We start from the raw sequence: 72,089 nt of genomic DNA, 5'->3' as shown, positions 1-72,089 counted from the left end.
ATAGGGGAAGACCCTCCTCGACTAACTATCAACATGATTTTTAGGGGAGGGGGATGAGATCAACGGTGTAACTTTCTCAGCAGCCATGAAGATAAAGGTCTCAGTGACTCATAGCAAGAGACTATGGGAAGTCACCGAAGACGACATCACCTTTACTGAAGAAGACGTTGATGGACTTCTTCTGCCGTGCAACGATACCCTAGTAATTTCTCTTAACATTCTAGATTTCAAGATTAAATGAGTTTTGGTTGACCCAAGAAGTTCAGCCAACATGATTCAATGGAGAGTGCTAGAACAAGCCAAGCTAACCGGAAGCATCATTCCGGCAACAAAACTTCTCGTCGGGTTCAACTTAGCAAGTGTGACAACTCGAGGGGAGATCTTGCTACCCACGAACGCAGAAAGGGTCACGAAGACTACCTTATTTGAAATAGTGGATGGTGACATGGTCTACAACATAATTCTTGGCAGACCATGGTTACATGAGATGAAGGCCGTACCATCAATATATCACCAACTATTGAAATTCTTGAATCCGAAGGGAATCAAACAAATAAGAGGAGATCAATCGGCAGTAAGGGAAATGAACGCGGTATCGGTTTCCATCAATAAAGGGAAGGAAGTCAACGTATAGCAATTACAGGAATCTACGCCTGCTCCCGAACGAAGCGATGATGACAAAAGGGAGGAGTCGTCAAAATATCACCAGGTACCGAGATATTTTCAGGTACCGAAAGAAACAAACATGACCAAGTCTACGGCAGAAAAACTCGAACAAGTAGCTTTATTTGAAAAATTGCTGAAGAGAAAATTTCACTTGGGAAAAGGACTCAACCCCGAGCTCAAGTGAGGATTTAATGATTTTCTTAAAACTAACCTCGATTGTTTCGCATGGTCGCATGCTGATATGACAAGAATCCCGCTAGAGGTGGCCATCCATAAGCTAAGCCTGGACCCAAGCATCTCGCTGGTAAGGCAGAAGAAGCACCCAATAGCTGAGGTTAGAAAGAGGTTTGCTAAAGAAGAGGTAACTCGGTTACTTGATATCGGTTCAATACGGGAGGTAAAGTATCCCGACTGGCTAGTTAATGTAGTTGTAGTTCCGAAAAAGAATAATAAATTTTGAATGTGCGTAGATTATAAAGATTTAAATAAGGCGTGCCCAAAAGACTCGTTGCCAAACATTGATCAAGTGATTGATGCAATAGCCGGAAATGAGTTGATGAGTTTCCTCGATGCCTATTCCGGGTACAATCAAATTAGGATGAACCCGGAGGATCATGAAAAAACTTCATTCATAACGAACATTGGCACATATTGCTACAATGTGATACCTTTCGGGCTTAAAACGTCGAATCCACTTACCATAGGCTTGTGAACAAGATGTTTGAAAATTAAATAGGTAAAATAATGGAATTATACATAGATGATATGTTGGTCAAGTCTTTGAATGCAGGTGACCATTTAAACACCTCCAGGAAACCTTCGATGTCCTAATGAAGCACAAAATGAAGCTCAACCCCGAAAAATGCACGTTTGGGGTTAGCTCCGGCAAATTCTTGAGTTTCCTGGTGTTACAAAGAGGGATCGAGGTAAATCCCGATAAGATCAAAGACATCGAGGACATCACAAACCAGCTGACAAGCGTGAAGGAAGTCCAAAGTCTAACCGAAAGATTGGCCGCTCTAAGCAGGTTCATTTCTCAGTCTTCGGGAAAATGTCATCACTTCTTATCACTTTTGAAAAACAAGAACAACTTTGAATGGACACCATAATGACAACATGACTTAAAAGATCTGAAACGTTACTTATCAAGCCTTCTGCTACTATCAAAATCGGAGGAAGGCGAATAGTTACTGATATACTTAGCGGTCTCGGAGGTAGCGGTAAGTGTCGTTATAGTCCGGGAAGATCTAGGTACGCAATCTCCTGTCTATTATGTTAGTAAAATTTTGTCGGGAGCGGAAACTCATAATCCGCACCTCGAAAAACTAGCCTTAGCTCTCGTAATCACCTCTCGAAAGCTTAGGCCTTATTTTCAATGTCACCCGATAGCCGTGGTAACAACTATTCCCCTGCGGAATGTCCTTCACAAATCGGAGTTGTCAGGTCGACTAGCCAAATGGGAAGTTGAAATTAGTGAATTTGATATTGAGTATAAGCCTAGGACTGTGATCAAGTCATAGGTTTTGGTCGACTTTGTGGCCGATTTCAGTCCCGAGTTACTGCCACTGGCTGTGAAAGAGACAGTGATGGTGTTGGAAATGACATCAGGAGTTTGGACCTTTTTCACGAACAGAGCTTCCAACATGAAAGCGGCCGGGCTCAGGGTGGTCTTAATCGTGCCCTCAGGAGAGACCCTGAGGCAGGCCATAAAAATTGTTCCCATGACTAACAATGAAGCCGAGTATGAGGCTTTGATTGTATAACTTGAACTGGCCCGGGAGCTAGACTCCAAGGTCATTGAAATCAAATGTGATTCCCAACTAATATTAAATCAGGTATATAGAATCTTCGACGCAAAGGAGGAGCTCATGCAATAGTATATGATTAAAGTTCAAACTTTGCTCGTGGTTTAGGGAATGGCCAAGGCAGGATACTATTGGCCCCGGATGGAACAAGACGCAAAGGAATTCATTCAAAAATATGACAAGTGTCAACGCCATGCACAGCCGGTGCACCAACTGGCAGAACTCCTGCATTCGGTACTATCCCCATGGCAATTCATGAAATGGGGGATGGATATAGTCAGGCCATAGCTACTGGGTCTCGGGAAGGTAAGATTTCTTTTAATTTTAAATGATTACTTCACTAAATGGGTTGAAGAAGTCCTTACCAAAAGATCGGTGAACGCAAAGTGGTCGATTTCCTGTGGGAAAGAATAATTTGCACGTTCGAAATACCGAAGTACATTGTATGCGACAACAGACCATAGTTCATAGGCTCCAAAGTCATAAAATTTCTTAAAGATCTGAAAATTAAAAGAATCACATCTTCACCATACCATCCGTGCGCAAATGGGCAGGCGGAATCAACCAATAATATGATTATTTAAAACCTCAAAAAGAGGTTGGAAACAGCCAAGGACACATGGCCAGAAGAGTTGCCGGCAGTGTTATGGGCATACCGGACGACGGCCATGTCGAGCACGAAGGTGACACCTTTCTCTCTCGTATACGGCGCAGAAGCTCTGATCCCGGTGGAAGTAGGAGAACCGACCTTGTGATACATTTGGATGGACAAAGAAGCGAATAATGAGGCATTGCTGGTCAAACTGGAGTTGCTCGACGAACGCAGGGACTTGGTGCATATAAGAATGGTGGCTCAAAAACAAAGGATGGAAAGATATTATAACGGGAGGACCAATCTCCACTGTTTTAAATTAGAAGACTTGGTTTTGAGGAAAGTGACTCAGAACACCCAAGAGCTCAACACGGGAAAGCTGGGTCCGACATGGGAAGGACCTTATTGGGTTTCAACAGTCACCGGAAAAGGATCATACGAACTAGAGAACCAAGACGGAATCAAATTTCCAAGCAACTGGAATATCACTCACCTTAAAAGGTATTACTGTTGATGGATCCTGCTTATACTGAAAGTATGTACTACACTCTTTTTCTCTTTGCCCAGTTTTTGTCCCAATTGAGTTTTTCTGGAAAGGTTTTTAACAAGGCAGCAACGGAAAGCATACTATGAAAAGAACATCATCAGCAAAGTTAAGACCTTTAAATGACAAAGCACTGAAGCTACAAGCCACTAGGGGATGGTTAGATAATCTTTAGAGCATGGCAGTCACAATCTTCCTTCACAACAGGAATACTAGAAAGGCGAATAGAGGAAGGGTATCTACCAACAACCCAAGTTCGAGGGTTTGAAGTAGGGAATTTCTCTTCAAAATCTTTGGCAGTGTTAAGATGTTTAAGGATGATGGTGCTCATCGTGGGAGGAACAGCATCAACATCAACCTCTTTATCTTTACTCCTCTTCGTACCTCCACCGAAGAGAAGACCAGAGTTCTTGAAAGAGTTAGTATGAGAAGCCATAATGATAAGAAGATGATAAGAGTTTTTTGAATAAGATCAAAGAGAGATGAAAGCAGAAGGAAGTTAAGTGCAAAGAAACTTAAGGAAGCTTATGAAGTTGTTAGAAGTGAAAGAAGAAGAATGATGTGTATAAGTAAAGGTATAGGCGGCTAAAATCATAGTCATAATTACCTTAAGAACCGGTTAAAATATTGCTAAATCATGAAGTAACATGTATTTGGGGTATTAAATACGAGGAGACGTGCGTCTTATCAAGTGTTTGAAACTTTTCATAAGGATTCAGAAAATTTTCCGCCAAGAAAGGAATCTTCACCAACTTCTTGATAACACAAAGATGTACCACCAAAAAGCAGGGGGACTATCTGTATAGGGTAAAATAGGTTTATATTAAATGCTTGAATGATTACATGACACGTAGAACCAGAGGCAGACGGAAGATGAAGCGAGTGGGAACCAAAACCGAGGACAACAGTTTCGGTTGGTATCGGGTAGATCCCGAAGTGAACAGAGTCAACAAAGGCAAACAAATGTTTGTCATCAAATAGCAATTAATGACGAATATTTCTCAGTATTAAATATGCAGCCGTTGCAGAGAATTTTAGCATTTATGGTATGTCATTACATATTCATTAATGGCCCCCATTATTGTCATTTAAGAGGAGCTTGATCCTAGGATCTTCTACCCTAGGTATATCTATAAAAGGGGACTTGAACAATCATTGTAACGCACGAAATCTCTGGCAAAATTTATGCTACATTTTACTACCAAGCTGAATAATATAACTTTATTTTCTGTCTAATGTTGTCCTTATCACTGTCTTCGGAACCTTTGTTCCCTGAACCAGGCTTGCAATTTCTTTCGATTTCAACTCTAAGTCTTACTTTTCTTTTAATTTATTTATCATTTTGGGATCAAATCGATTTACTTGTCTATAAATCATACTATAAATTTAACTGTATCATTTAACGGGTAAACAGTAACACCACTTGTCAAAGGAAGTTGCTTAGTCCAGCTGGTGACACGAGGTCTTACAAATTGCAACGTCACGGGTTCGATTTTGCATTTGCATTTTCCTTACTGCTTGTACTTTTACCATTTAGTTGCTCAAACTGACACCTAAGCCCCAAATTTGACAAGTAAATTTCTTACATGATATTATCCGAAGGAAGTTCCATATTGTTTGCTTATTTGTTCTTTAACATTTTCTCAACTTCAATTTCAGTCATAAGTCCTTCATCGATAATTCGCTAACAAGCTAATTAAGGTTGACTTCTTCTTCTTTTTTTCAGAAATAATTTACATATGTTTAAATGACTTTGTTAAAAAGTTAATGTTAATATTACATGATTAAGAACTGTGAAATGTAAACGATTTGTTTTAAATAGTGACACCGCTTACCTAAATTCCTGCGTACGCCCCTGAATAAACGTTAATAGATTTGGTTATAGATTTGAGTTTTGTTTTCCTTGACTGGTGTAATTCAACAGCTGTTAGTTGACTACAAAAAAGTATGACCTAAAGAAGATGTTTGGTTTCAATTTTATTTATTGTTGTATAATGTTTTAGTGCGACAATATTGTTAGATTTGAAATGTTTCTCTTGTCTCCTTAGAATAGAAAATACATACTTTACTGTGTTGGTTTTCAGCCTCAACAAATTAATAGAAAATTTGTCATAGGAGCAGCCTGAACCCTGTTTGAATTCATTATTTGTGCTTGCCAACATATATCGAAGTTTGAAGTTTATACGGCTCTCCACCATAATATTGTGTTTAGAAACTCTCTATTCATCGAGTAAATAGCTGAAAAAACTGTAAAGTAGATGTCACTTTCAGAGGAATAATGGAATAGCATACTGGCTTTTATCGTTCAAAAATAAAATAAAATTAGAAGGACACGTCTGTTGATGGCATTATCCAGTTATCCTAATCATTGCATCACTCGTATATACAGGTGAAATCGGGGCTAACGCACACCCTGATTTTCTGGTGGATCAAACGAAGTAAGATTATGAATATATATGATAGGTTATAAGTACCTTACTTTATATTTTGATGATCTAATAAATTTACTATCAAGAACCAGATAAGGAACCAGTTGCATATCCTCAAGACCTTAAGATCGAAAGGTTCTAGCTTGGAATATGCTTCGACTCTTCAGAGTCAGAGGAACAACAGAGGGAACAGATAACTATCGTTTCCCGAGGAAACTGTACAAGTCAACTGCCCCAGCTGTAAAGTTGTTGCCTGCACATGCTACAGTGCAGAAACAGTGCAGCAGTCAACTTTATGGGGAGTGTCTTTTACCTACCTTGCTTACATCATCCTAGTGATGTCACAAATGCATTATTAACATCAAGGAAGGTAAAACATATCATTTGTTCACTTAGAGAAATCATCGAAGCTCTCACACGGTCATTGATTATCAAGCAATCAATTCTCAAGTGCATCAAGAACAAAGAACAATACTACTACGGACCAGTTCCCCACAGCAAGTCATTATATGTCCTTAGTCGAGTTGTAACTTTGTAATAGTTCTTCAATTGTAATTCATACTTAGCTTGTTTAGAAGTATTCTGTAGGAAACCCTTTGTAAACTTAAACCTTTGTGTTTGAGTCTTGACTAGAGTTAGTCGAGTTGTAAAGTCTTTGTAATAGAGTTATTACAAAGTGGCTTGTAATAGAGTATTATAAGTTAGTGAGGGATTAAGAGATTAATTCCTAGGTTGTAAAGGTTATAATCTAAAAGTTGCTCAGTAGTGAAGTTGAAATACTACAAGGGTAGGTCGTGATTTTTAATCCCGTTGAGCTGGAAATTTTTCACGTAAAAATCCTCTTGTCATCTACTTACTGCAGTGTGCGTGTGTTCTATTAGAACTGATAGAGAACCCGGTTCTCTATAGAGTTTGGTGGACCCTTATATTCTATCAATTAGTATCAGAGCAGGTTCTTTCTATCAGGTTAACACCTGGAAAGGATTCTCATGGATGCTCCTCCAAACTTTGAAGAAGGCCAGTCTACTTACAAACCACCTAGGTTCAATGGACAGTATTACGGATGGTGGAAAACTAGGATGCACGACTTCATCATGGCTGAAGATTCTGAGCTATGGGATGTCATATGTGACAGACCCTTTGTTCCCACTAAGAATCTTGGCGATCCAGCTTTAGCCATTCCCAAGACGAGGAACGAATTCAATGACGCTGATCGAAAGGCCATAGAAAAGAACTTTCGTGCAAAGAAAATTCTTGTTTGTGGCATTGTCTTGATGAATATAACAGGATATCGGCATGCCAATCAGCAAAAGAAATTTGGGAGGCTCTTCAGACAGCTCACGAAGGAACAACACAGGTTAAGCAATCCAAGATCGACATGCTCACAACTGAATACGAGCTCTTCAGGATGAAAGATGATGAATCCATCTAAGATATGCACACTCGTTTTACCTCCATCATTAATGAGCTTCACTATCTTGGTGAAACTATTCCAAGAAACAAGCTTGTTAGGAAAATCCTTAGTGTTCTGTCCAGTTCTTGGGAAAGCAAAGTGAATGCCATTACAGAGGCGAAGGACTTGCAGACACTGACCATAGATGAACTTGTTGGCAATCTGAAAACATATGAAATGAAGAAGAAGAAAAAGAAGAAGAAGAAGAAGGATAATGAAAGAAGAGAACCCAAAATGGAGAAGAACCTGGTCCTCAAGACAGACAGCAATGATTCAAGTGGCGAGGACGGTGATATGGCTTACTTGACAAGAAGATTCCAGAAGATGGTTCGCAGGAATGGAGGCATTCCAAAAAAGGGAAGTTCTAGCAAGCCAAACAATTATGACCTTTGTCATAAATGTGGCAAGTCAGGTCACGTCATCAAGGAGTGCCCTCTCTTAAAGAAATATCAGTAAAAAACAACTTTGACAAAGCAACCAAGAGGAACCTGGTTCCTGATAAACGCATCAAGAGAAAGAATGTCGCTGACAATGTTGTAAAGCAAGCTCTTGCTGCATGGGGAGACTCCTCCAGTGAATCTGTAGAAGAAAATGATCATGGTGATAGTTCAATGGTGGCAGTGTAAAGTGAAGCAACTGAGTATGACTCAATCTTTGCCTTGATGGCTCAGTATGATGATGATGAAGATGACGACGATGATGAGGTAAATTTTCTGGATGTTCAGAGAAATCTGAAATCTTATTCTCCTAAAAAAACTCATGTCTTTGGAAAATGTGTTAATTGATGCTTATCACAGACTTAGATGTTTTAACTGTGGAGTTAGGAGAAGCAGAACAAACCAGAGATGACTTAGTAATCATTGTTGTTGATTTAAAGGAAACAATTGAGAACCTGAAGAAAGAGAAGGATGCCTTAGATGAAAAAATTGCAAATATAGAACATGAAAGAGATGATCTAATGGTCGTTGTGGTAGACCTAAAAGAGACCTTTGAGTGTGTAAGAAAGGAAAAAGAAGTCTTAGCTGAGAGAGTTTCTAACATTAAGCATGAGAGAGATGACCTATTAGTGGTGGTAGTGGACTTGAAGGAAATAATTGGGGAACCTAAAATAGAGAGTAGGACTGAAAATTCTCAAAAGGGAAAGGAAGTTGCAAGCGAGGCACATATTAAGATTGAAAGTGAGTTTAATTCAGTGAAATCTAGTCTGTGTGCTGAGCTTGAGAAAAACAAACAACTTCATGAAGAACTAGGTAGAGTGAAGAGTGATCTTGAAAAAGCACTCAAGTGGACCTGGTCCTCTGATACTATCACTGCCATGTACACCAACAATGGGGGAAATAGGCAGGGGATTGGGTTCCAAAGGGAAAAGATTCCCTACAACCCTCATAGCAAGTACGTTACTATACCTGATAATTGGCTTTGCACTCGCTGTGGCAACACTGGGCACTTTAAAGAAAACTGTAAGACCAGATTTCAGTCACAACAGAAAAACAAAAATTTTGCTGAAAAAGTAACTACATGTAGAAAACCCGGTCCCTCATATAAAAAACGCATGATGCCTGCTTGGACCAGAAGATCCCTCATTCACCCCTTTCCTTATTACAAGGGACCCAAACTCGTTTGGGTTCCTAAGTCTAACTCCTGATTTTCTTGTGCAGGGAATAGTGAAAGGAAGCAGCCTACAATGGTACATGGATAGTGGCTGCTCAAAGCACATGACTGGAAGTACAAATGATTTCCTTTCACTTAAAGCCCTGCAAGGAGGGAGTGTATCCTTTGTAAATGGCAAGAAAGGATACATTCTAGGAGTTGGAAGGATTGGGAAGTCTTTCTCACACTCAATCGAAAATGTGTACTACGTGAACGGGTTGAAGTACAGCTTGCTAAGTGTTTCCCAGATCTGTGACAAGGGAAACAAGGTGGAATTTGTATCAAAAATATGTACAGTCACAAACCTAATGACTTGTGAGGTGGTGCTAGTAGCAAAAAGATACAAAAATATCTTTGTTGCTGATTTTGTGTCTCTGCAGAATGGTGATATCAACTGTCTAAGTGCTATTGATGATGATGCTGAATTATGGCATAGGAGGTTGGGTCATGCAATCTTCACGTTGCTGAACAAATTGGTTAGGAAGGACCTGGTTCATGGTCTTCCCAAGTCAAGTTTCAAGGATCACAAAGTGTGTGACGCATATGTAAAAGGCAAGAAAGTTAGATCCTCATTCAAGCCCAAAAAGGAAGTCACTACCTCAAGGTCACTTGATCTTCTTCACATGGATATATGTGGACCCATGAGGGTGGCAAGCAGGGGAAAAAAATATATATATCTTTGTTATAGTTGACGATTACTCTAGATTCACCTGGACTCTGTTTCTCAGAACCAAGGATGAAACCTTTGAAGTGTTTGTTGCCTTCGTCAAAAGGATTCAAGTGAAGATGGGTAGTAATGTAGCTTGCATCATGTCTGATCATGAGACAGAGTTCGACAATACCAAATTTGATGAGTTCTGTACTGAAAATGGTACCACTCACAATGTTTTAGCTCCAAGAACACCTCAACAAAATGGTATTGTAGAGAGGAAAAATAGAACTCTTGAAGACATGGCAAGGACAATGTTGATTGATAATGGGATCGCAAAGAATTTCTGGGCAGAAGCTGTCAATACTGCTTGCTACTTGGTGAACAAGTGCATGATCAGGTCCCTTCTGAACAAGACTCCATATGAACTGCTGAATGGAAGGAAGCCCAAGCTGACACTTCTAAGGACTTTTGGGTGTAAATGTTTTTTCCTCAACAATGGAAAGGAAGCTCTTGGAAAATTCGATGCCAAAAGTGATGAAGGAATCTTTCTGGGATACTCATCCCAAAGCAAAGCTTACAAAGTATACAACAAAAGGACTCAATGTATTGAAGAGAGTATACATGTGATCTTTGATGAATCTCACCTCTCATGTGAGAAGGATAGATATGTTGACCAAGATGGAGAACCTTTATCTGTTCCAGGTGAAGTTATTGACATGGCAAATGGAAAGGCAGACATGATGAGTCATGTCAAGGAATCTCATCTGAAGGCTGTCAAAAGAATATTGAGATATCTCAAAGGAACGTAGGACCTGATTCTCTACTATTCCTCAGGTGACAGCTTTGATCTTATTGGGTATGCTGACGCTTATTAAGCAGGATATCTGGTGGACAGGGAAAAGCACATCTGGAATGGCACATTTCTTGGGTTCTTGCCTAATCTCGTGGGGTACAAGGAAGCAAAACTCAGTGGCACTCTCAACTGCAGAAGGAGAATATGTAGCAGTTGTTTCTTATTGTGCTCAATCAATGTGGATCAAGCAGCAGCTGGAAGACTTTGGAGTGTTCTCAGATTGTGTGCCTCTCCTATGCGACAATACAAGTGCACTCAATATGGCCAAAACTCCAGTCCAACATAAGAGAACCAAGCACATTGACGTGTGTCACCACTTCCTCAGAGACAATGTTGAAAAGGGGATCATTTGCATGAAATTCTGCAGCACAAAAAATCATATTGTAGACATATTTACCAAGGCCTTGAGTAGAGAACATTTTGAAAGAAATCGTCTGGGACTAGGGTTGATAAAGCCCAACTGAGAAACTGGTCCCTCGATGATTGTCTACGAAAGACATGTTCAGGTAAAATTAGCTAAAAAGTATTTTCTGGCAAAGTCTAACTCATCTCTATACCGTTACAGGTAGACACGCATGATGATTACAGAGAAAATAGGCAGTTGATGTAGTACGTGCTGGTAAAAAGGGCAAATCTTACAGATGCAAGATTAGTCAGGGAACCTGGTTCTCTTGACACAGGTTAGTAGCGTCTTTGTTCTCTCATGCACAATTTTGAACGGTTAAAACAAGTGCCACATCATCAGTGCGTCAGTTTCTTTTCCTTGCGTCTTGTGAACCCAAAAGTCTCACCCGTTAATAATCGACCCGACTCCCAAAACTACTGCCCTTTCTTAACTGGTCCCTCATCCATCATAAATACATCTATCACTGTCACAACTCCTCCCATCAAATTTCAAAACCTCATATTTCTGCCTCTTTTCAAACTGCCCAATCCCTTCTCTTCTTCTCACCATGGCCGAAAATCAAACAACCTCGATTGTTCCAAGTGACATCCCCATTGAGTCCTCACCTGTTGAAACACCGATATTAGACTCCTCACCCCACACCACTGCTAACCAAAACCCTAGGACAGAGTCACCCCCACATTCTATCTCCTCTCCTACCCACTCGAGTTCTGATTCTAAGAGGAGTCGTAAAATCTTGACTCCCAAAGGATTTTTCGCCCAGAGCCCTTTTCCTACTTTGCCGAAAAAGGGCGATGAACAGAGCATTGCTGACAAAGAAGAAGATCAGGAAATTTCAAGTTCGCCTATGAAAAAAGGGTCAAATGTAGATCAAACTAATACTTCCGAGATGTTTGACTCAACAAAGACTTCTCCTGATCTTGTGTCCACATGTAACACTCCTTTCTCTACTGAGTTCTCCATGTATGTACAAGAGAAAGAGGCAATAGAGAACATGCTGTCCATAGATCATGAAGGGGTTGTTATAGAAGGAGGTGATGATGGTTTTGGGACTCAGGGGGAAGAGTCTAAGACTGTAAAAGAGGGTAGAGAGCTTGTGCCTGTTGAAAAATTGGCACAGGACAATACTAATGGGGTGCCAAATGAGGGACTTGATCCCTCCTCAGAGGATCCAACTCAGGGGTCCTCTCAAGAGCCCCAGGTCAGTATTGATCCTGCTCCTTCCCTTCATTTTGATGTTGAGCCTTTGTCTGTGGTTATGCCTGAGATGAGATCTGATTCTGAAGAAGTAGTTTGGGAAAGTGAAGAGGATTCTGATGTTATGCCAATTGCTAGCTTGACTAGGCATAGACCAATGGTTACTCAAGAGTATACTCCTAAGCGCCCTACTACAAGGTTGCAAAGGAATGAGGCTCTTGAGTCTGCGCTTAAGAACAGCCAAGCTAAGTCAAGGAGAAGAAAATTAGTAAAAGATGAGAAAGTTGTGAGCGAGAAGACAGTGCTAGTTGTGAATGTGGATGATGAAGTAGAAGAGGAACCTGGTTCCTTGACTAGAAAGCGCTCACAGAAGCATGGTCTCCTCAAGCCTAAAAAGGGATCTTCTGTGTCTGCTGAAAGTCTGAGCAAGTCTGATGATGTTGTTAGTGAAAATGTGGTGAAAGAATCTGGTGATAAGTTGGTAGAAGAGTCTGCTGCCAGGGTGATGGAAGAATTGGGTGAAAAGTCTGTGAAGTCTGATGAAAATGGAAAGAATGTTTGCAAGTCTACTAAGAGAAAAGCTGATACGGATGAAGAACCTGGTTCCTCAAAGAAGGACAGAGTGGGTGATCCAAGGAGTGCTGGAAAAGAGAGGTTAAGAAGTCAAAAGGTGCTATGGGGCCGCACATTTGCCCCTGATATCTTGGAGGAGGCTGGTATGAGACAACTGGTTGAGATCTGTGAGTTACAACAGTGGGCACATTTGTTCACAAATGATGCTCCAATGGTGTATGAAGAGGAAGTTCAAAGTTTCTATGCTGACCTTTTTAAAGTTGAAGATGATCACATCTGTGTGTTGGTGAATAAAGTTGATATGGTGATGGACTCTTCCTTGTTGGGGTCCATTCTTAGTGTGCTTGTTGAAGGGATGTCTAGTGTTCATGGATCCTGTTCTCAAAATTTTAGAAATGACATATTAAAGGACAGATCAGTTCAGCATGGGGAACGGGTTCAGAAGAAGACCCTCCTTCCTGTTTACCAACTGTTGTTTGAGATGGTGAACAAGGTACTGCTGCCTCGAGCTGAGAGAAGATCTATCACCTCTCGTGCAAACTTGTTCCTCATGGAAGCACTGGACAACTTCACTACCATCAATCTGCCTGGGATTATGATAGAGCACATGAACAAAGTGGCAGACTTTAAAGATGGTAATCATGGGCTGTCTGTTACACCCCATGTTTTTGTACGTGAAAGTACGCTATAAGTAAATTGATGAAATCTAGGAAATGAGATGTTACATTTTGCATTTTCGTACGTTAAAGTTTCGTTGTAGGCTAATCGAGGTAAGTTCGGGAAGGAAATTATTTTGAGATTATAAGTATTATGCTATTTCAAACAAGTGATAAGTAAATTCGTGAAGGTGAGACGGTAAGCGAATCGAAGAAAATAAGTTTCATCGAAGTTTGGCAATTTGGGGTAAAATACGGTCTGAGCTATAATACCCGGCATTTATAGACTAGTGCCATACAAGGTACCACATGACCATGATAGTAAGGTGGATCAGGTGTGTTAAAAGTAAGTAGTATTTTAAGTAATTTGAGAAAATTCTTAATTATGTGGGTAATTGGTTAATTATTGGTTAGAGTGAGATTAATAAATTAAAAATTAATTAGAATTGGATAAGCTTGATGGATCTTACCACCAACGTGGCAGCCCATGAAGTGGTTAACAAAGCCACTAAGTGACTCATATAAGGTGTATCAAGGTGTCACATTATTAGAGTACATAACAAGGTTAACATTTTCTTTAGCCTTCTGAACGTGAATTACACAAATATATTCACTTTAGCAATGCAAGCTAATGTTTGCTTACCCCCCCCCCCCCCCCAAGATTAGAAGAGACAGCATCACGTTTTAGAGAAATTACATACGTGATTTACAATGGTCGGAGCTGTAACGTGAGATTTTGCGATTCAAAGGAAGTACAGTGCAATCTTTTTTAAGAATATCATATGAATTTTTTCCTACTTCGATCCACCATTACATGTTGTCGCTATTGACGTGTGTTGGAAGGACTGTCAAGAAAATTGGCTCAGGTATGTTAAGGCTAAGCCCTTCCTTCATTTTGGCATGATCTCGTAATTACATGTGTTTGATAATGAAGCGTAAAGAGAAGTTCATATTCCCGAATTCATATACATTATTCTAGTCTCATAAGTTACAGTATTCTCCCTTATCGGGACTTTATATTCAATTGAGTATTGTCTTCTTCCAGTCAAGAGAGAAGAGGTTCTACATATATATATATATATATATATATATATTACAGTATTTTCACCACCATCGAGCAATAATCTGTGGGCAGGCCCCTATTGGGCAATCTCTGATTAGATGGTAAGTTATATACCGAGCCTACTGTGGCCGAGAGCTTATGAGCGAGCTCAGTTGGCCGAGATACACAGCCTAGTATGGCCGAGCGCCTATGAGCGAGCCTACTATGGCAGAGCAGTTATATATATACCAAGCCTTATAGGGCAAGACAGCTATTTTACTTACTATATTCAGTATCAACAGGTAAGCATATCTTCAGATTATCTTTGACTCCCAGTTACTTTTAGTTATTATATTATCAGTTCGGTTTCAGCTTTCAGTTAATCTATTGCCTTACATACTCGGTACACTATTTCGTACTGACGTCCCTTTTGCAGGGGACGCTGCATTTCATGCGTGCAGGTTCAGACAGACAAACGAGTAGACCTCCTCAGTAGGTGTTGCCCGAATTCAGCTTGATCGGTAAGCTCTGCGTCCTTCGGAGTTGCCGAGTCTAGAGTTTTAAGTACATCTTATGTATATATGTATATATATGTTATGGATAGGTCGGGGCCCTACTCCGATCACAGTACATCCATCACTAGAGGCTTGTAGACATATCCTGTCAGTTAGTGCAGTATGTTGGGCTTGTAAGGCTTGTATGTATATTTTGTTAGTTTGCCAGCCGTAGTAGTTATGTCGGCCTTGTCGGCCCAGCTTTATATTGATGTTTTGTCAGCGTTCGCAAATTGTCTTGCAATGTGGCCCATGGCCAAAGTATGACATTATATGTTTAGAGTCCCTTAGTCGCAAGTTGGTACGCAAGGATAGGTGAGGCACCGGGTGCCGGTCTTGCTCCCCAGGTTCGGAGCGTGACACTGCCGTATGGATTCCTTCTCACCAAGGTCTTTAAGCACTTCAAGGTTCCTCTGGGACAAGCTAAAGTGGGCACAAAGAAGCAAACTTTCTCCAAAGCTACTCTTGAAGAATGTGAGTGTATCGAGAAAATTAGAGGGGTTGGAAGCACTTCTACCATATCTTAGCTGATCAATGCTCAGAACAGTGCTACCTCAGAGATAAGGAAATTGAAAGCAAGGAATGCTATCCTTGAGACTCAGTTAAGTCAGCTGCATGAGGCACCTGGTTCTAGTTGTTCTCAAGGAGAAGAGGTTGCTCGTCTAACAAAAGAGAATGCTGAGCTCAGGAAACAAGTGGAGGGCCTGAAAGAGAGACAGCTCAACGAGCAAATGTCAGCAAATGCTTGAATAGATTTAGTCCTCCAAGCCCTTTCTAAGCCATATCCTTCCAGTTAGGGGTGGGCATATTTCGGTCCGAACCGAAGAAACCGACCGAACTGAAAATATTTTTATTTCGGTTTTGGTTATTTGGTTTTTTCGACCGGTTTCAGTTTAAAATTTTAAAATTTCAGTTTTTCGGTTCTGTTTTCGGTTATTAATTTATTTGGTTCGGTTAACCGAAAAACCGAATTATTAGCATATAGATTCTTTAAGTTATATATAGCCTAAGCCCATAGGTAATAATATAAGCCCAATTTTGAAGTCCATCAAAGATCCAATCCAAACTTACCATTTTATTCTAACTTACCAAAATTTTGAAAGAAAACCAACAAATTTGTCACTCTAATTATTACATAGAGAGAGCCCAATATAATAATGTTCAAACCGAAAACCGATTAGAAATAAACCGAACCGAAATTAGAAAACCAAACTGAACCGAACTTATTTCAGTTCGGTTTCGGTTACTACTTTTACAAAACCGAAAACCAAATAACCGGACCGAATTTCTTCAAATCGAACCAAACCGACCAAACTTCCACCCCTACTTCCAGTGCTCCTTAAACAGTGTCCCCTCAGTATCCAGTCTTTAGTGGTCAGTCTATTCCCTCAGTGTCAGTTTTTATAATGATGTTTGTGGTGATTTTTTTGTTTGTTCAAAACTGTGGATGGTGGTAGTAACATTGACTCTGCTCCTATTGAAAAATCCAAATTAATGCTAATGCCAGCTTTTCCCTTTTTGCTAACTATGCCTTGTCTTTATGCTCTGATTTTAGTCATGTTGTGTGCACACAAGTGTCATGAGTTAACTCAAGCTAGACTTCTTTTTGCTATATACGTGTTGCTCTTCTTTTTATGATGCCAAAAGGGCAAAGATTAATGTGCATAATTGATTAATGAACAATAATTAAGGGGGAATACAAACTCAGGGGGAAACTTAAGGCTTTTTTAGTTCACTATCTGGTTCTGTGCGGTCTTTTTCTGGGATGTTTAAATTATAAGTTTGTCATAATCAAAAAGGGGGAAATTGATAGGCTACAAGTACCTTGCTTTATGTTTTGATGATCTAACAAACTTACTGTGAAGAACCAGATAAGGAACCAGTTACATATTCTCAACACCTTAAGATCGAAAGGTTCCAGCTTGGAATATACTTCGACTCTTCAGAGTCAGAGGAACAACAGAGGGAACAGATAAACAAGTCAACTGCCCCAGCTGTAAAGTTGTTGCCTACACACGCTACAGTGCAGAAACAGTGCAGCAGTCAACTTTATGGGGAGTGTCTTTTACCTACCTTGCTTACATCATCCTAGTGATGTCACAAATGCATTATTAACATCAAGGAAGGTAAATCAAATCACTTTTTCACTTAGAGAAACCATCGAAGCTCTCACACGGTCATTGATTATCAAGCAATCAATTCTCAAGTGTATCAAGAACAAAGAATAATACTACTACGGACCAGTTCCCCACAGCAAGTCATTGTATGTCCTTAGTCGAGTTGTAACTTTGTAATAGTTCTTCAATTGTAATTCCTACTTATCTTGTTTAGAAGTATTCTGTAGGAAACCCTTTGTAAACCTTAAACCTTTGTGTTTAAGTCTTGTCTAGAGTTAGTCGAGTTGTAAAGTCTTTATAATAGAGTTATTACAAAGTGGCTTGTAATAGAGTATTACAAGTTAGTGAGGGATTAAGAGATTAATTCCTAGGTTGAAGAGGTTGTAATCTAAAAGTTGCTCAGTAGTGAAGTTGAAATCCTACAAGGGTAGCTCATGATTTTTAATCCCGTTGAGCTGGGAATTTTCCACGTAAAAATCCTCTTGTCATCTACTTACTACAGTGTGCGTGTGTTCTAGTGGAACTGATAGAGAACCTGGTTCTCTATAGAGTTTGGTGGACCCTTATATTCTATCAATATGAGATCGAAATCGAAGTTGGGAACTCTTTGTATCAAGGCCCGAACGGAGTGCTTGCCATCGGATCTGATAAAATGATACACCCCGGACTCGGGACGAGTTCGGGGACATCGGGAAGTGCAATGAACGGTTGAAGGCAAGGGCCGTGATATCCGGAACCAACCGGATATCACGGCGCGGATCTCGCTCGATGGTGGTTATGGATGAGTAATTAACGAGATAGGAGAATTGTTTCCTTTTTTAGACTTATAATAGGGGTGAAACTCTTCTACTATATAAAGGGGAAGTTGTTTCTTTGATAGGACACATTGTAATACGCAAACCAAGGCAATACAAATTCATTTTTCTCCTTTCTATCTACTGCAAAGTTCTTATTTTATTATTGTTCTTCATACACAATTGGCTTCGAACCAAGGGTCTGATCGAGGGCAAAACTATTGTTCTGCCTAAATACAAGACAGGTCATAACATCACAATTGATTTGATTATTCATTTTATCTTTAACTCTTTTACCTAACATCCTTGATTCTTTCTGTTGAATCAGGCCATATATCCTTAAAATCGCATACAGATTTAATTTTTTTCCATTTCAAGGGTAAACAGTTTGGCGCCCACCGTGGGGCTAAAGATAATAGTGGTGATTTGATACAAATCCCCATAACACACTGTATTTTACGCTTATTCTTTAAAGTCTTAATTTCAGGTCAGTTTAAAAAATGTCAAATTCTCAGTCTGCCCACTTGAATGTTGATGCTGAGTTTGGAAATCATGGTGAAAACAACAATCTGGTGCCTAGAAACGAGGTGCCTCCTGCTGTCCCAGTTTTCGATCCGGTCGATGCTAACTCACATGTGGCCATCGATGCAAACCTGCCAACTGATCCCAAAAATAGCATTCGCGGAGAACCCGACCATCAACTCGAGAAGGGCCCAAAGGCGAAGGCGATGGGGTTAGCCTATGGTTAATCTTTGAAATGTTGCAGGCTCAACAGGCGGCGATAGCGCAGCTACAAAATCAAAGCCACACCTCCAACAGAGTTGAGCCCGAACCGTACCGGGAGAACATCCGAAGAAATGAGCAGATCGCCGAGAGACCGGGTGAAGCTGAGTCCGGGGTCAGTCCCGAAGTAATGAAAATGCTTGAAGCATTAACGAAGTGGGTGGAATCGAGTGAAAAGAAAATTGAGGCCAATGATAAGAAGGTGGAAACATACAATTCCAGGGTCGACCAAATCCCGGGAGCACCCCCGTTATTGAAGGGGCCGAATTCTAAGATGTTTATCCAGAAGCCATTTCCTCCGAGCTCGGCACTGAAGCCGATCCCTAAGAGGTTTCGTATGCCCGACATTCAAAAATATAACGGAACCACAGACCCAAATGAGCACGTGACCTCGTATACATGCACGATCAAAGGGAACGACTTGGAAGATGATGAAATCGAGTCGGTGTTACTAAAGAAGTTAGGGGAAACTTTGTCCAAGGAGCAATGATATGGTATCACAACTTACCCCCAAATTCCATTGACTCATTTGCTATGCTTGTAGATGCTTTCGTGAAGGCCCATGCCGGGGAAAACAAGGTCGAGACCACAAAGTCGTACCTTTTCAAGGTTAAACAAAGAGACAACAAGATGCTCAGGGAATTCGTATCGAGGTTCCAGATATAACAGATGGACCTGCCTCCAGTCGCAGATGATTGGGCCGTTCAGCCGTTTACCCAAAGACTTAACCCCCGAAGCTCCTTGGCTTCACAACAGCTAAAACAAAACTTGGTAGAGTACCCGACGGTAACTTGGGCCGACGTCCACAATAGGTACCAGTCGAAGATTATATTCGAGGACGATCAACTCGGAGCCCCTTCTAGATCTATTTACCCAATAAGGGCCGACGACAGGTCTAAGAGAGTCGTCGATCATGATCCAAGACCGGCCCGGGATCGATACCAACCATACATCACGGACCAAAGAGGAAATGGGTTTGGGCATCACCCACAAGGAATGAAAAGAGAGGTGATCGAGGGCCTAGCAGCCGAGGTCTGATGAGCAAAGCTGGTTTCGACTGGCCGCTCGGGGGAAGAGAAGCACCAAGATTTCCAGAATACAACTTTAACGTTGATACGGCAGCATCGTATCATCCATCGGGCGCATCAAGGAAACCAAGTGGCCCCGACCATTGCATTCCGACCGTACCCAAAGAGATCCTAAATTGATGTGTAAGTATCATGGCACTCATGGCCACAGAATCGAGGATTGCCGACAATTGAGAGAAGAAAGGCACCTCCGAGAATTTCTGAGCAAGCGAGCCAAAAATCACAACAGGAACAGGGACGCTAACAAACAGACTGAACAGGAGGAGCCTCATCACTTCATCAACATGATCATTGGATGGGTCGATATCCCTCGAGGACCGATGATAAAGCGCACTAAAGTATCTATCACAAGGGAAAAGTGCACCCGAGATTATGTCCCAGAGGGAACCATTTCGTTCAATGATGAGGATGCCCAGGGCATCGTGCAACCACACAATGATGCGCTGGTAATATCTGTACTTATCAATAAATCTTGAGTTAAATGTGTATTGATTGATCCAGGTAGCTCGGCCAAATCATCAGATCGAGGGTCGTAGAGCAGTTGGGGTTACAAGACCAAATAGTGTCAGCGGTCCTGGTGTTGAATGGATTTAACATGGCATACAAAACCACTAAAGGGGAGATAACCCTTCTAGTGAACACTGCTGGGGCGATCCAAGAGAAAAAGTTCTACGTGATCGAAGGGGACATGAGGTACAACGCCCCATTCGGAAGGCCATGGGTTCATAACATGAGGGCGGTACCCTCAACCTTACACCAGGCATTGAAGTTCCCTACACCAGGAGGAGTCAATACGGTCTATAGAGAGTAGCCGTCCGTAAAGGAAATGTTTGCAGTCAACAAGGTAATCCCGGTACCCGCGGTTTTGACATCAAGGAACACAGAGTCGACCAGAAAGGAAGAAATTAAATAGAAATCACCGATGCCGGTCCTGAGCAAATCGGAGGAGCGAGGAGTGGATGAGGATGATGATTACGGAGTTCAGAGATCATTCATAGCTCCTGATGATACCGACGCCACCAAATCGACGGCCGAGGAGTTGGAGCAAGTCATATTGATCGAACACCTACCCGATCGAAAGGTATACCTGGGCAAGGGTTAACTCTTGAGCTCAGGAAAAAACTCATTGATTTTCTTAAAGCTAACATAGACTATTTCGCTTGGTCCCATATTGACATGACAGGGATTCCCCCAGAAATAACCACTCATAAGCTGAGTTTGGACTCAAAGTTCCAACCGGTTAAATAGAAGAGGAGACCAAAGTCCGAGGTCAAGCATGCATTCATCAAGGACGAGGTATCCAAACTCATTAAAATAGGGTCCATTCGGGAAGTTAAATACCCGGACTGGTTGGCTAACGTAGTGGTAGTGCCTAAAAGAGGGAATAAGCTTAGAATGTGTGTAGATTACAAAGATCTAAACAAGGCATGCCCTAAGGATTCTTTTCCTTTGCCTAACATCGATCAGATGATCGACGCGACGGTCGGGCATGAGATACTCAGGTTTCCCGATGCCTATTCTGGGTACAACCAAATTCAGATGGACTCGGATAATCAAGAAAAGACTTCTTTTATCACTGAATTTGGCACCTACTGTTATAATGTGATGTCGCTCGGATTAAAGAACGTCGGTGCCACCTATCAATGCCTAGTAAATCGGATGTTAGAAGAACAAATAGGAAAATCAATGGAAGTTTATATTGACGACATGTTAGTCAAGTCACTACCAGAGGACCATTTGAAATATTTGTAGGAAACCTTCGACATACTAAAGAAATAAAATATGAAGTTAAATCTAGAGAAGTGTGCATTCGGGGTCGGATGCGGAAAATTCCTCGAGTTCATGGTATCCAATCAAGGGATCGAGATCAATCCCGACAAAATCAAAGCCATAGAGGACATAACCATGGTGGATAATGTCAAGGTCGTTCAAAGATTGACCGGGCGTATAGCCGCCCTGGGCCAGTTCATATCAAGGCAAAAGCCATCGGTTCTTCTCTCTGTTAAAAAAGAAGAATAACTTTTTCTGGACCCCAGAATGCTAACAAGCTTTGGAAGAACTCAAACGGTATCTATTGAATCCGCCCCTGCTCCACACTCCTAAGGCGAACGAATAATTGTACCTTTAAATGGCAGTTTGTGAGGTAGAGGTAAGTGGAGTTTAAGTTCAGGAGGAAGAAGGCACGCAGTTTCCTATTTACTATGTCAGTAGAACTCTAGGCGAGGCCAAAACAAGGTATCCTCGCCTGGAAATATTGGCGCTCGCTTTGCTAAGCGCCTCCAGAAAGCAAAAGCCATACTTTCATTGCCACCCCATATATGTCATGACTTCTTACCCGCTGAGGAACATCATGCACAAACCCGCGCTCTCGGGCTGGTTGTCCAAATGGGCCATCAAAATTAGCAGGTACGATATCGAGTATCGACCCCGAACCGCCATAAAATCTAGGATTTTATCAGACTTTGTGGCCGACTTTACGCCGGCCTTAATACCCAAAGTCAAAAGAGAATTACTGTTGACCTCGGGGACCACCTCAGGGATCTGGACCCTTTTTACAGACGGTAACTCGAGCACAAAGGGGTCCTGGCTCGGCATCGTATTAAAACCACCTACGGGAAATGTTATTAGGCAATCTATTCGAACTGTGAAATTAACTAACAATGAGGCTGGGTATGAGGCCATGATTGCAGGTTTATAATTGTCTAAAAGCCATAGGGCTGAGGTGATTGAAGCCACTCCCTCCTCATGATAAACCAAGTTAACAGGACGTTCGAAGTAAAACAAGAATGGATGCGAAGGTACTTGGACAAATTACAGGCAACGCTGCATAAATTCAGGGAATGGACCTTACAGAGCGTACCCCGAGATCAGAATAGCGAGGCCGATGCTCTGGCTAACTTAGGGTCGTCATTCGATGCCGATGAAATTAGTTCGGGAACAGTGGTGCAGGTCATGAAGTCGGTGGTGGAAGAAGGCCACACCGAAGTAAACTCAATGAGTTTTACTTGGGATTTGAGGAACAAGTACCTAGACTACTTGAAGACCGGAAAGTTACCCTCGGATCCCAAAGAATCGAGAGCCCTGCATACCAAGGCTGCCAGATTTAGCTTGGTCGAAGGGGCGCTGTTCAGGACTTCGTACGGAAATGCGACGACCACCAGAGACATGCCCCGATGATCCATCAACTGGGAGAAACGCATTACTCAATTTTGTCCCCGTGGCCATTTTTGAAGTGGGGAATGGACATTGTCGGTCTCATACCATGGGCACCCGGTAAAGCCCAATTCATACTATTCATGACCGATTATTTTTCTAAATGGGTCGAGGTTGAGGCATTCGAAAAGGTCCGGAAGAAAGAAGTCATTGACCTCATCTAGGACCACATAATATGTCGATTTGGAATACTAGCCTAGGTCATTTGCGATAATGGAAAACAATTCATCGACAACAAGGTAAGTAAATGTTTCGAAGATCACAAGATCAAAAAGATACTATCAACACCTTATCACCCTAGTGGGAATGGACAGGCAGAATCAACAAACAAGACCATACATCAAAACCTGAAAAAGAGGTTGATCGGTGCGAAAGGGAAATGGAAAGAGATCCTACCTGAAGTCCTATGGGCGTATCGAACGACTTCAAAATCTAGCACCGGGGCCACCCTATTTTCATTGGTCTATGGAGACGAAGCCTTAATACCAGTCGAGGTACGAGAACCAAGCCTCAGGTTCCAATATGCGACAAAAGAGCCAAATGACGAGGCCATGATCACGAGCATGGAAATATTGGATGAAAGGCGAGCGGCCACCCTAGTCCGGTTGGCCGCCCAGAAATAGCGAATAGAAAGGTATTACAACCTAAGAGACAGCCTCCGACACTTTCAAGTTGGGGACTTTGTGTTGAGGAAAGTAACATTACACACCAGGAACCCAAACGAGGGGAAGCTGGGACCAAACTGGGAAGGACCATATCGAGTTGTCGGAATAATCGGCAAAGGTTCGTACAAACTAGAAGCGGGAAATGGCGTGCAACTACCTAACAACTAGAACGTGACACACTTAAAGTGGTACTACTACAAGGTACGAACTCAATTACTCTTTAATCATGTTATAAATCATACTAATATTTGCAGGTAAACGACCAAGGATGGATGTGACTATTAGGTCTGAAAGCACGCATTGCACTCTTTTTTCCTTGAACCGGTTTTGTCCCAAAATGGGTTTTTCGGCAAGGTTTTTAACAAGGCAACAGTAAAACATGCTAACTTAGATTCGAAGATCGATTTCAAATCGGGTTTCAAACCAAATTCAATTATCGTTCACTTCATACCAACAGTATCCGATCCCTCACAAGTTCGACCTCGAATACTGGGGGCCATTACCCTCAGATTATGGTTTTTAGCAAGGAAAAAAGAAAATGTTGTATTCTAGAAGCTAAGTCTTGGTGGTTAGGATTCATTGTAAGGGCCAAACGGTCGTATGAACCATGATCACGTAGTCCACTCTAGCCATGACAAAAGTTTTTATGCACTCTCGATCATGTACGTTGCATACTGAGAAATGAAAGAAAGTTTCACTTTGCTATTACGCATTTTTTGCTTCTTCGATTTCGGATCCTAGAGCCTACGGGCTACCCCTACTCTGGGACTATCGAGCCTAAGGGATACCCATGCTCGGGGACTATCGAGCCCAAAGACTACCCCTATTAAGGGACTGTCACCCGAAGAAAATTCGGATGACCCGCGCTACTGAATCCCAAAGGCATCAAACCTATTAGGCGGTGCCCAAAAATAAAAGGCTACGGCCACCCTAAAAATGGCTCAGAGACGTCCAAAGTTCGTAATCAGAAAATAAAGCCATTACAAAAACTCGAAACCTACAAAAGGTTTACCCTCGGCAAAAGCATCGTTTAAAACACTTAAGCATCTTGGGGACCTCCGGTCGCATCGAGGTTTCAAAACCACAAGCAAACAGAGTTGCATCAAAGTCGGGCTTCGCTCGAACTCCCGAAAAATGAATACCCCGAAACTACATCTGATTCTATGCTAAGGCACCAAAAACAATAAACGAATAAAATATGCTGGAAGGTAAAGACACGATATTGCCAGAAAGGGAAAATTTTCACATATATATATATATATATATATATATATATAATATATATATATATATTCCAAAATATATTTACAAAGGTCCAATAAAACGGCCCCAACATGAACAAAAAAAATACATAAGGAATAGCAAAAACTGAAAAGGTACTGAGGCATCTACGCCTGGTCTTCACCGAGGCCCGACTCGTCGCCAGAACCATCGGAACCCTCAGATCCCTCGGAGCCTTTGGCACCCTCAGGCTCGTAGATCTCCTTTTCCTTAAGCCTCGAGCTTTTTAGCTTCCTCTATCTTGGGCGATAGGTCAAAACCTCGGGCATGGATCTCTTTGAGGGTCTCTCTTCGGGACAGCCGCTTCACGTATTCAGCCTTTGTCTTTAGGCAGGTCATGGATGCCTACACATCGGCCTTGTACTGGGCCACCATTTCTTTGGCATCAGTAGAGGTTATGTCCAATTTGGACTTCAGTGCCTCATATTCTCTTCCAAGGGCATCCCGTTCAGCGACAGTCAAGCTCAGATGTGCTCAGAGATCATCATTCAGCTGAGACCACTTATCAGCTTTGTCCTTCGCCACCCAGAGTTGGTTCTCAACTGATGCCAGCTTTGCCTTCGCAGTTTCTTTCTCCGAATCCAGTAGGTCCATCCTACCTTTCCATCCTTCGGCCATGGCCTTGACCTTGTTCATCTCGGCTCGGAGCTAGTCGATCTTCTGTTGGACCTGCGAGGTTGTGTTAGTCACCACAAGTAGCTCCTCATTTTTAGCTTCAAAGACCTTTACCTTTTCAACCAAGTCGGCATGTTCCCGCTTCAGGGTTGAGGCCTCCTTCTGAGCTTTTTCTAGCTCGCCCTGGAGGTCTTTAAGGGCCTTGTCCTATTGCTCACTAAGAAGCATGTACATGTCTTTCTTCCGGACCTGCTCTTTGAGCTCGAACTCGAGCTGGCTGATTTCCAAGCGGTACCGGAGGAAGCTCTCATGATAAATCATTCAGGCCTATAAAACAACAAAAATAGTAAGAGACATCAAAGCTTAAGTGGAATTCATAAAGGGGCGTAAAACTGTTGGTGTCTTACCCGGTTCAGCGCCTGCTGCACTTCATTGAAAAGAGTTGACGTGCCTACCTCGTTCATCTTTGCCTGGTCCTCCTCGGTCACCAGGCATCAGAGGTAGCTAGCTATTCCCACCAGAGCAGATAGGACCCGAGCATCCTCCAGGACTGAAAGAACGATTATTCTCTTGCGCCCATGGTCCACGCTCGGTGCGGGAAATTGCTTCACCAGTTTTGGGCTCGAACTCGGCCCGCCAGCTCCCGAGGGCACGTCCTTCTTCGAGATCTCCAGGTGGCCTAGCCCGGAAAAGTCCTCCAATGTGGACATGTCCATATCATCGAAAAAGAAGTTGTGGGGATCATCTTAACCCTGCACTCCCTCACTTGACTTTTCTTTGCCCGCTTGGGCCTCTTCGAGAATGGACTCGGTATAGGAGGGCATCTCTATGATGTCAATGAAATCGGTCACCTCCTTCGGAATGGGAGCGATTTCCTGGGAGGTCAGAACCTCCATCTCCCCCTCAGCTTCTCGAGCCTGAAGGGGATCAGACTCGTGGCCCCCTTTCTCGGTCGTCGCCTGCTCCCCAGTGGGGGTCGATCCATGGGCGACGAAGATGTCATCTTCTTCGGACTAATCCCTGAACCGGTAGAGATAACCAGGTTCCAGTGCCCTGGACTTGGTATTCTTCTTGGGCATCCAGGCCCGGGTGGCCGTCCTCTTCTTCTTCTTCCCCTTGTGGTCCGAGGAACTCGAGGACTTTCTCTTTTTCTTCTTCTCCTCCTTCGTGGTAGCCCCATGCTGTCTCGAGATGGAGGGCTTAGGAGGCAAAGATGGGTCCTCGTCCTCATCAAGCAGCCTAAGTTTAGTGGTCTTAGGCAGGCCTACAAGTAAAAAGGAAAGGTTAGCACTATGTAAGTTAAAAACGTGATGGTAACAATTTTAGGAAAGAACCTCACCATGAGAACGGGCCTCCCATCTGCCTTTCAAAAGCTTGCGACATGCGCGCTTGGAGTAAGGCATCTGCTTACAAATCCCCTCGATCCACTCCTTGAATTGGGGGATTGCATCTGGAACTTGGGTAATGGCTGAACGACCACAAACATAAGCGATGAGAAAAAGAAATAAAAGGGAAGAAATACCCAAGAAAGACTATACTTACGGGATGCGTTCCACTCCTCGGGGAACGGCAGAAACTCGGGGAGAATCAGGTCTTCAGTTTTCACTCGAACGAATTGCCCCTGCCAACCTCGATCTTGGTCCTCGTCGATGCTCGAGAAAGGAGCCTTGCTTGTTCGGCGGACGAGCTTGATCAGTTCCCCTCGAATGATTCTGAGACTGTACAAACAGAGTAGGTGGTCGAGGGTGAACCGGAGAGACTCAATGTTGTTTATGAAGTGGCGCAAGAGGATCATAATCCTCTAGAAGGATGGGTGGATTTGCCAAAGGCACACCTCATATCTCTTGTAGAAAGTAAGAACTACGAGATCCACAGGGACGAGCATGAAAGGGTAAGTGAAAACACTCAAATAGCCCTTCACGTGAGTAGTTATATCATCGTTGGGCCCAGGGACAACCACGTCTTTACCCTCCCACTTACAGTCCACTCGGACTATGGGTAGGGTTTCTTTGGTGATGGGGCATATATATCTCGATGCTCCCTCACCCCGTTCTTGTTGGCTAGAGGTCTTCTTGACCTTGAAGTCATCCCCGATAGAGCAGCCCCCGAGTATGAAGCTTTTCATGGGGGACTTTGGAGCCACCTCGGGAGCAGCCATCTCGGCATCTGTGGCCGGGCGGGAAGATGAAGGGGCAACCTGTTGAGAAACTGACTTGGAAGTTTTAGCCATCGTGATCTGGGAAAATATGAAGATTTGAAGGGAAGTATGAAGATTCGAAGGAGTAGTATGAAGGTTTGAAGAAAAAAGTATGAAGGTTTGAAAGTGGGATGAAGATATGAAGATCTGGGTTAGAAATCTAAGAACAAGTATGAAGATCTGAAGATCAGAGATAAAGATATGAAGATTTGAAAAAGTTGAAAGCCGCTAGAAAATTCGAAGGTAAAAGCTAGGATCGGAAAGTGAAAGAAGTATAAAAAGTCAATGCTTTCATAGGGGAAAATGCAATCAATACGCGACGTTTCACATTCGAAGACAACCAGTCGATGGCCGACACGTGTCTGAAGTCAGAACGACGCGACTGATGGGACGTTTCGGCTTATCCGTCACCTCGGTTGTAACGTACGAAGAAAGGAATCGGGGTTCATCTATCGTTTCCCATCGCTTCGGCAAACCTACTCTCTAGAAAATGAGGGGACTATCTGTATACGGGTGAAATCGAGGCTAACGCACACCCCAATTTCTCAGTGGATCAAACGAAGTAAGAGTATGAATATATGAGATCAAAATCGAAGTTGGGAACTCTTTGTATCAAGGCCCGAACGGAGTGCTCGCCATCAGATCAGATAAAACGACGCACCCTGGACTCGGGACTAGTTCGGGGACTTCGGGAAGCACAATGAACAGTTGAAGGCGAGGGTTGTGATAACCAGAACCAACCGGATATCACGACGCAGATCTCGCTCGATGGCAGTTAGGGATCAGTAATTAACGAGAGATGAGGATTTTTTCTTTTTTTAGACTTATACTAGGGGTAAAACTCTCCTACTATATAAAGAGAATGTTTTTTCTTTGGTAGGACACATTGTAACACGCAAAGCAAGGCAATACAAATTCATTTTTTTTGCTTTCTAGCAATTGCAAAGTTCTTATTTTATTGTTGTTCTTCATACACAACTGGCTTCGAACCAAGGGTCCGATCGAGGGCAAAACTACTGTTCAACCTAAATAAGAGCCAGACTGTAACGTCACAATTGGTTTGATTATTCATTTTATCTTTAACTCTTTTAGCTAACATTCTTGATTATTTGTGTTGAAGCAGGCCACATATCCTTAAAACAGCGTACAAATTTAATTGTTATCCGTTTCAAGGGTAAACAACTCGGAGATACCATAATCCATCAATAATAAATAATTAAATTATGATAACATTTACAATATCTTCAACATGCATTTTATAAGATAGTATAAAAAATCTAAATTAAATTAATACTACTTCGCAGAAAATGAAAAAGAATTTTACTATTAAATTCTTTCAAAAAGAAAAACAAATTAAGCAGGGAAGGTCTATGCATTGTGGATTTATGCGGGGCGGGTTTATGTGAGGGTGGGGCGGTTTGAAAATAGCAAATTATGTTTTGCAGGGCGGGGCGGGTTAAGATCTTCACGGATTTGCCCTACAGCTGCACTGCCCCGCACAGTTTGCCATCCCTACTTGTGTACCCCTAACCTCTATATAATTATCATCCAAAATGTAAAAACATGGCGGGAGAGGACATAAAACCTTACCTCCCAAAATAAAAGATATGAGTTGAACATTTCCAACACATTACACTGATGAGGCTTCCAAAATATAGGAGTTATAGTCAGGGGCGGCTCAATAAATATGGAGGCCTAAAGCAAAAATTCAATGAGAGGCCCTTTTTTTATATAAAAGAAAACATTCATATATAATTTCATTTAAATTCTGTATTTCTAGTTTTTCATATGCAAAGTTATTAATAATTTTATCTAATCCATTTAATTTCTCTTGAGATATACACGTTGTGGGACTGTATTAAAGTTTTAACCTTTTTCGAGTTATGAATTAATAATCGAATCCTTTCTCAATTTATGGTCTAGAGAGTGATTCCCAAAAAGATATATTTTCTCAATTTATGATCAACAATTTAATCCTACTTTTTTACTATAAAAATTTATACTTTCTCATTTAAAGCACTAAATATTCTTCTAAAAATAAATTAGTATATAACCTATTAGAAAAATTTAGGGTCCCAAAAATTATGAGGCCCAAAGCAGCTGCTTTAGCAGCCTTACCCTTGGGCCGGCACTGGTTATAGTCCTAGATGCTACAGATAATTGTTTGTATATGGCATTGCCTTTCTGCACATAGATGACTACAGAAATATATTACTACATTGTACATTATCACCAGAATTTATCCTCCTCGTTTATCTAGTTCTAAAGTTTGGAATTCTTACAAACCTAAGAAAGAATTGTCCATTCTTATAAACATAGATTGACACTCTTATATTTATATTTTTGTATAGGGTAAAATCAATTCATATTAAATACTCGTATAATAGAGCGACACATGGAACCAGAGATAGGCAGAAAGTGAGACAGGTGGAAACCAAGACCGGGGGCAGCAGCTTTGGTTAGCACCAGAGAGCCTCCGAAGGGAAGATTGCTAAAGAAGAAAAATGAGTACCTGCCACCTGATAGCATTCAATGAAGAATATTCTGCAATATTAAATACACAGTCCGTTATAGAGAATTATGGCATTCATAGCATGTCGTTACACATTCTTCAATGGCTCCCATAATTGTCATTTAAGAGGTACTTGATCCTAGGACCTTGTTACCTAGGTGAACCTATGAATAGTGATTTCAACAACCATTGGAAGGACACAATTTTTCGAATAAACTTATGCTACACATTATTCTAAGCTGAATAATACTTTATTTCCTATTTATTGGTATTATTATTACTGCCTTCGGAAACTCTGCTCTCGGAACTAAGCTATCTGCTATCTTATCTCGATTTCAATGCTAAGTCTTGCAATTTTATTTAATCTATTTATCATGTTTCGGATCAAATTGATTCTCTTGTCTATAAACCATGTACAAATTCAATTGTACCGTTTTACAGGTTAACAGTTTGGCGCCCACCGTGGGGTTTAGACAATTGCGTAATTGGGTTGATCCTTGCATTTGTTACTAGCCTGTTCAATTCTTTGTTTCTTAGGCAAAAATATAAAAAAAATGGAATATAACGGTGTCAACATCACGCACAATGTTGAGGCCCAAGGAAATCAGCCTCATCACGAAGATTTGATCAGCGATACCCGCAACAAGGAAGGCGTAGCCACTCCGGTCCATGGCAGGCAATATCTTCAACATGTTCAAGAGGCAACTCCTAATGATGCTGAAGACGAGCACGCTGTGGAAACTGTGAGAATCTTATGGGAGCAACAAAGGGCTATTATGGTCCATCTCTCACGACAAGACCAGGTCATGACAGAGTTGAAGCGCATTGTCGGGTGCTTCCAACAACGCAAATGGAAGAGGCCCAGTTCCTCCCAGTGCTCCCACAAATCAAACAACACAAAGGGTTGATAAAAACACCCCGAGGGGTGAGGTCGGTTTCGATAGAACTAGGGGGAACGCTGGCGGATCTGGTAAAAACAACGAGAGTAATCCCTTTAAAACCAAACTAACGCAGTTTATGAGGGAGATAAACACCCGAATAGATCAAATCCCGGGTGCACCACCGGTGTTGAAAGGACCGGACTCCAAGAAGTACACCCAGTTGCCGTTCAAACCAAGCGCGGCACCGGAGTTGATCCCAAAGCGGTTCAAAATGCCATACGTGCTAAAATATAATGGGACTTCGGATCCTCAGGAGCACATCACCACCGATACAACGGCAGTGAAAGGAAACGACTTAGCTCCGCACGAGATTGAATTAGTTTTGTTGAAAAAGTTCAGGGAGACCCTCACAAAAGGGGCCCTGACATAGTATTCACTTTTGCCCTAGCACTCAATAGATTCCTTCGAGATGCTCGCGGATTCTTCTATCAAGGCCCATGCCGGGGCCAGGAAGGTACAGGCCCAAAAGGCCGACATATTCAGAATTATGCAAGGAGAGTCCGAATTACTGCGGGAGTTCATGACCAAATTTCAGAAGGAAAGGATGCTACTACCGGTCGTGCTGGACGAATGGACAACTAAGGCATTTACTAAAGGGATGAATCCAAGGAGTTCTGACGCTCTCGGAAATAGAAAGAAAGCATGTTCGAGTTCCAGGCAACAACCTGGGCGGATGTCCACAACCACTACGAGTCGAAGATAAAAATAGAGGATGACCAGCTCAGTTTCCCGGCATCAACCAATGGTCGGGATCGAGAAATGAATAAGGAGAATTTGAAGGATAGTTTCAACAAAATAACAGATCGTTGCGGGACAAAGAGGTATCGAGCTCCCGGAACTCCACCTACCCCAAGCTGTCTGAGTATAATTTCAACGTCAACATAGTGGAACTTGTATTAGAAATGAGAAACATTAAAGAAGCTCGGTTCCTTAGGCTGATGAGATCTAACCCTAGTTAGAGGGATCCCAATATATGGTGCAAGTATCATGGGACTAACGGCCATTGGACAGGCACTGTCGTCATTTGCGTGAGGAGGTGGCGATATTGCTAAAAACAGCCATATCAGAGATTCTTAAGCAACCGGGCTAAGAATAACTACGGCCACAACTGGGATAATGCGAAACCCTCAAAAGCAAGAGAAGATTCCCCTCATCTAACAATCAACATGATTTTCGGGGGGAACGATATTAATAGTGTAACCTTTTCGATAGCGAAAAATACAAAGGTATCGGTGACCCATAGAAAGAGACTCCAGAAAGTCATCGAGGATGACATCACCTTCACGGAGGAGGACGGGGATGGACTCCTACTACCGCACAATGATGCCCTTGTAATTTCTCTTAACATTTTAGATTTTAAAATTAAACGTGTTTTGGTTGACTCAGGAAGTTCAGCCAACCCAATGGAGAGTGTTGGAACAAGCCAAGCTAACCGGAAGTATTATTCCGGCCACAAAGCTCCTCGTCGGGTTCAATTTAGCAAGCATGACAACCCGAGGAGAAATTCTGCTGCCCACAAATGCTAAAGGGGTAATGAAGACGGGCCTTTTTGAAGTAGTAGAGAGTGATATGGGCTACAATTTAATTCTTGGAAGACCATGGCTACACGAGATGAAGGTTGATCCCTCAACATATCATCAACTTCTAAAATTCCCAACTCCGGATAGAATTACACAAATAAGAGGAGATTAACTGGCAGCAGGGGAGATGAATGCGATCTCAGTTTCCAGTAGCAAAGGGAAGGAGCATGTAGCATAAAATTACAGGAACTGACACCTGCTCCCAAGCCGAACGAAGACAGCAAGGGGGGGGGGAGTCATCGGAATCCTATCAGGTACCAAGATACTTCCAGGTACCATAAGAAACGGACGGAACCAAATCCACAGCTTAAGAACTCAAGAAAGTCGTGTTGTTCAAAATATTCTTGGAGAAGAAGTTCCACGTGGGGATAGGGTTAAACCCCGAGCTCAAGTCAGGATTTATAAAATTTCTAAAATTTAACGTTGACTGTTTTGCATAGTCGCATGTGGATATAACAGGTATCCCGCCATAGGTGGTCATGCATAAGTTAAGTCGGGATCCTAACATCCCTCCGGTAAGGCAAAAGAAACGTCCTATTGTCGAGGTCAGAAACAAATTTGTCAAAGAAGAGGTAACTCAATTGCTTGATACCGGTTCAATCCGGGAGGTAAAGTATCCTGACTGGCTAGCTAATGTAGTAGTAGTTACAGAAAAGAATAATAAATTTCGTATGTGCATAGATTATAAGGATATGAATAAGGCGTGCCCAAAAGACTCGTTCCCATTGCCAAACATTAATCAAATGATTGATGCGATGGCCGGGCACGAGTTGATGAGTTTCCTTGATGCCTATTCTGGATACAATCAAATCAAAATGAACCAGGAGGATCAGGAAAAAACTTTGGCACATATTGCTATAATGTGATGCCTTTCGGGCTTAAGAACGCTGGAGCCATTTATCAGAGGCTCGTGAACAAAATGTTTGAAAAACAAATAGGGAAACAATGGAAGCTTACATAGATGATATGTTGGTTAAGTCTTTGAATGCAGGTGATCATCTGAAACACCTCCAAGAAACCTTTGATATCCTAAGAAGCACAACATGAAGCCTAACCCTGAAAAATGTGCATTCGGAGTCAGCTCCAGTAAGTTCTTAGGGTTCCTAGTGTCACAAAGGGGGATCAAAATCAATCCCGATAAAATTAAAGCCATCAAAGACATTCCAGACCAGTTGTCAAATGTGAAAGAGGTTCAGAGGTTAACAGGAAGACTGGTTGCTTTAAGCAGGTTCATTTCTTGGTCTTTAGAAAGGTGCTATCACTTCTTCTCACTTCTGAAGAAGAAGAAGAAGAAGAACTTTGAATGGACTCTGGAATGCCAACAAGCTCTAAAATATTTGAAAAGTTATTTATCGAGCCCTCAATTACTATCGAAACCGGAGGATGGCGAACAATTATTGATTTACTTAGCAGTCTCGGAGGTAGCAGTAAGTGTCGTTTTAGTCCGTGAAGATGAAGGTACGCAATCTCCTATTTATTATGTTAGTAAAATTTTAGCGAGAGCGGAAACTCGCTACCCACACCTCAAAAAGCTGGCCCTAGCTCTCGTAGTCACCGCTCGGAAGCTTAGGCTTTATTTCTAATGTCACTCGATGGCCGTGGTGACAACCTTTACTTTGCGGAATATCATTCACAAACCTGAACTTTCAGGCCGACGGGCCAAGTGGGCAGTCGAAATGAGTGAATTTGACATATAGTATAAACCTAGGACTGCGATCAAGTCACAAGTTTTGGCCGACTTTGTGGATGATTTCAGTCCTGGACTGCTGCCTTTGGCCACTAAAGAAGTAGTGATGGTGTCAAAATCGACATCGGGAGTCTAAACCTTGTTCACGGATAGTGCTTCCAACGTGAAAGGGTCCGAGCTCGGTGTAGTATTAATCACGCCTTCGGGAGAAATCCTGAGGCAGGCCATAAGAACTGTTCCCTTGACTAACAATGAAGAAGAGTATGAGGCCTTGATTGCAGGGCTCGAGTTGGCCTAGGGACTGGACTCCGAGATCATAAAAATCAAATGTGATTCCCAACTGGTAGTAAATCAGGTCTACGGAATCTTCTACGCCAAAGAGGAACGCATGCAACAATATGTAGTGAAAGTCCAGGCTCTACTTGCACGGTTCAGGGAATGGTCAATAACCCATATTTCGAGGGAGGAAAATGCGAAAGCAGACGCACTGGCCAATCTTGGCTCGTTCACGAAAATGAATGGATCAGACTCTGATACGGTCGTGCAGCTTATGCATTCAGTATTGGATATGGACGGCTATTATGAAGTAAACGCGACCAATTTGGTCTGGGAATGGAGGAATGAGATCATTGACTATCTCGAGTACGGAAAACTACCTGAAGATCCCAAGGCATCCCAGGCGCTGCGCACTAAAGAAGCCCAATACTACTTCAGGGGAGGTCAATTGTATAGAAAATCTTTCCAAGGCCCGTTGGCCCGATGTTTAGGAGCCTCCGAAGCTAATTACATCATGAGAGAAGTTCATTAAGGAATCTGTGGAAATCACTCGGGTATGGATTCCTTGGTATTAAAGCTAATTAGGGAAGGATACTACTGGCCCCGGATGGAACAAGACGCTAAGACTTATGTTCAGAAATGCGATAAGTGTCAACGCCACGCATCGTTGGTGCATCAACCGGCAGAGCTATTGCACTTGCTTTTGTTGCCCTGGCCATTCACGAAATGGAGGATGGACATAGTCGGTACGTTGACGCCGGCTCCCGGTAAGATAATTTTTTTTTAATTTTAACTGACTACTTTTCTAAGTGGGTTGAAGCGGGTCCTTGAAATAAAATCGGCGAGCATGAAGTAGTCGATTTCCTGTGGGAGAACATAATTTGCAGGTTCGGGATACCAAAAGAGAGATCATGCAACAACGGGCCACAATTTATAGGCGCAAAGGACACAAAATTCCTTGAAGATTTGAAAATCAAAAGAATCACATTATCTCCATACCACCCGAGCGTAAACGGCCAAGTGCAATCGACAAACAAAGTGATTATTCAAATCTCAAAAAGAGATTGGAAATAGCCAAAGGCAAATGGCCAGAAGAGCTACAGGGAGTGTTATGGGCGTACCGAACAACGGCCAAATCAAGCACGGGGGAGACACCTTTCTCTCTTGTATATGAAGCAGAAGCCCTTATCCCGGTGGAAGTAGGAGAACCTACCATGAGATACTTCTGGGCAGACGAAGAAGCAAACAACAAAGCATTATTGGTCAGATTGGAACTGCTCGACGAACGCAAGGACTTGGCGCATATAAGGATGGTGGCCCAAAAATAAAGAATGGAAAGATATTACAATCGAAGAGCCAATCTCCGTTATTTCAAAGTGGGAGACTTGGTTTTAAGGAAAGTGACTCGAATTACCTGAGAGCTCGACGCAGGAAAGCTGGGTCCGATGTGGGAAGTCCCCTACCGGGTTTCAGCTGTCGCCGGGAAAGGATCATACGAATGGGAAAATCAAGACGGAGTAAAATTGTCGAGCAACTGGAATGTGGCACACCTCAAAATATACTATTGCTGATGAGCAATGCCTATACAAAAAGTATGTGCTGCACTCTTTTTCCCTTTGTCCAGTTTTTATCCCAATTATATTTTTCTAGCAAGGTTTTTAACGAGGCAGCAACGGAAAGCATACTACGGAGAAAGAACCGTCAGTACAAATAAGACCTTTAAATGACAAGGCATGGAAGCAATGAGCCACTACGGGATGGTTAGATAGTCTTATGCTCAATAGCAAAGTTCCTACCGAGAAATAAAGCTAGCTATCGGGCCAAAGGTTACCCGACCGTTCACGAGTGCAATTCACTAGGGGTGGTTAGGTAATATTTGGATCTATAGCAAAGTTCCTAACGGTTGTGAAGCTTGCTATCAGACCAAAGATTATTCAACCATTTACTAGTGGGATTTTCAAAGGAACAAGACTTTCAGTGTTCAAATTCGCATTCTTCGCATTCGAACACTGGGGGTGATATGAGAATACGGCAACATGAATGCCACATAAACCGGGACTACAAAATCTGGGAACAAAGATGTATCATCGGGATCGGGGACTGCGGAGCCAGCCCCGTAGAAACAAGTTGTACAAATTAGCCACAGGTAATGGCAATTTCTTTTTAGCACGACGAATGCTTATGTACTTTTTGAAAATGGAAGGAATAAAGTAAAGTCCTTTTATTTTTATCTTGTTTCTTGTCCAAACGATGAATTAATTTTATCATTTGAAAGTTAATCAAGTACTTCAAATGCTTGTACCGGAATGAATAGGAGACGTCCTCTTCAAGAGAACCGTAAACATAAGAGGGCCCTCTCTTATGAAACCCTCATATATATGGTTGGTTCTGGAAGAATTCATGCCTGGGATCCAAATACTATTGGGGGAAAAACACACCCGAAACCTTGCATAACTCGACGCAAAGAGAAAAATTTGCGCAATCCTTAAACAAAAAAGCACTTTTATATAACAAATGTGCCAAACACCACAAGTACAAAAGAATAAAGTGAAAAACAAAAAATAAAGAAAGCAAAAAGCTAAACTACTGCATCCCTAGAACCCGGGGGAAGAGAAGCATCTGCACCCCCAGGAGAAGTAGGTGGATTTGCCGCCGGCTCGGGATCTTGACCTTCATCATCATCCCCTTCAAGGTCTTCCTCAGTTCTCGAGAACTCAGAAATGGAATCAGAAGAGTCAGCTGCATTAGGTTGGACCAGGAGACCCCTTTGGGCAGTTGACTCCAGCTCATGGACCTTGGCAATCTCGGCATCAAAGTCAATGATGCCCGCTTTGGACTCTTCCAAGGTTTTTCTCCTCATGCTATACATGGAATATGTTTTTCAACAATGAGGGAAGCCTCTCGGCATTGAAGCTCTTCCTTAAGCTGGTCAACCTCGGTCGAAAGTTTATTCCGCTCGGATCTAGCGACCTGAAAACTGACGTCAAGGTAACGGATAGTGGAGTTATAAACTTTATTGTGCTCCATGACCTTCCTATACTTCTCTTCCATCCGAGCATGCTTCTCCTCAGCAGCAACAGCCTCTTCAGCTTTGGAGTTCAAGGTTGCCTCAAAATTATTTAGTCTTTTAGTAGAGGCAGCCTCGCGATCGACTGCGGCAAGAACATCATTTTGGACCTCGGACCACTTTGCCTTGGCCTCTTGATATTGTACCCTTAACTGGGCGGCCTCTTGGTTGAGGGTCACCACCTCTTGCTCGCTCTGCTGTAACCGAGCCTCCAACTCAACGGCCACGGCAGCTTGTGCTTCCAGTGTAGGGAGACGAGCAGCAATTTGATCCCGGTCGGCCAATAGCTGATCCCACTCGGATGTGAGTTTCTCTTTATCGAGGATCAACTTTTGAAGGCCCTCGGAAGCAAGAAATTTAGCCTACAAAGCAAAAGTTTAAATCAAAAATCTTGTCACAACAAAGCTAGAAGAAATGGTAGAGGGAACAAACATTGTACCGCTGCTTCATTGTGCATGACATTATTTATCATGCATTCCCTCGAGAGAGAATGTATTTTATTCTTATCTTTCTCTGAAGCCAAAGGCTTCAGGTAATTAGCAAGTTCTATCGGTCGGGACAGAAGATGGCAACCGGTAGAGACCGAGAGGGAAACGCTCCTCCTCCTCTGAGGATCTTCGGAGGGAGGCGAATAGTTATGCCCCAAATTCCCATGGACTAGGGACTGGGAAAGAGGGACATCCTCCTCTCGGATATCCGCGGCCGGGGGAGATGATGTAGTAGTTGCTGGTGGAGAAGGCATGATTGGCGAAGAAGGACATGAAGTTTATGGCGTTCCGAGTTGAGAAGCAACTGCATCAAAAGCACTACTAGTTGTTGGTTGCTCATCAACCAAAGACGGAAGAGACCTAGTACCTAGCCTCACGGTACCGGGAACAGCGACTGAGGCTCGGAAGCGAGAATTGGCATCCTTCACTATAGCACACTCTCCTCAGAATGCTTGGACATCGATGTCGGTTGGTGTTGTTAGCTCAGCAGATTGAGCATCCTATTGAGCTGATGAAGGGCGTCGTCTCCTCTGTAGGGAAGCCCCTTCATTACTGGCTCCCCCATCATCATTGATCACCACAGTGGCTCCAACAAACTCGGGCGCGGCGTTCTTCACCCTTTTATTTTTACCCTCGGCCCTAAAAGAACGTCGCCTCTTTTGTTGCTTATTCTCCGGCCGGGGACTTTGAGAGAAAGCACCTGCACTGGAAGCAGGTCCAATGACACCCGTTCGGGCGAAGACCTCCTACAGCAACCTCGTCACATCTGCGGGATCAGCCAAAATGTCCTCCTCGGGGACGGTAACAGAGCCCTGCGGAAGACCTGAATTCAAAAAAAAAAGAAGTTAGCCAGTTTTCTTATATGTGAGGTAAAAACAAGATAAGTTCGAGTATCAACTTACCATGATGTTTTGCCTTCCACCCGTATTTAAGGGCCAGTTCTTTCTACTGGCGGGTCTCATGCATGGTGACGTCCAAAATCTTTTGGACCAACTGGTCCAAGCCTTCAACCCTTGGTGGTGTCCACTAAGTTGCTGAAATAATGAAAAGAGAGGGATCAGTAATAACATGGAACAACCTTTAATCAGAAAATAGACGGACGTTGAACTTACGTGTACGATTCCATGAATCAGGAAAAGATGGAGTTGTGGCCGGGATGATATCCCTGGTAGCAATTATAACAAATCGCTACATCCATCCACGGTCGTTGTCATCATCCATGCTGGTGAGCAAAGCATGTTGACCACGTTTGCTGAAGTTTATCATTCCCCCACGGAAAATCTTGGGGGAGTAAAGGTTCATCATTCTAGCCAGGGAGAGCTCTTCCCCCATCGCCTGGCATAGCCTCCAAAGACAAGCTATCGTCCGCCACACAGAAGGGCTCACCTGTGCCAAGCAGACTTGGTAAGGAAAGCAAAACTCCAAGATTATGGAGTCAGGTCCCCCGCTCAATGAGAATGGGCCCAATGTGAAGGGATACGTGTATACATACATAAAACCCTTCTTGGGGAAAGTTACTCACTCCGCCAGAATGGGAGTAATGATGTTCAAATCATGGCAATCACAGTCTTTCTTCACAACAGGAATGCTAGAAGGACAGATGGAAGAAAGCTACACACCAACAGCCCATGTGCGGAGGTTAGCAGAAGGAAATTTCTCCTCAAAATCCTTGGTTGTACTGAGCTTTCTGGGGATAATGGTGCTCACTGTAGGAGGAGAAGAATCATTGGTGCTTTCTTTGTTTTTTGAAGAGCTTGAGTTATTGGAAGAAGAGGCCATGGTTAGCAGAAGGAAATAAAAGTTCTTTGAAGAAGAAGATTAAAGAGGAGTGAAATCCAGGAAAATTTGGATGCAAAGAAGTTAAGAGAACTTTGAAAAACTGTGAAGTGTAAAAGAATAAGGATGAAGCGTATAAATAAAGGAATAGGTGGCTAAAATCATGGCCATATTTACCTCGAGAACCGGTGAAAGTATTGCTAAATCGTGGGATGATGCGTGTTCGGGGCATTAGATGCGGAGAGACGTGCATCTAAACAAGCGTTAGAAACTTTTCAGAGGGGGTCAGAAAATTCCCTGCCAAGAAATATATCTTCACCAACTTTCGTATGACACGAGGATGTGCCACCGGAAAGTAGGGGGACTATCTGTATAGGGTAAAATCAGTTCATATTAAATACTCGTATAATAGAGCGAAACGTGAAACCAGAGATAGGCGGAAAGTGAGACATGTGGAACCCAAGACCGGGGGCAGCAGCTTCGGTTAGCACAGGAGAGCCCCGGAATGGAAGATTGCTAATGAAGACAAACGAGTGCCTGCCACCCAATAGCATTCAATGAAGAATATTCTACAATATTAAATACACAGTCCGTTATAGAGAATTATGTCATTCATAGCCTGCCGTTACACATTCTTCAATAGCCCCCATAATTGTCATTTAAAAGGGGCTTGATCCTAAGACCGTGTTTCCTAGGTGCAACTATAAATAGTGATTTCAACAACATCGGATTGACACGAATTTTCTCATAAACTTATGCTATACAGTATTCTAAGCTCAATAACACTTTATTTCCTGTTTATTGGTATTATTATTACTGTCTTCGGAAGCTCTGCTCTCGGAACCAAGCTATCTGCTATCTTATCTCGATTTCAATGCTAAGTCTTGCATTTTTATTTAATCTATTTATAATTTTTGGGATCAAACCGATTTGCTTGTCTATAAACTACGTACAAATTCAACTGTACCGTTTTACGGGTAAACAATTTTGTTTCAGGCCTGAAGATAGCATTTTCAACATTTGTCTATTCAATCCAATGTTTTCCAGCTTGTTGGTTCCAGATTAGGTTTTCCATGTCAGGGTAGAGAGATTGGATTCTGAATTATAGAATCCAGTTAAAACTTATGAATTACGAAAAGTAGAATCCCCTAAAAGAAAATCCCATGTATATGTTGCCAGCTTATTCAGTAAGTGCAATGTTTTGAACTTTACATAGTACTAACTCAGAGCCATACAATAGTGGGTGTATTGTGTATTATGTATCCTCTGATCATGCAAATCTATTTGGGGAAACTACACAATATACCCATTAGGCTCAAATTAATTACCTGTTTTTGCCCATTTAAGAATTAATTACAATTCCTACCTATCCAGCCCAAACCTATTACACGACTACCCATTTCCTTTTTTCTCTTGGTATATAGGGCCATCTACCCGACTACCCGTTGTACCTGGTATATAAAAAATCCGGCCATCTCCGTAGACTTTGCGATTGACGGGAATTATTAGGTCATCGGAACTAGCAAATTGACAAAAAGTTGTTGCTTCAATATCATATGGGGAGGGATAAGCTAGATCAGCGACAAAAAAAAGTGATTAGTAGAAGTAGGGACCTTTGTTGGAGGATCACCGGAAGTTTAAAATTTTCAACGGTTGAGCCGACATATGAACAGAGGAAGAAGATTGTGTGCATACTGTAGGCTTTGGCCAATTTTGAGAATATTTGACTACAAAACTAATGGAAGGGTTATTTTTCAGTTTTAGGAACTATTTGTGCACCACTTTGTGGCAGAGAAGGCAGATAGCAGAAGCAAAACAAAAAGAAAGAATTGAGTTGAACTAGCGAATAAGATAGATTCGTATTGTATACCAAAATGTTATAATGTATATAATATTAGTATACAATAATTAATTTAAGAATATATAATTAATTGCAATAGTATACTACTAATTTTTTGAAGGAATGAACCAATCATCTATGATACTGTGATAATATATGATATATACCATGTGGGTATCATCTATATGAGTTAATTAGATTATATGAGAACTGATATTATTTCAGTTTAATAATTGAATTAAAAAAAACTTTTTAAAACTTTTTGCGCACAACTGTATACCCTGTTGGTATAGCTATATACTATATTGGTATCATATGTTAGTTGGAACCTTTTTTGGTTGTATTAGCTACATTTAATTGGTATACTGTTTGATTTTTCTTTAGTAATAGTAGAATAGTACAGTATCTTGAATTTTTTTAATTTTTCTTTATGCATGTGTATTATGTAATCATTTTAATTTTTCTTTATGCGTTTGTTTTATATAATAGTATTATAGTACAATATCTTGAAATATATTATTATATTAATATGTGGTACACTATTTTTTTATTTTTCTCTTTATGCATGTGTATTATGTAATAGTAGTATAGTCATACTGGAATTAATTAGTAGAACTGTATACCCTATTGATATAATTATATGCTATATTGGTATCATATGGTAGTTGGAATATTTTTTGGTTGTTTTACCTGCATTTTTAAGTGAATTCTATTTTTAAATAATTTATATGATCATGTTTTGCTGTGTTGGATTTTCTTGTACCTATGGACATAGATTTTGTGTATTGTGTAATAGTTTTTATAGTTATATGCAGTTGTTAGAACGACCCCGTACAATTATATACCATATTAGTATAGTTATATACTATATTGGTATCATATGCTAGTTGAATCCTTTTTTGGTTGATTAGTTACATTTAATTGGTACACTATTTAATTTTCTGTTAATAATAGTAATATAGTACAATATCTTGAAATACTTTATTATATTAATATGTGGTACACTATTTTTTTATTTTTCTCTTTATGCATGTGTGTTATGTAATAGTAGTATAGTCATATAGTTGTCGAAAATTAACTAGTAAAACTGTATACTATGTTGGTATAGGTATATGCCATATTGGTATCATATGGTTGTTTTAACATTTTTTTGGTTGTTTTAGCGGCATTTTTAAGTGAATTCTATTATGGAATTATTTATATGATCATAATTTGCTGTGCTGGGATTTTTTTTGTGCCGATGGACATAGATTATGTGTATTATATAATAGTTTTTTTATAGTTATAGGCAATTATTGGAACGACCTCATACAACTATATACCTTGTAAGTATACGGAATGAGAAAGTTGCTTTGCAAATATTTAGCTTGCAATGCGAGCATGTAATTTTCTCATACTTTTATTGTATCCTTTAATGTTTTGGAATAGTAGTATAGTCGCAGATAGTTGTAGCAATATTCTAGAGCAATCATATACTCTATTGGTATACATGTATACCATATTGGTATCATATGGTACTAGAAGTCTTTTTTGCTACTTATATTTTTATTGTATTTTTTAATATTTTATTATCATATCTATTCTAATTAGTAAGTATTTATGGAGATTTAGTGGCCGTAGATTATGTTTTCTTGCTCCATAACTGGTTGTGTTACTGCTAATGGTATAGTGTGTACTGATATTTGTAGGGAAGGAGATCAAGGTTTGCATGGCAATCACGTGGAATTAGAAAAGGAACAAGAAATAAAGAAAAAAAATAAAAAGAAAAAAAATAAAGGAGTCAAATTTGAGAGTGAAATAAGTTATGGTAAAAATAACAATAATATGATTTGGGCAAAAATAAATAAATAAAAGAAAAAAAAAACGAGAAAAATGTAAAGGAGAAAAGAAAGAAAAAAAGGAAAAAAGAAAAGAAGCATAGAAATAAAAAAGAATTGGAGAAAAAAGAGAAAATTTCCCACAAAAGCTACTATGGGTAGGAAATGTAATTAGTTTGATAGGTGGAAAAACAAAATAGGTAGATAAGGGTAAATAGTTTTGTTTTTGTGGGTAGCTGTGTCATTCACTCGATCTATTTGCCGAACAATTTGACAAACGAATCAGGATTCGGATCCAATTTGAATGATAGGAGTACTACAGCCCATAATCATCGAGTGTTTGGCAAATAGCAAATGCTACATATGAAAATAAGTTTCAAATGCTCTTGATTGAACTGTTATGATTGATTGAACGGTCACGAAGTTAAAATACTTATTTAGGGATCAAATTTTAACAAAAATGTTTGGAAACTTGACATGGGATTTAATTGCTCACAATTATTATTATTCACCTTCAGTTTTGTGCTTCTCTACAACAATTATAGTATTCCTACGGTCATTCCACAATGGTTGACAATGATAAGTGGCTATAACTAATGCTAGTTAGTTGTTGGAGGATTGAATTGAAATTATTGTTGCGTTGAGAAGTTAAGTTTGAGATTGAAGCATTATTTGTGTATTCACTTTCATTCTTATGCATACAAAGAAGAAGTAGAAAAAACGCATATTTCTTTCTATTTTATAAATAAATACATTACAAATACTGTCTATTTTTCAAATACATCCATAAAAGTGGCTTTCTCCTCAAACTTTTCCACTTGTGCAGCAGCTCAAACGGCCCAAACACTGAATCTAATAGAAGACATTTCAAACACTAATTTACCACTTTACCCTCAAAATGCTCGCATTATCACTGTCATCACCACTATAAAAAGCAGCACTGTCCCAAAACCCTAGCTCCTCTTTTCACAACCCTAGTTCCTCACCGTTTCTTCCATATCGAACGAATTGAAGAGGTATGATTTACTCATACACCTTCTTCCAGTTGCTGTTTCAGATCCTCTTTAATTTTGTATACTTATTTGGTATCGCGCTACACGAATATATACTGAATATTGATTGATTGCTTGATTCCTGATTAGCTCTTGAATGTTGCATATGATTCAAAATGGAGGTAGGAGTATGTAAACAAAAATTGGAGGGGCTGACAGACTTGTACACTCGTATACCACTTGTACAAGGATTGGGAATGGATTTATATACACACCATATTTGCCAGAAGCTATTACAGTCTGAAGAGGTAGCACCAGCTACATCATCATGCTATATATACAAGACTTTGAACATGGAATAGGCCAGCACCACCACACGTATACTAATCAGACACTACTTAAAACTGCTTATCTTTTGTACAGAATTGAAAAACATAATCATGTCGTCATAAACATCTTCTTTTGCCCTTATACTTAAGAGGAAGTCAATATGACCATATTCCTCAATATAAAGCAGATCTGGCTTGGGCTTCAACTTTTTTAGGGTATGTTGGACGTCTATGACATCTGCTAATGCGTCATTGCCCCCATAACCCATCCACAATGGCAATGAAGTGGGAATCTGGCTGATATCAAATTCTGGGGGCTCAGGTTGCTTATAGTGCATGAGGTTTCTCCACATTCCATAATCATACATAGCAAAATTCCCTTTACGAATCACTGCAAAATTTTGATCAGGAATATAAGGACCATAATGACAATATGAACAGTTAAACAACATGTGCACGCACTCCAAGTAGCAATGATCATAACAACATCAACATATTTGGCGAAACAAAGGAGGTAAAACAGTGCCCAAGAGGATGAAAGTCCTCATTTAAACTTCGACCAGGAGACATTAACAAAAACCTGAAGATAGCTGATTCAAGAAATTGAGATGAACAGGGAATAGGAGACAAACCCCACGGTATTGGTTCAGTGGTCGAGATTCTGGCTTTAAACCAGATCTGACATCCAGTCCTTGTAACCCCAACCCTATGGGCCAAGCTTACTATTCCCAATCCCACTTGGAAAAAGAAAATAAGAATTACATACAATGATATGTATGTATAATCTGAACGTATATACATACTCTGGAAGAGATGATGCAAGTTTTTCGAGGATGATGGCTGAGGTTCATATTCAAGATAGAAATCAATCCGTGAATCATTGAAGCAACAATTCTTCCCTGCACGAATATTGATCAATGAGAAAACATGGAGAACGTAGTAAAGTTCATACTTTTTGAGATAGTTTCATGCCTTAATTAGAAGACTGCAAAAATCATTGAGCAACAATTCTTTCCTGCATGAATATCTTAGGTGCCATATCACATAAGCTTGGTTTGTGAGGGAAGAGAGGAAGAAAAAGGGCCCATAATGCCATCAATGGTGATGAAGGATATCAAGGATGAACAAAAGAATATAACTGAATTAACATGACCAAAGCAAAGAAAATTTTTTCCACCTTGGAATCACATATTTTGATACTGAATGCCATGACCAAATGCCACTACGCCATAAAACCAACCAACCTGCTATCTAAGGATAAGCAAACATGCTATGCATGAAGTTGAACATAACTATCAAGTATTTTTTTGATAAGGTCAGATAAATTTCATTAATAAAGTACCAAGAAGTTACTACAAACAGTAAAGAAGAGATTACAGTGCAAGTATTTAAAGCAAACTTGCTCAGATCCATGCGTTTCAATTTATGCAACGTAATTTGACTCGGTTCGGAGTTTAAGAAAAAAAAAGGAAAACTTTTGAAACTTGTGGTTTTAAAAACTTGAAGGGTAAAAGCTTTTGTGGGCCTTCAATTTGTGTGGCTATAAAAGCTTCTCGTTAAAGGTAAAATGGGTAAAATGAAAAGTTTTGTTTCCCAATATAGAAATATGTCATTCTTTTTACAATAAACTAATAAGGAAAGTGTGTCGCATAAATTGAAATGGAGGGAGGAGTTGTTTTTCAACCACAGTATATAAGCTAGGCAGAAAGCATGAAAACGCTTGAGAACAATGCCTCTTATTCCTTATGTATTTATAGATACAATGCTACATTATGCGAGAGGAAAACAAGTTAAGGAAGAAAGAATTGAGTGAAAATGTAACTTGATTATTCCCTCAAGCTACTGGGTCTTAAATAGTTAACATACAAGTGCTAAGATAGAAAGGAAAATATTCTACCTAATTACGAAATCAATCTAATTAAATCCGACTAATCATAATTGATACACTATCATTTACAATATTATTACAACATTCTTAACAATTCCTAATGCCATTGATTATCTGATACCATTCGGAAGAAAGTTGCCTAGTTATGTTACAACAACAATAACGCCTCAGTCGCAAACAAGTTGGGATCAGCGATATAAATTCTCCATTCTTCCTTTAAGCTTATTAATAGTTGCTAAAGAGGAGTAGCGATATCCAACGTGCTCAATGAAATCTAAAGGTATTGCTTCCAAGGCTAGTCATATAACTGACAAAATGGAAGTTTCTAGTGGGTAGAGCAATAAAAACCTTAAGCACCAAACTAAGTTCATAGAGAGGATATATTCAAATGACTTGGAGGCTGACTTTTAAGATGTTTCTAGGATCTACCTTCTATTTAACTGAAAAGCTGCTTATGCCAATCAGCTTTTTTTCGTTCTTTGCAAACAGCACAACCATTTACATATTGTTAGGGCCAATTTTTGCATAAGATAGTTGAACCATTCACCAGCAATTAACCCAGGTTATATGCTTATAATGGACAGCTAGTATCAGAAAATAGTCATTTTGCCAAGCTGCAGATACAAAAGAGCGAAAAAAATATCTCTTTCATATGCTAGTGTCAAAATAATGTACTTTCAAGGTTTTGCACCTCTTAAGCACAAAGAAGAGAGAAAAACAAAAGCATCCCGCTAAAGTTTTTCACAATACTACCGAAAGCGTTCTTCAAACTCACGTGAGAAGAATGTAAAATGGAAAGAACCTTACTCACTATTTCCTCAATCCCGCAAGATTGCACTAAGTGTTAAATAATGGGAGAACGAAATAAAAGGCAAATCACGTTTTTTAAGCAAGAGCTTAAAAAAACTAATCACCGCCCTTTATTTTCAGCATATTGAACCCTTTAAATAGGTCTTACAACGAGTAAAATAGATGAAATTATTAAGAAAATCCTATCCTAACTAAAATAGGAAAAAGAAATCTAGTAAGAACAGAATACCAACTAACAATACTATTTTGACTAGAACTACAAATATAATCCTACTAAAACAACAACAAAAAAAACGGTGTAATCCCACAAGTGGGTCTAAAGAGGGTAGTGTGTACGCAGACTTTACCACTACCTTGTGAAGGTAGAGAGCTTGTTTCCGATAGACCCTCAAGTTACTGTTGTGAAAAGCGCTCGCTTCAGCGCTTAAAGTGCAAAGCGAAGCGAGGCGACAAGTGAAGCGCTTCACCTATTTGAAGCGTATTAGGTAGTTGGATGCGAGCGCTTCTGCCATAGTAGCGAGAAGTGGATGCAAAGCGTGAAGCGATAGAAGCGATCGCTTTTGTATTTAAAACACTGCCAATGGTCTTCTTAAGGGGGAAAAAAACCCAGTTCTTTTATCACAAAATAAGCAGTGCAGCGACAGAGCGACTAAAAAACCTAGGGTTTTCAGCACTCTTCGGTCTTCAAGGTTCTTCAAGGCTCAGGTATGATTTCTTTCTTCCTCCTCCTCCTCCTCCTTTTTCTTTTCCTTTTGGTGCTTAAAATTGCAGCGAAATGCTGCCAAATTTTGTCTTCTTCTTCAATTCTTCTTTTTCTTTTCCTTTCTGGCCTATAAATTGAAACGAGTTGCTGCCAATTTTGCTTTTTGTTCTTCAGTTCTTCTTTTTCTCCTTCCCTTCTTCTTCTTTTGCGTTTTTGTTGTGATTGCTCTGGTAGTTTCTGTGTTGTGACTGCCAAATTTTTAATTAAAATTTTCAGTAGTTAAAGCTTGTGGAGAGCGTGGATGAGGAGGAGAAGAGGAAGAACAAGGAGCGATATAAGGTGGCTAAGAAGGAAGCGAAGTTGGCAGTTACCGCGACTAAGACTGTCGCGTTTGAACACTTGTATGAAGAACTTGGAGGCAAAGGAGGAGATAAGAAATTGTACAGGCTAGCCAAGGTGCGAAAAAGGAAGGCTCGTGACCTGGACCAAGTGAAGTGCGTCAAGGATGAGGATGGTCGAGTGTTGTTGGATGCGGCACTTATTCGATGGAGATGACAGACTTACTTTCATAAACTCTTGAACAAAGAGGATGATAGGAACATTGTGCCGGGTGACTTAGAACACTCCGAGAGTCGTCAAGACTTTGGGTATTGCAGACGTATAAGGGCTGAGGAGGTAGATGGGGCTACGCGTAAGATGAGCAGGGGAAGAGAGACCGGGCCAGACGAAATACCGGTTGAGTTTTGGAAGCGCGTGGGTAGGGCGGGCTTAGAGTGGCTCACTAGGTTATTCAATGTCATTTTTAGGACGAGAGGATGCTCGAGGAATGGAGATGGAGTACGATGATCCCATTGTATAAGAACAAGGGTGATATACAAAATCGCAACAACTATCGGGATATCAAGCTACTAAGTCATACTATGAAAGTATGGGAGAGGGTGGTGGAGCTGAGGGTGCGGAGAATTGTGTCGATTTCAGAGAACCAATTTAGATTTATGCTCGGGCGTTCGACTACAGAAGTTATTCACCTTGTTAGGAGGTTGATGGAGCAGTATAGGGAGAGGAAGAAGGATTTACATATGGTGTTCATCGACTTAGAGAAGGCTTATGATAAAGTGCCAAGGGAGGTGTTGTGGAGATGTTTGGAGGCTGGAGGAGTTCCTGTTGCATATATTAGAGCTATTAAAGATATGTACGATGGAGCTAAGACTCGGTGAGGAAAGTGGGAGGGGATTCGGAATACTTCCCAGTTGTGATGGGGTTGCACCAGGGGTCAACCCTCAGCCCATTCTTATTTGCCCTGGCGCTTGACGCACTGAAACGATACATTCAAAGGGAGGTGCCGTGGTGCATGCTATTTGCAGATAATATTGTACTGATTGACGAGACGTGTGGTGGTGTCAACGAGAGGTTAGAAGTTTGGAGGCAGACCCTGGAGTCTAAAGGTTTCAGGTTAAGCAGGACCAAAACATAATACTTGGAGTGCAAGTTCAGTGGCGCATTTCAGGAAGAGGACGAAGACGTGAGGCTTGATTTACAAATCATCCTTAGGAGAGAAAGTTTCAAGTACCTTGGGTTAGTTATACAAGGGAATGGGGAGATTGACGAGGATGTCACACACCGTATTGGGGTAGGATGGATGAAATGAAGACTCGCTTCCGGTGTTCTGTGTGATAAGAATGTGCCACCAAAACTTAAAGGAAAGTTCTATAGAGCGGTGGTCAGACCGACTATGTTGTATAGGGTGAAGTGTTGGCCAGTTAAGAACTCTCATGTACAGAAGATGAAAGTGGATGAAATGAGGATGCTGAGATAGATGTGCGTGCATACCAGGTTAGATAGAATTAGAAATGAAGTTATCCGGGACAAGTGGGCATGGCTCCAGTGGAGGAGAAGATGCGGGAGGCGAGACTTTGATGGTTCGGCCATGTGAAGGGAGAGGCACAGATACACCGGTGAGGAGGTATGAGAGGCTGGCATTGTAGGGCCAACGGAGAGGTAGAGGTAGGCCGAAGAAGTATTGGGGAGAGGTGATTAGGCGAGATATGGCGTTGCTCCAGCTTACTGAGGACATGACCATGGATAGGAAAGTGTGGAGGTTGAGAATAACGGTAAAGGGTTAGGTAGTCGAGCTTTATCCGTGTTTGTAGCAGTAGCTTTGATACATCACTTAGTGTCCTTTATGTATTTTTGTATCCCTAGGTAGGAGTAAGGACTGTGTATACTCTACCCTCCCAGACCCCACTTGTGGGATAATACTAGTATGTTATTGTTGTTGTTGTTAGTATTTATTTATTTTGGTTTTATTTAATTCCACTTCACTTCAAAAAAGCGAGCGCTTCGCTTCTCGCCTCACGCTTTAAGCGAAAAGGGGCTTGTCGCTTTTCCTCGCTTCACGCTCCTCACAATACTGCCCTCAACTCAGGAAAAGCAATTCTTTTTATCAGAAGCCGTTCAACAATTAGTATGTCACCATTCACTTTGCTATTTTACCAATCTTAATTAGCATAGGGTAGTAACCACTTTTAATTAGCATAGGATAATCCTACTAAAACAAGAACCATATTACTAGGAAATAAGAAATCCTAATCTTGAATGGATTCTTGAACTTCTTGGATTCTTGGCCTTCTTGATCTTGCATCACAAAAGAAGCTAGAACCGACCAAATTCTTTTTCACATCACTAAGCTACAGCCAATCCTTCACATTCCAGCTTAAGAAGTATAATAAGAACTTGTAATAAGCAAGAAGGAAATGCATAGAAAGTGAGGATGGACAATGAAGAAGAACCTGTAATAGCACTCAGCCAGATGTCACAGTGAATATGCCCTTCACACATCATATCCATGATTTGAGTCCCCATATTACTGCAAACATTATAGTAAAATGTGTCATAACTTTAAATAAAGGCAATAGAAGATCATGAGAATACTGGACAAAGAAGTGAAAGATTTAGTGGAACCTTTTGAAATTAAGCTGATGGATGCCCAATCCAAGAATTATCTAATTCATAGCATAAAATTTGTCAGAGTATTGTTGAAGTCATATATGTAGTGAAACTAACATGGCAACACACTATTTCAGCACCTCATCAAGACGCATTTTGACCAATCTAAGGACAAAATTTGTGGTGATATGATCTAAATATGATATAGGACAAAGGAGTGCTGCAGCTTTGACCATCTCCACGATATCTGGCTTAGTAAAAGCAGCAAGAGACATGATTGTTCCCTGAAAATAAAAATGTAAAAAAAAAATAAATAAGATGCTATGGCAAGGAGAGAAAAACCTTATAATTACATAAGAACATGGATGCTACGAAAGAATAAAACCTGTGAATGTCCAACAACCAAAATTTTTGCTTTTGTGATTGAATTTACATATCGAATCATTTCGGCAAGATCATAAAGAGCCAACTCTTCCCAGCTCCAGTCCCAGAATTCCTAAGACAAATTCAACCGAGGAAGTAAGACACTTCCATTACAAAAAGTTGTGTATATTTAGTAACTAGCACATCATCAGAAACTGCAAAGAAACAGGCAGGAACTGCATATGTGATTTCTGGAAGAAATTATTCTTTTGAGATGGCTTTTGGGGAAGAAATTATACTTTTATAAGAACAAGGAAATGCATGAATCTCTGGCAGTAACTAGCACATCCTCTGTCCAATAGGAGAAAAATATTGGCTAAGCGTGGAAAAGAGTTTCACTGGCATATTCAACACCATTAATAGAAGTATATTAGACTGATTAAGCCGTGGAATTAGTCACTGATGTTTGCATTTGGTAGGCTGCCTACATCACACCAGTGTTATCAAAGGCGCGCTTAAGCCCTGAAGCGAGGCTCAAAACATGTTGAGCACTTCGCCTCGCTTAGCGGGCGCTTCAGTGTTGTCACCAATGCTCTAAGGCATACTTTTCCTTGCCGATAAGCGTAATCATGAAGAGGCGACACTAAACAATTGTTATTTCACTTTATCGTAAATTTTATTCAATTTCTTGGTCCATATATTTGGTATTCATGCTTATAGATATTAGTCTTGGACTACACATACATATTTGTAGTTTTTCTCCGTTTGCGCCTTTCTTCGTTAAAGCCCACTCTTTATTTGCACTTTGCGATTAAAGCCCCAACAGACCATAGAACTTTTTTGCGTTTTTCGCCTTTGATAACACTGCATCACACCCCCTTGGAGTGCAGTCCTTCCCCGGACCCTGCGTGATCAGGGGATGCTTTGTGCACCGGGCTGCCCTTTTTTTTTTATATTAGACTGATTAAAAAAGAAGAAAAAGTATACCAAATAATGACTTAGGTTTTCTATGAAGATTTAATTTGGAAACAAGAACATCATCAAAGTTTCATCTTTCAAACTGAAATCTCAAGCCAATTTGAATTCTTAAAAAATTGTGTATAATATGCAAATTAGTATTACTAGTAAATTTGTCAATGTTCTGAGACAACATTGAGATAAAGTGTCTCGTGAATTGCGGGATGAAAGGAGTACATTCATTTGCAAGCAAACCAAATCATGTCATTTCAAATCTAATGAAAACACTATATTAAGTGAAAGTAGGGTACTAAACAATCAACTGGGGCATGGCTCAGATTGTTTTCCATTTTTGGGATTGAACCACTGAATGGGGATTCAAACACTTGACCCTTGATCTTTTTGAGGAAAAAAATAACATATTAACCTTGCCCCTTTCATCTTACAATCCACTTCAAATTCATTCTTGTTTTCTTAATAAACACACACGCACACACCTCATCCTTTGTGAACGTATACCCTTGAATTGTTCCTTCAGCCCATTGAATATGTCTCTAAAAGATTACGTCGTTGTGCACACAAAAAATCATAAAAAGACCTACTGGTTTCTCTTCTATGCATTCTTGGAGAACCCTGGCCATGAGGCTTTCCTGGTCCTTCATTATCAGCATTTCTCTAGCTTTTACTCCCCCCGCCCCCCACCCTTCATGCAACCAAAAAGTCTTAGGTGTAATCATGAATGGTCATCTCTCACCCCACCTCCATTGTCATCAATGTTGTACCCAGCATTGATACTGGAATTACCACTATTTTTCACCACATATACTTCAAACCAAAATTACACAGAAAAGAAAAGAAACTATGGAGAGGGCTCGATGATGGTATCATGGAAAGAATATATTTTCTTCACGGACAACCTAAGGGGTATTGATAGGATATTTGTTTAATTGTTTCTTGAAATCTGTTTTCTCTATATGAATTAATTCTGGCTGCAAGCAAAATAAAAAACATTCCCGAACTGATTCATGATACTCTAAAGTCTTCAAATAACTGAATTCTTTTGTAATCTTGTATTTACTTGCTGCAAAGGTGTTTTTGTTGGAAGGTGAATTTACTTAATACAGTTGTCGGTTAATCATTATCTGTCTTCGTTTTTCCTTTGCTTCTTTTTCTTTTTTTGTGGAAAAGATGATGATCATGATAAATGTATTGAAAGAATTGAGCTCTAAATTCTTTGTGACACAGAAGCCAACCACCAGATCATGTACCACGTTCCTACATACGACAGATTTAAAATTACTTTCAACTTTGTTCCAGTTGAGCATCTCAGCATCACACAGTTAAATTCCTCCTATGAAGCTGTTCTGCATATCATTTGATCCGTAAAGTCACTATGTGCTTTCTTCTTCTTCTTCTTCTTCTTCCTTTTTTTTTTTAATAAGCAAAAGAAAACCACCATGGTCTACAGTAGACTTTCCATGACTCAGCCTTTTATTTCTCATGTCAAAGATAGCCTACACTTTAGTAAGCACGAAACAAAGGCTTGACCGTGGCATGCAAAGCAAATCCAATGCTCAGAGCAAGAGTTCACAGCTTCCAATGGAGGATGCAATGTAAAATGAATGGGTTCAACTCAACAGCATTTTTGACACGGAGTATGTATGCGTACATTACACACACACACACACACATAATATATATATATATATATATATGTGTGTGTGTGTGTGTGTGTGTGTGTACCCATCTATAATCACTAAAATTTTAAAAAATATCAAATTCTGAACTTACAATTTTAAAAGTTAATTGGTTAAGTGCTAAAGAATAAAGTTCGAACCCATCAAGTATAAATCTTGTATTCGCCTTTGACAGCTGCTAGACTACCTCATGAAAGACAAAACATATGCAAAACCAGAGAAATAATCATATACATTTGACAAACACAAGATAGAATGTTACCTTATTTTTCACTGATAAAGATACATGTCCATGACTCCAGCGTGTACCACGCACATTTCCAACCCAGACATCAAAACCTTGTTCGGCGAGGATAAAGCCCAATGACTCACTAGCAGAGTTCATGAACCATGCATCACCTGCCTCCATAAATCAAGATTCGGCATCAGTAGTAAACTCTACCAGAAATGTAAGTAGCGCTCTGTACTCTCTTGCAGGATATTCGTGTGCTTCGAGCAAGGAAATCTAAATTTTAGTTTTACTTTTCAAACAACTTGTAAACAGGGGCTTGCTACCTTAAAGAACTCCAACTTAACTTTTACTTTTCGACTGACTTGTAAACAGGGGCTTGCTACCTTTGATGAATTAGGAAATGGTTAACAGCAGTTACTGAGCATGTGTCCAGATGCAGTTAGAGTATTTCAGACACCACCTTTTTCTGCAGAAGATTTAAGATGATCTAGGTAGAGCATCTATATAAGTGACTTATTGTCAGAGGAACTATCAGTGGAAGCAGTTCTAGCTGAAAATGAAATGATCTGAACTGTTAAGGCTGAAATTCCAATAAGATGGAGGTTAGTCAAAGTTCGCGCTTGTACTGGAAATTGGCCCAAAATAGACTTTGTCAGTAGTAAGTAAATATGTTTCACACTGTTTATACTGAGGAAATGTGCCCATGGCATGTCTGTTGTCACACCCTGTTTCCACTATAACAGAAGAAACAGAGGATAACTTGTTTACTTTTGTTATACCCCGAATGCCACTAAAAAGGATATTGTTTTTCTTATAAAGTCACTGAACAGGGTATTGTTATTTGTTTTTACTACATAACTGTTCAATTCATTGAGACTCCAAAATGTTAAATCTGCAAATACCCTGATTGGTCATTACTCAACATCTGCAGAATCTTACTGTTGATCATTAAAATCCAGGATAGATGCAAAAGAAAATGAACCTGAATGAGCCATACCCCCAACCGTGAATATAGAATCTTAACTCAAGCTCAATGTCCGTCCTTACACTCAGCCCCCAAAGCTAGCTCCAGAGGTGAGGATCATCTAAGACCATATAAGAAGACAACAACCCACTCCCTCAACCCATGTGGGACACTCTTAACATTAAGATCCGAATACATTAACTTCGAGTTGCATTTCTTAGGAAGTACGGTTATAGAGCAGATAAAATACTAAGCAATTATACAATTATACCTAATAAGATTGAACTACATTTGAGTTTCATAGTACAATTCTACTGACACATCATTTGCTTTGTTTCTCAATTTCTATGAAAATGGAGAGATTAATTGTTACCTAAGATGCTTCAGCAGAAATTTTTTATCTGACCTAATATAAGATGCTTTCTCCGAAGGCATTCTTACACAAGATGCTCTCTCCAAAACATTCTTATACAATCTCCTTCACAAAGACACAATATCTCTTTTATCGGAAAAGAAGAAATTTACTTCTTGGTATCTGTTTGAACTTCAAGCTTCATTCTTCTTTAGAATTAAGAATTCATCCCAGAATGTGATAACTGAAGCCCATTTAACCAGTAAGACCCGATATCAGATGTAGTCTACTGCTAACAAAGAAGAAATTTCAATTAAAAAAAAGGCAGCCCGGTGTTCAATTGATTTGAAGAAATGCCAGTGTTTAGAGTGGTCTAACCATTATAAGATTCAGTGCATAGATCCTACAACATAGCACTGTGCTGAAAATCAAACAAGCCAGGATGGGCCAAAAGAATGTTTTCTAAAAAAAATATAAAATAAGATGTTTCCTTGTTCTTTTTCTCCTTTGCTTGTGCCTAAGTTCTCAATTCTCCTTTTTCTTTTTCTCTGTGAGCGCAGCGCAAGTGTGTTTCTTCTGGTAAGTTGGCAAATATATTAGGAATTTAATTCTGCTCCAAACAGGTGTACCAAAATGCAATAAAGTCCTAGTATTCAGAAGGTAGCAAAATGAAATTTGAGATTGGCAGCAACATTACCATAAAGAGTCCATGGATGAGCAGGACTGGAGGACCCATTTCACCTCTGACAATTGTTGAGCGAGACGACACACGTTGAAGTCCAAGGAGGTAACCATCCTTAGTCTCCGTCTACGCGGGATTCATTATAAAAGAATATTTTTCAGCTGAATCAGCAACTAGAAGTATCACACAAGGCCTCTTATGATTGAATACAACAGGAAATAGAAAACAAATAAAGATAACATTCCAAAGAACACTATGTCTATATCAACATACATCTCGAGTTCAAGTAATTCATATTTTTCATAGTTCCAAGATAGAAAATTTGAGTTAGACTCTAGGAAATAGAAAATTCCATATTTTCATAGTTCCAAGATAGAAAAGATCACATATCGATTAGGAACAGCTCAATTGCAAACTAGTTAGAGGTCGACTATATGAATCAGTTCAACCAAATCCATCAGTTCGGGCACATTTACGAGTTCAATGTTAAGATAATTAATTATACTAGCTATGTTAGTTAAGTCATCCCCCGTCTCATTTTACATGGCACACTTTTCCTTTTAGTTTGTCTGGAAAAGAATGTAACATTTTTATTTTACTTTAAACTCCCATTTTATCCTGATTTATAACCACATAAATGACTTGTTATGTAACACAAATTTCAAAAAAAAAAATCTTTCTTAAACTCCGTGATTAATCAAATAGTGTCACATAAATTGGGATGAGAGGAGCAGTAACTTATGAGATTTATGAGAAAAAGAAATTGCACAGAAGTAAAAGCAGAAAATGATCCGCATGTTATATATACATATGGATGGAGAGGATAGTGTACCGAGTGTTCAATGCAAGGGAAACCAGCAGGTTCTATGAGGTGAGCGCATAGACCTCCTGTCACTTGAGAGTTTCGCCGGAGTTTTGAAACGGCGGTGAAATCACCGGCGGAATCGGTGGCATAAGACAAGAGAAACATAGTAAGTGCTACAAGCGCCAGAGTATGCTCCATTTTCTCCGGGAGAGACGGGGACAGCCGCACAGGGAAGTCTGAGGTAGTGATGATAATGTTTTTGATCTCTGACACCAAGTTTAGATAATTGCTTTTGACTTTCTGATCTCGTAGGACGCGCTATCTTTGCGAGTTGTTCGCACTCTACTTCAAAGACTTAATTACTTTAACCATAAACTTAATTGTACTCAATGTTAACATCAGATCAACAAAGAAAAAATATAATTTGTGTAAACATTTACTTAATTATGGTTAACAGTGTTCATATCATCAAAATCAAAACTAAATTAATTATTTTTGGTTTTTCAGTTTGGGTTTTTAGTTTTTTTTCTTGGCACATGAAAATACAAAATTCATGATAATTGTCTAGGGAAAAGGACAAAAACTCCTTCGAAGCATAATATTGACCCGACATGCCCCTTGTTTACTAATTTCCAAGAACTGGCCCCAAAGTAGCCCCGCCCAGTCCTCCCTTTCGCTCAACCCTTTGCAAACTTCCAAGCACCGCAACCCAATATTTTTGGTATATTATGTATTGATACACCATGATTACACTGAATCATAGTATTCATAATATTCTGGTACACTACACATTGGTATACCATGATTAGTATTAATAATGATATACCTTGTTTGAGCATGTTAACTGGTATATCCAATATTCTTGGTATACCTTATTTGAGTATGTTAAATGGTATATTCAATATTCTCGGTATATTATACATGGATATACTATGATTGTTTACCTGTAAAACGGTACAGTTAAATTTATATGTCGTTTCTAGACAAGTGAACTAATTTGATCCTGAAATCAATAATTGAAGAAATGTATAATACTTAGCCTTAAAATGTAGATGAAACAGCAGAGATGGCAGTTCCGGGAACAAGGTTCCCGGACACAGCAATGATGAGATCAAAAAACAAGAAAGTAAGGTTATATTAAGCTTTGTATATAATGTAGTATAAGTTTTGCCAGACAATTTCGTGTCCTCAACAATGATAATTGGGCTCACTGTTTATAGCTGCGTCCAGGGAAGAAGGTTCTAGGATCGTGCCCTCCTTTAAAGTCAATTATGGGGTCATTGATGAAGATGTAACGGTGAATATAAATGTCAAATTCTCTGTAACGGGTCATTGCTCTTAATGCTGCAGAATATTTCTTATTAAATGCTACCGGGCGCAGAGCATTTAATACACCTTTATGAACGTTATCCCTTCCAGTGACAAGCGGAATGGATGCGTTCGGTCTTCAGCCATCCCCGTCTAGGGTTCCACGTGTCTTTACTTTATATGATCACGTGTCATATCATATTTCACCCTATACAGATAGTCCCCCTACTTTCTGATGACATAACTTTGTATTATCGGGAAGTTGGTAGAAATACTCTTTTGGCGGGAATTACTATAACTCCCTCTGAAGGCTTCTGACGGTTGATTAGACGCACGTCTCTCCGCATTTAATGCCCTGAACATGCGTCATCCCACGACTCAGCACAACTTTTACCGATTATCAAGGTAATCATGGTCATGAATTTAGCCGCCAAATTTTCACTTATATGCATCATTTTTTTCCTTTGCACTTCATAATTTATCGAACTTCTGATTTGAATCTTTGTTCTCCATCCTTTCTCTAATTCTCTTCAAACAAAAACATTTTCCTTCTTCGTATTCAATGGCTTCTTCCTCCAAGCGTGTCGGTTCTTCAAAGAACAAGAACAAAGTCGAGGACTCTGCTCCTCCAACGGTGGGTTTCATCATCCCATGGAGACTCATTACCACAAAGGACTTAGAAGAGAAATTCCCTACTGCTAACCCTCGTACATGGGCTGTTAGTAGGTACCCTTCTTCCATTCGTCCTTCCAGTATTCCTACTGTGAAGGATGACTGTCGCTGCCATGAGTTGGATATCACTGCTCCTGATCTATTGGAGCGAGTGACCCTTCCCAAGGAAGGTTTTACATACTTTTACACGTATTCATTTACTTTGGGTGCGTTTTCTTTAAGTGGAGAGCTTGATTCCGTGATTGCGGAGTTTTGCCTTCGCTACCAGGTGTGTTTGGCACATGTAAGTCCTTCAGTATGGAGGACGGTCACCTGCCTTCGACGCTTATGCTAGGAGACTGGAGAGGAGCTAACCTTAGCTCATATGATGAATCTCTATTATCCCAAAATCTTCCGCGGGGGAATGATAAACCTCTGCAAGCGTGGCCACCATGCTTTGCTGTCTAGCATGGATGATGACAACGACCGTGGGTGGATGGAATGGTTCATTGCAGTCGCCACCAACGAAATTATTCTGGCAACGGCTTCATCCTTTTCGGCCGCTTGGAACCGCACTCGTAAGCTCTTTGTTTAGTATTTCCTTTTACTAAGTATTTTTCTATAGACGTATTGATCCTCCATTCTTCGTTTGTTTCAGCAACTCGATGGATCCCACTTGTGATGGAAGGCTTGGACCGGTATGTTCAAAAGATCTTAGACGTCATGACGCCCGAAACTCGTTTGTGGAAAGAACTGGCCCTTAAATACGGGTGGAAGGCCAAATATTATGGTAATTGTAACTTACCTTGCTTCCATTTATTTTTTGTATATGGAAAACTTGGTTGAACCCTTCTGACTTGTTCACGAAATTAGGTCTACCTGCGGGCTCTGTTGTTGTCCCCGAGGAGGACGTCTTGGCTGATCCTGCTGATGCAGCGAGGCTGCTTCAGGAGGCACTTACTCGAACAGGTATCTCTGAGCTTGTTTCGGGCACAAACACTTCTTTACGGAGTCCCTGGCCGGAGGATAAGCAATCGAAGAGAATACGTTCCTCCGCGACCGGAGAAAAGAATAAGAGGGCAAAGATCGATGCCCCCGAGTCATCTCCGGTGGCGATGGTGACTGGTCCTCCTTCCGGGCCGGTCATAGACACCGTGATGATTGATGATGATGATGAAGCTAGTGATGGGGGAGCTTCTCTACATAGAAGACAACGATTATCATCATCTCAACAAGATGCTCGACCTGTTGAGAGAGTTAAACCAACCGAGGACGATGCCTCGACACTTTGGGGAGAGTTTGATTTGGTAGATAATGTCAACTCCCGTTTTTGGGCCCCAATTATTGTGCCCGGTACTGCGGGGCTGAGTACCAGTCCTTGCCATCTTTTATTGGCGAGCATCCAATAACCAGCACTGCATTTGATGCAGCTGCTTCTCACTCTTCAACTCCATCAGTTTCATCTCCATCTTCACCAATACCAGTAACTGGTACATCACTTCTATCTTCATCCACTCTTCCACCAGCAGTTGCTACATCACCTCCACCGGTCGTACCTGACCATGAAGAGGGTGTTCCTCTTCCACAATCCCCAGTTCATGGGAATTTGGGGCAAAATTATGCTGCCCCTTTTGAAGTTCCATAAAGGAGGAGGAACGTTACTCTTTCGGTCTCTACAAGATGCAACTTGCTATCCCGGCCGGTGGAGCTTGCTAATTACCTGAAGCCTTTGGCTTCAAAGAAATACTGGGAAAAGATACATGCACTCTCAGGAGAGTGTTTGTTGAACAACGCCATGCACAATGCCGTAGCGGTACGTTCCTTTCTTACTTTATTATTTCTTCTACTTTTGTATGAATGTATTCTAAGTTTTACTTCTTCTTGTTTTGTAGGCCAACTTTCTTGCTTCTAAGGGCCTTCAGAGGTTGATTCACGAGAAGGAGGAACTTACTTCTGAACGGAATCAGCTTTTGGTGGAACGGGACCGAACTGTTCTCCGCCTCTCGGAACTGGAAAACAAAGCTACTGAGGTTGTTGTTTTGGAGGCTCGTTTGCAGCAAAGCGAGCAAGACGTGGTAACCCTTAGCCAAGAAATTGGTCCGATGAGGGTTAGATTTGATGAAGCCAAGGCCAAATGGGCTGAAGTCCAGGACACCATTCTTGCTGCAACCGAGCGCGAGGCTGCCTTCACTGAAAGAGTGATTAACTTAGAGGCAGCCTTGAACTCCAAAATTGAAGAGCTTGCTGCTGTAGGGACAAAATATGCCCAGCTAGAAGAGAAGTACAGGAAAACTATCGAGCATAATAGGCTCTTTAGTGCAACTGTCCGCGACCTTGATGCCAGCCTCAAATTTGCTAGGTCCGTCCGGGAAAACCTTTCTGCCAAGGTAACCCAACTTAAAGAAGAACTCAAGCGCCGAGAGGCTTCCCTCGTTATTGAAAAAACTTATGCCATGTACATCATGAGGAGAAAAACCTTGGAAGTGGTCAAAGCTGGTGTCATTGACTTTGATGACGAAATTGCTAAAGCCCGAAAGCTTGAGTTGGCTGCTAAAAATGGACTCCCGGCGCAGTCTGATGCTCCTGGTTCTTTTGGTTCCGATTCTGAGTTTTCGGGAACTGAAGAAGAATCAGAAGATGACGATGCCGAAGGCCAAACTAATGAAAATGTTGAGCCATCGGTGGACCCACCTACTTCTCCCGGGGATGCGGACACTTCTTTTCCTCCTGGTTCCGGAGACACTATAGTTTAGCTTTTCTTCTCTTTTTCCCATTTTGTACTTTTACCGTTTTGGCACATTCTTATAAATAAAGACATATTTTTTCTCAAGTATTGTTTGAGTCTTACTTTCTTTTGAATATCCATGCAAGTCTTTAACCTTTGCATTTGTTTAAGAATTCTGCGCACGTTTTTCTGTTCGCGATTTACTATGTGTAGTCTCGGATGCATTTTTCTCAAAGCACTTTGGCCCCGAGCATTATCCCTTTTACGTGAGGGTTTCTATAAGTATTTGCGCAAGTTTACTTTTTGCGTCCTTTCGTGTATGTCTTCGGGTGAATTTTTCCTTGAAGGCATTTTGATTTCGGGCATAAATTCTTCTGAAGCTATAACGTGCAGCTTTGGCGCGTAACACTTGTGATACTTTGGGTTCTTCGGGAAACTTCCCGTGCTCGGGATAGTTGATTATTTCATTCCTCCAGTCCCAAACCAGACTAGTCGAATATACCTTATAGTAACCATCTGTATCCAGGACTGAGTTCATCAGTTGCACTACCGTCCCGGACTCCGATCCCTTTATTTTCGTCGATGATCCCAAGTTTTCTAATGCATCCGCTTCTGCGTTATCCTCCCTCGGGATATGAGTAAATGACCATTCTCGGAATCGTGCCAAAAGATCCTGGACCTTTACCACGTACTGTTGCATACGTTCTTCTTTGGTATCAAAGATCTCGTAGACCTGATTTACCACCAGCTGCGAGTCACATTTGATTTTGATAACCTCGGAATCAAGTCTTCGGGCTAATTCGAGCCATGTAATCAAAGCTTCGTACTCTACTTCATTGTTAGTTAAATGGATCGTTCTGATGGTTTGCCTGAAGGTTTCCCCCGAAGGCGTGATTAAGGCTTGTACGGTAATTGAGTATACTTCTTCGAGTCCGGGCCTTTCAATACTGGTGGCGCGCCCGGGATTTTATCCATGCGGGCGTTTACTTCTCGTTGTTGAGACCAGATCTGCTCCCCCAGCCCCGTCGGAGCTGACTTCACCCCTGGGAGTGTTATTGTCGACCCTTTGCGTTGTTTGGTTTGCGGGAACACCGGCAGGAATTGGATCTCGTCTGTTTGCATTATTCGAAGCCCGCAATAGCGCCTGCTTCAACTCCATCATAACCTTATCCTGTCGCGTGAGATGGCCTAAAATGATCGCCTGTTGCTCTTGCAGGACCCTCACCGCATCCATGACATGCTCCTCATCAGCATCATCGGGAGTTGTCTGCCGAACCTATCGAGGGTACTGCCTGTCATGCACCGACGTGGCATCATTCACCTCATTGCGGGTGTCACTGATTAAATCCTCAAAATGATGCTCATCCCCTCGAATTTCAGGGTTGTGCGTGTTGTTAACAATGTTATCTACCATTTTTTATGATTTTTTCTAAGACAAAAAAAATCAAATCACGTTAGTAAAAAAGACAAGGATCAATTTAATTGCACGTCTATCAAGGCCCCACGGTGGGCACCAAACTGTTTACCCGTAAAACGGTACAGTTGAATTTATACGTGGTTTCTAGACAAGTGAACTAATTTGATCCTGAAATATTGCAATAATTGAAGAAATGTACAATACTTAGCCTTAAAATGTAGATGAAACAGCAGAGATGGCAGTTCCGGGAACAAGGTTTTCGTACACAACAATGATGAGATCAAAACGCAAGAAAGTAAGGTTATATTAAGATTTGTATAGAATGTAGTGTAAGTTTTGCCAGACAATTTCGTGTCCTCAACAGTGATAGCTGGGCTCACTATTTATAGCTGCATCTAGGGAAGGAGGTCCTAGGATCGTGTCGTCCTTTAAAGTCAATTATGAGGGTCATTGATGAAGATGCAACAGTGAATATAAATGCCAAATTCTTTGTAACGGTCATTGCTCTTAATGCTGCAGAATATTCCTTATTAAATGCTACCGGACGCAGAGCATTTAATACACCTTTATGAACGTTATCCCTTCCGGTGACAAGCGGAATGGCTGCATTCAGTCTTCAGCCATCCCTGTCTAGGGTTCCACGTGTCTTTCCTTTAGATGACCACATGTCATATCATATTTCACCCTATACAACAATTAGTGTTGAATTATGGTACTCTCAAAATTCTTTGATATACTATACATTGTTATACCATGATTAGTATTAAATCATGGTATACTTTATTTGAGCATATTAAATAATATACCCAATATTCTTGGTACACTACATATTAGTATATCACGGTACCGTTGAATCATGGTATTGTTAATATTTGTCACGACCCCAATTTCCCTTCGTAGGATGTCGTGATGGCACCTAGTCTCTACGGCTAGGTAAGTCTAACATTTACGAAATTAAATGACAGAAATTAACCAACAAAACTATTAAGTAGACATATATTTCTAAATAAAGCCAACATTCCCCAACATGATATAATATTCCAAAATCGGTAGTACAAGTCATTAGCTCTATTGAGTTCACTAGTGAATTTTTAAATACAACTGTTCCAGAATAGAAATAATTTGTACTAAATAAACTTCAGAAGGCGACCCCGAGGCCTGCGAACGTCAAGCAGGTATACCTTGAGTCTCCGCAGTTATGTCTGATCAGCTATCCAATGATCACCAAACCCCGAAGTACCCAGATCTGCACAAAAATGTGCAGAAAGCATAGCATGAGTACACCACAACGGTACCCAGTAAGTATCAAGACTAACCTCGGTGGAGTAGTGATGAGGAACAGTCAAGACACCTACTAGACATAATAACCTGTATAAGTATAAATGTGAAACTAACAGGGGACAATATAAAAATAAATCTAAGCATGGTAAAATGACAACAACACTTGCAATGGAGAAACTAGAAGCAACAGTTAACGACAAGGAACAACAGGTAATGACACTGTAGAGCAAGCTGAAAGTAGTTAAGTTTGGTGAGACCAAGTAAGGAGAAACATGTAACAACTCAATAAGAACCACCATTTTCACACAAGAACTATTCAAGGATTCCCCCGAGGTACCACACCTCATAGTCCCAATTCACGGGTCCCAATTCACGAACCGTATTCACTTGGCATCTTGTGCCCACACTACAACTCACAATCGCACGGACGACTCACGTACTGCACGGACAACTCACGTGCCAACAATAACAATGAATCATGACCGCACAAACGACTCACGTGCCAATAGTACAACTCTCACACGGAAGGCAAGTAAATGAGAATACATGTAAATGGCCAATAAATGTCAGGATTCATCTTCTGAAACAGATTTGAGTGATTAATTACGTGTATGCTTGTGCAAGTATTCTATCACACCTCAAGTCAACAAGTACGAGCAAAGACAACGAATGGTACATAGGAAATAACACAACAAACGTAAAATGCATAACTCATACAGGGTAGGCATACCACTACACAATTAACATCAATACCAATGCCCCCAGGCCATCACAAGTCATCACAATCATCCCTGACATAGCCCACCTTGTCTCGCCATGTGCGCAATAATAAAGTAAATGCCCTCCTTTTCTCGCCGCATGCGCATAATAATATTCTCACCTTGTCTCGCCACATGCGCAAACTCTCTCTCTCTCTCTCTCTCTCTCTCTCTCACTCTCACACACACACACACACATACACACACACACACACACACACACACACACATATATATATATATATATATATATATATATATATATATATATGTCGCCTTGTCACGTCGCATGTGCAAATATCAATAAAAATAATAGCACGGACAACTCACGTGTGAACATCCCGGCAATCCTCTCAACAATACCACGTGTGCCAAAACATAATAACACAATATAATGACTTGCACCACATGTGCCCATATACCACAACATTTCCTCAAAACAATTTCCAATATCACAACCAAATATAGCCCTCGGTCCCACAACAATAAGTACAACAATAACAACAATAATAACACGAGAGTACGACAAGTAAATCGACACAAGAATTACAAAACACAAAAGAAATGGAAGGACGAGTTCACAGTGGAAGACATAACAAGTAATTAATGGTTTCAAACAAGAATAACTCAACAACGGGAGAGATAAAATGTAACAACGATATCCAATAAGAGTAACTCAACAAATTAAAGGGATAACATGTAGCGATGTTTCCAAATAAGGATAAGTCAACATTGGAGGGGATAACAATAACTTCAATTAAGTTAAGCAATTACGGAGGAGATAGCAGTAACTTCAATTAAGGTTAAGCAATTACGGAAGAGATAGCAAGGCGATAAATGAGGCAACAACTTTAATTAAAGCACATAAGAGTTTATTTGGCAATAAAGGTAGGACATGAATCAATCAACTTCAAATAAGACACGTAAGGGTGAATCTAGCTAATAGAGGACTTAACATAATAAGACAACTTCATTTTTAATGAACATAATAACCTAAGAGTCTAGGCTGGTCAAATTTCTACATATAAGTCATGTACACACTCATCACCTCTTGTACACGTCTTTCACATAATTCAATTAGTACAACAAACCAATCCCTACGTGGTAGTTTTTCCCACACAACATTAGGTAAAATACTTACCTCAAAAGCCCTCAATCAATTCTCAAAATAGCTTTTCCTTTACAATTCACCTCTGCTCGGCAAAAACCTAACAAAAATTAACTTAATAACATCAAATAACGCAAGAGAAATCAATTCCAATAATTAAAGCTACGATCTTTATACAATTGCTCAAAAGTCAACAAAAGTCAACCCGAGACTTGCCCAATCAAAAATCAGGTCCAATGGTAGATTCCGTCTACCCATGTCCCCACGAGTTCATATGTGTGATTAGTTTCAAAATCCGAGTCCAAATCGACTCTCAAAGCTCAAATTCTCATTTTTTAAGAACTTGGCAAAGTTTCAGAATTTTCACTTTGAATCACATGATTTTGATGTTACAATCTAAGATAAAATGATGGAATATGATTAGAAATAGATTAGAATTACTTACCCAAAGTGTAGATGAAAATTCCTCTTCAAAATTGCCTCCTACCGAGTTTAGGGTTCCAAAATATGAAAATGAGACCAAAATCCTGTCCCTCAGCTCTTATGCACAGTCGCAGGTATCGCAATTGCGACTTGGGATCCGCAAATACGAACACCGCAAATGCGAAGTCCTTCACACCCCTGCTACAGTCACAAATGCGACTTTAAGTTCGTAATTGGCACCTCGCAAATGCGACATGACTGATCGCAAATGCGAGACAGCTTGCCCAACCCCACCTTCACAAATGTGAACTTTTTGTTCGCAAATGCGACCATGACAGAAATCAACTAATATCGCAATTGCGACACATGTCTCGCAATTGTTAGACCTGAACTCACCCGAGCCCTCGGGGCTCTAAACCAAACATCAACACAAGTCTAATAACCTAACACAAACTCGCTCGTGCGATCAAATCATCAAAATAACATTCGAAACCACGAATCGAACCTCAAAACACAAGGATTCAACATGAAATACACAATCTCCAAAAAACACAACCACGTGTCCGATTCCTATCAAATCAACTCAGAATGACGCCAAACTTTGTGGACAAGTTCCAAATGACAAAGCGGACTTATTCCAAGTCCCGAAAAAGAAAACCAAACATGATAGCTAGGAAGTCAACCTACAGTCAAACTTATAAAAATTCAAAGCCTTAAAATTTGCCAACTTTCGGCAAAACATCACAATTCAACCTACGGACTCCCGAATTCGATTCCGGGCATCCGCCCAAATCCAAAATCACGATACGAACCTATCGGAGCCGACAAAACACTGTTTTGGGGTCGTTTTCACTTAAGCTTCTAAAGTAAGAACCACTCATCTAAATTTATTCCGAAACGTCTGAAATTCAAATCCGACCACGCACACAACTCACAATACACGATACGACGTTGTTCAAGACCTTGAACCACTGGACAGAACCTTAAAGTTCAAAATAACCAATCGAGTCGTTACATTCTTCCTCTCTTAAACAAACGTTCATCCTCGAACGTGCCAAGAATCTTTCCCAAGCCATCAATTTACTGTAGAATAAAGTGATAAAAATTTTGACGGAGGAATTTTACTGAAAAAAATAACAGAAAAAACTAATATGAAAATAATAATAATAATAATAATAATAATAATAATAATAATAATAATAATAATAATAATAATAAGGGGAAGAAATAATAGATTTGTTTTGAACGAAGAGATTTATTTTAAAGAATAAAATTAAGAAAATAAAAAAATACAGAAAAAAAATAAAAAAATAAGGAAAAAAAGTAAAAAAGAAATGAGGGGTTATTACTAGAAAGAAAAAGAATTACAAAAAAAAAACACCTCACATAAAGACATGATACATGTCAACAATATTTAAACCAAACTTGTACATGAGTCTAAGATATGTAAATATGCATGCTCAAGATTATTGCTCAATACCTCACTTCGCAAATCCATGTGTCTAACACATGCCATGTGTCCTGCCAAGCACTATATCTGAGTACCTACGCTCACATGGCCCAAAGTAATATGGGTAATCACCTGACTCCGGAGGGACGGATCCATATCCAACCATTGATCATTTTACAATCAATGATCATTTACCAATCGTCGCGGCGTGCAACCCATTCCAATCATAATACCATCAATAATCAATATCCTCTCACAATGTCCTAGGTTCCAAATTCCTCAACTTTTCACAACATTCAACTTTTCAACTCATTCCTATGTATATGAAATAATATAATTAAGAAGCACCAGACATAACAATAGAAATACGGATAAAAGCTCAAAAGCCTAAAAGATGGTCATGACTAATCATATAATTTAATTTATCTCAACAACGCACTAAACAATTTTAACGTTCAAGAAGTCTTTCCATAATATTTAACATGAATAAGTTAAGCCATATAACCACCAATCATGAATCAAACAAGATAAGTTCATGACTACGACTTAATAAGAAAGCTCAGCATGGCTAAATAATCCTTTATGTCCAATTTAACAAGTCATAATCTCAAGCATGCATCTAAGCCATAATTACAAGTCATCACGTAGTCATAGAATCAATGAAACATGGATCATAAGTTCACATAGTCCAAACAAGGCATAATCATAAGCCAAGCTCTACCAGATATGGTCATAACCTAGCTACGCATATACATTCACCACCTCGTATATACATGGCTCCTTAATCAAGCAACAAATAGCAAATAGATCACATATGAGGAGAATTTCCTCTTACAAGGATGGTCATAACCTATCGAATTTCCTCTATCCGATAAGCTTTAACCAATCAACAAGCGCCTTTCCTTTCAAATCCAGCTAGAAATGACTCGAATCTAGTCAAATATAACTCAATAACATTAAAAAAAGCTACATGAATCAATTATAAACAATAAAGTTTCAATCTTTAATCAAATCCCTAAAAGCCAATAAAAGTCAACCTAGGCCCATATGGTCAAAATCCGAGTCAAGGAGTAGATCCAAGCTACCCATAACCTACGAGTCCAAATATGGAATTAGATTCCAAAACTAGGTCCAAATCGACCCTCAAATCCCCAAAATAGACAAACCCCCTAGATTTCTCTTTAAAATTCCAAGTGTTAGTTGTAGCGACCCATGGGGAATCAAGATATATAACCAAATCCAAGTGAATTTACTTCCCTCAACTTTAGTAGTGAACTCCTCTTCAAAATCACCTTCTCGCGGAGTCCAGGGCTCAAAATATAAAAGAATGGGCAAAATCCTGAAATTCTAAACTCAAGTGGTCTGCTCAGCACTACCCTTCACGAACGCGGCCACTATCTCGTGTTCGAGAAGCACAAATATGCTACCTGCCCAAATCCTCCTTTCCGGAATTACCCTTGCAATTCAGAAGCTCACCCGCCTCACAAACTAAAAGAATGCGACATTCGCCCACGAACATGAAGACCAAGCCCCCACCTGCCTCCACTCCATCGTGAATGCAAACGCGACTGCCTAGATGCAAACACGATGTACTAGCCCATGACGCTACGTGACCGTGCATTCCCTGTCATGAACATGAAGAACGAATGCCCAGCCAGCCAAATCCTTCTCCACGATCGCGAAGCACTACTGTACACCAGCACATCAGCTGTTGCAAAACTCACTGAAATAGTTTGAAACCACCCTGAATCATACATGCGTCCCCGGGAACCCGGCCATTCATTCCAACAAGTCCATATACTAGATATAAACTTGTCCCAAGGTTCAAACATCAAAAGAACAACAAAACAAAGAATCGAGGATCAAAATCCTTATCTTAACTTTCAAACATTCCAATTTTGCCGAATGTGTTCGAATCACACTTAGACATTCCGGAGTACAGCCAAATTTCGCACACAAGTTGCAATTAACTAAATGAACCTATCCAATGTCTCAAAACCATAATTAGAGTTCGATAACACGAAAGTCAATCTCTGGTCAAACTTAAGAATTCTCCAATTTTTCAAATTGCCAACTTTTGTCAAATAGAGCCAAAACCTTCTAGGAAAATCCAAATCCGAACATACGCCAAATCCAAAGTTACCATACGAACCTATTGGAACCATCAAATCACCAACCTAGGTCGTTTACTCAAAAGTCAAGCTTTAGTCAACTCTTCCAACTTAAAGCTTCCATAACAAGGATTACTGTTCCAAACCAATCTCGAACCTCTCAAAAATCAAAGCCAACTATACATGCAAATCATCATGCATTATATGAAGCTACTCATGGTCTCAAACTATCGGGCAGAATGCTAATGCTCAAAACGACAGGTCGGATTGTTATATTCTCCCTCACTTAAACATATATTCGTCGTCGAACGTGCCAAGAGTCATTCATAAGCCGTCAAATAATTATATAAACTCATCATACACCCATCAACGAGTGATTCCATGCCACCGCAATCCCTCGCTCCGAAGTTCCAAAACCTCTCTAACACCTCGAACCAAGCCCGTCGATCTAAACTATTCAAACAGTGTGCAACCCAATAAAAATATATTCTAATACCCATAACTAATCAATTTAAACAATTTCCAACCCCACTCGAAAAGTCGATAAAGCCAACCCTCGGTCCCACATGCCTGGATTCTGAATATTTTTGAAGATAAACTTTACCCATAACACCACGAACTCAAATATATGATTTATTCCTAATTTCATGTAATAGGTGGTAATCACTTACCTTGTGTTGTTTGATGAAAATCTCCCCTTGAAGCTCTCCAAAATCACCCCAACCAAGTGAAAATGAGAGAAAATGGGCCAAATCCCGCTTTAAAAAGAACACATCTGCCCATACGTCTTTTCGCACCTGCAGAACACCAGCTGGACCTACGGAAAAATCCATCACAGGTGGAGTTCCCTCTAAGCCAGGCAAAATCCTCTTTTGCGGACCTATTTCCGCTCCTGCGCGACCACTTCTGCGGTACCTCACACGCTAATGCACTTCCGCGCGTGCGGATATCCCTCCGCTTCTGTGACCGAGCTGCCCCTCTCATTTTCCGCTTATGTGGAGCACCCTTCGCATCTGCGGGCTCACAGATATAGAAATAGCCTCGCATCTGCGGCCACCCCAGCTCAGTCCAATTGTCGCTTCTACGGCCCTAACGCCGCACGTTGAGGCTCGCACTTGCGACCTTCAACACGCAGGTGCGATTGCAGCAGCAATTGGCCAACACCAGCATTCCTCAACTTTAATTTTATTGATCCAATTTCAATCTGAAACTGACCCGAGGCCCCCGGGACCTTAACCAAACATACCCACGCATCCCAAAACACATTAAAAACTTAGTCGAGCCCCCAAATCACGCCAAACAACATCAAAACTATGGATCGACGATTG

General features: G+C 40.6%; 2 protein-coding genes across 4 annotated transcripts; both read right to left on the bottom strand.

Moving 5' to 3' along the window:
• Positions 1-37,677: 37,677 nt before the first annotated feature.
• LOC138907590 (uncharacterized) lies at positions 37,678-39,708 on the bottom strand. Its single transcript, XM_070198191.1, has 3 exons — positions 39,579-39,708; positions 39,141-39,199; positions 37,678-38,250 (listed from the first exon to the last, which is right to left on the bottom strand). The coding sequence occupies exons 1-3, from the start codon at positions 39,706-39,708 to the stop codon at positions 37,678-37,680; spliced, it is 762 nt and encodes a 253-aa protein (XP_070054292.1).
• Positions 39,709-45,041: 5,333 nt separating this feature from the next.
• Positions 45,042-57,859, bottom strand: LOC104092270 (triacylglycerol lipase 1). Of its 3 annotated transcripts, none has more exons than XM_070196839.1 (9): positions 57,557-57,855; positions 56,740-56,850; positions 54,757-54,897; positions 51,863-51,973; positions 51,618-51,761; positions 51,493-51,533; positions 51,321-51,397; positions 45,934-46,029; positions 45,042-45,521 (listed from the first exon to the last, which is right to left on the bottom strand). In XM_070196839.1, the coding sequence occupies exons 1-9, from the start codon at positions 57,725-57,727 to the stop codon at positions 45,196-45,198; spliced, it is 1,218 nt and encodes a 405-aa protein (XP_070052940.1). In that variant the 5' UTR covers positions 57,728-57,855; the 3' UTR covers positions 45,042-45,195. The 3 variants fall into 3 exon arrangements, with proteins under 3 accessions (XP_070052940.1, XP_070052942.1, XP_070052941.1); XM_070196841.1 differs by having other exon boundaries at positions 56,740-56,885; positions 57,557-57,686; XM_070196840.1 differs by lacking the exon at positions 45,934-46,029 and having other exon boundaries at positions 57,557-57,859.
• Between the last annotated feature and the right edge of the window lie 14,230 nt (positions 57,860-72,089).

Source organism: Nicotiana tomentosiformis, chromosome 3 (genome assembly GCF_000390325.3).
Source record: "Nicotiana tomentosiformis chromosome 3, ASM39032v3, whole genome shotgun sequence".
Taxonomy (NCBI): Eukaryota; Viridiplantae; Streptophyta; class Magnoliopsida; order Solanales; family Solanaceae; genus Nicotiana; species Nicotiana tomentosiformis.
Note: the sequence above shows the minus strand (reverse complement) of the source record. Positions and strands in the feature narration are given on the sequence as shown.

What these genes read in the sequence shown, in the direction of transcription:
- LOC138907590 (XM_070198191.1), bottom strand. Translation starts at nt 39,708, where the DNA reads ATGGGGGAAGAGCTCTCCCTGGCTAGAATGATGAACCTTTACTCCCCC. An exon ending in CATGGATGATGACAACGACC is followed by an intron (nt 39,200 to 39,578) that starts GTGGATGGATGT and finishes TTTTGAATTCAG; the next exon opens with GTCTTCCGCAGGGCTCTGTT. An exon ending in TTTTGGCTGATCCCGCAGAT is followed by an intron (nt 38,251 to 39,140) that starts GTGACGAGGTTG and finishes TTTGCTTTGTAG; the next exon opens with GCTAAATTTCTTGCTTCCGA.
- LOC104092270 (XM_070196839.1), bottom strand. Translation starts at nt 57,727, where the DNA reads ATGGAGCATACTCTGGCGCTTGTAGCACTTACTATGTTTCTCTTGTCT. An exon ending in TCCCTTGCATTGAACACTCG is followed by an intron (nt 56,851 to 57,556) that starts GTACACTATCCT and finishes AATCCCGCGTAG; the next exon opens with ACGGAGACTAAGGATGGTTA. An exon ending in CTTGCATCATCTCTTCCAGA is followed by an intron (nt 45,522 to 45,933) that starts GTATGTATATAC and finishes AAAATTTTGCAG; the next exon opens with TGATTCGTAAAGGGAATTTT.